Source organism: Oncorhynchus clarkii, chromosome 22 (genome assembly GCF_045791955.1).
Source record: "Oncorhynchus clarkii lewisi isolate Uvic-CL-2024 chromosome 22, UVic_Ocla_1.0, whole genome shotgun sequence".
Taxonomy (NCBI): domain Eukaryota; kingdom Metazoa; phylum Chordata; class Actinopteri; order Salmoniformes; family Salmonidae; genus Oncorhynchus; species Oncorhynchus clarkii.
The window spans coordinates 11,270,723-11,342,811 of NC_092168.1; the positions used below are offsets into that span (position 1 = coordinate 11,270,723).

The following is a 72,089-nucleotide window of genomic DNA, read 5'->3' on the forward strand; positions in this document are numbered from 1 at the left end:
ATATTTACCAAAATATATATGGGAGATTGGAAATGATGCAGACAATTACATTGATGGAACCAATATTCTTTCCACAATATTTAAGCTGATCCACCTCTTTAAAAAAATATTAAAAAAAAAATAATAATATATATATATATATACAAATAAAATTGTTAACATTGTTGGGAGAAGTGGTTCTAAGAGAGCACAACTCAAAACACAAACACTTGGAAACAAGGTGTCACATGAGGTTCGATGTTGTTTTTGAGTTTTATTTTTTAAGAACTATTCTCATGCTGGGTTTCAGCTAAAGCTGTCACTATAGATTCTTATTAAGTTGAATTTATAACGCAGTAAGTGAGGTTCTAAGCCTCCCTCTCGGGTCACTCTAGGGTTGGACATATGACACAGTGACCATAAATCTCTGCCCCAGCGACCCCTTGTCACTCTCTAATGCCTGTGATTGGTTAACAAAGACAGATCAGGGTCAGACCTGGTTGTTTTGACTTCAGTGATAAAATTACTCTGCCTGTTAGAGGTTCCCCACCCCCTACTCCAAGTCACAGAAACACACAAGTAGCATGTGCATTACCAGTTAGACAACTGTCTATTGCATAATTATGTGTGCACTGTTGTGTTTTTGTTTGTGTATACTTTTCACTTTCTAAAGAGAAGCACCAAAAACACAGAGACAACTAATTCAAGCCCTGGCAGGGAAAACTATGTAGAGAATCACCCTTGGGTGGTATTTTATGACGCCTAGACCTCTGTTGTAAAAGAGAATCCTGTCTGTGCAGTGAGTGCTCTTCTATTCACATGTGTCTGTTGTATATTATGTGGAAGGACTGAAAGCCATTGGAGGAATTGCCTGTATGATCCATTGTATCTGATATGAATTATTTCAGGCCATGAAGAGAAAAGCCAATAGATGGTGCTCATCTTTTCCTTTATTTATTCATTTATATAATCATTTAGTATTTACATAACTCATGCATACTTCTACTGATCTAGGATCTTATTAACAACTCATTCGTAACATATAGTACGAATTGGATTCGTAACACATATCATAAGAATTGCAAAACCAGAAAATAACACATCATATGAAATTGATGATGTAAGTACACAATTTGATGACATAGTACACAAAAAAGCGGGGAACACAAGTGTTAGAGTTAGGAGAACATTCCCCTTTCCTGCAGTCAAATGGCCTAGTGGCCTCATGGGTGGAATATTATAAATATTTTAAATAATTTCATAATTCAAAAGCATTATAAAAAAAAAGAGCAAAAATCCAGTGTTTCTTTGTCAAACGGTTTTGTTGTACAGTATTTCAGTCTTCCGTTATGTATATAAAGTGTAGTATTAGGATGCAAATTCAACATTGAATACATTTCAACCCTATATCTGACATGGTGCAGGTGTATTCTTTTTTTTAAGCCGATAACCATGTGTGTGAGGTGTATATACTTTTGTTTCAAAGTATATTTGTTTAAGACTACCAAGAAAGACTCTGTGTGACACTGATTTAGCCCACTGCCGTAAAAGGTTAATGTCAAACAGAACTTACCCGGAACGTGGTGGCCATGTTCTCAGACTATCTAATATTCATTTTTTTTACTTTTACTGTTGAAAAGTGATATCCCAGGGATAAATACAGTAAAGTACACACTAAAGGGTAACAAAAATTAGTTTTGAGCAAAATAGTGCAAACTTCAAAGAGTAGGGCATTCAAGGAGTTGGTCTGATGGTAATCCGTGATGTCATCGGCCTCCCCCCTTGGTTATGGAACAATAGAGAAGCAATAGAGAACAAAAGAGGAAAAGCCCACCACCCACTTGTGCTATACCATGACTTACCGTGACCACCTACTGAGATTTGCCTTTTGTTAAGTAAATCTAATGTTGAAAAACGCGCCAATCGGGAGCAGCAGCTGTGATTGTGAGTTGGAAGAGTCCCACAGGGCAGTACACAATTGGCCCAGCATTTGTCCAGTGTAGGCAGCCAAGGTAAATAAGAAATTGTTTTGAACTGACATTTCTCGTTAAATAAAATAAAAATTATGTTCTAGACATGTTTCATTGGAATGTTGCATTAACATTCCTCTGTCCAACCACTTTAAAACACAGGACATTCTGCCATAGTCCCCTGGAGGCGTTTGGCTTGCTCAAATCAAATCAAACTTTATTTGTCACATGCACTGAATACAACAAGTATCAAGTACTTTACCGTGAAATGCTTACTTACAAGTCCTTAACCAAAAGAGCAGTTCAAAGAAGAGTTAATAAAATATTACCAAATAAACTAAAGTAAAAAACTATAAAAAGTAACACAATAACATAACAATAACGAGGCTATAAACAGGAGGTAGCAGCAGTGTACAAAATAAATGGGGGGCGGTCAATGAAATAGTCCGGTGGCCATTTGATTAATTGTTCAGCAGTCTTATGGCTTGGAGGTAGAAGCTGTTAAGGAGCCTTTTAGTCCTAGACTTGGCGTTCCGGTATCGCTTGCCGTGCGGTAGCAGAGAAAACTGTCTATGACTTTGGTGACTGGAGTATGACAATTTTATGGGCTTTCCTCTGACACCGCCTATAATATAGGTCCTGGATTACAGGAAGCTTTGCCCCGGTGATGTACTAGGCCATACGCATTACCCTCTGTAGCGCCTTACGGTAAGATGCCGAGCAGTTGCCATACCAGGTGGTGATGCAACCGGCCAGGATGCTCTCGATGGTGCAGTTGTAGAACTCTTTGAGGATCTGGGGACCCATGCCAAATATTTTCAGTCTCCTGAGGGGGAAAAGGTTTTTGTCGTGCCCTCTTCACGACTGTGTGTGTGTTTGGACCATGATAGTTCGGTGGGGCTGTGGACACCAAGGAACTTGAAACTCTCGACCCGCTCCACTACAGCCCCGTTGATGTTAATGGGGGCCTGTTCGGCCTGTCTTTTCCTGTAGTCCACGATCAGCTCCTTTGTCTTGCTCACATAGAGGGAGAGGTTGCTGTCCTGGAACCACACTGCCAGTTCACTGACCTCCTCCCTATAGGCTGTCTCATCGCTGTCGGTGATCAGGCCACTACCACTGTTGTGTCATCAGCAAACTTAATGATGGTGTTGGAGTCGCGTTTGGCCACGCAGCCATTATTGAACAGGGAGTACAGGAGACGACTAAGTACAAACCCCTGAGTGGCCCCAGTGTTGAGGATCAGTGATGCAGATGTGTTGTTACCTACTCTTACCACCTGGGGGTGGCCTGTCAGGAAGTTCAGGATCCAGTTGCAGTGGGAGGTGTTTAGTCCCAGGGTCCTTAGCTTAGCGATGAGCTTCGTGGGCACTATGGTGTTGAACGCTGAGCTGTAGTCAATGAACAGCATTCTCACATAGGTGTTCCTTTTATCCAGGTAGGAGAGGGCAGTGTGGAGTGTGATTGAGATTGCGTCATCTGTGGATCTGTTGGGACAGTATACAAATTGGAGTGGGTCTAGGGCACATATGTCAGAGTCAAGGCCCGCGGGCCACATCCGGCCCGCAAGAAGGTTTTTTACGGCCCCTGGGATGATCTTGATTTATTATTAGAACCGGCCCGCAGCAAGCCGGCAGCCCGCAGATCTTTTACACGCACCAATACTACATTTCCCACAATGCAAAGGTGACGCACCGAGCAGTAGGCTGCTTCATTTCAATATTTATTGGCACAGCAGTCGTCAGCATCACAGTAAAATTAACTTTCAGATACCCATCAAAAATGGCAAAACGGAAGGTGGATACTGAGAACCGGGGGTTTCAAACAAGGTGGGAGTCGGAGTATATGTTCACGAAGGTAGCTGGAAAACCTGTGTGTCTTCTGTGTGGAGAAAGTGTGGCGGTACTGAAAGAGTATAATCTGAGACGACATTATGAAACGAAACACGCGGACACACACGCGGACGCAACTGTCAAGGCCAGTTTTATTTTGGCAGAAGAGATCGCTAAATCAGCCCGGCCATTTACGGAGGGGGATTTCATCAAAAACTGCATGATTAAAGTTTGTGACGAAGTTTGCCCAGAAAAAAGGCAACTCTTTTTAAATGTGAGTCTGAGCAGAAACACCATTGCCGAGAGAGTAGACCAGTTGTCCATCAATCTAAAAGAGCAGCTTGTGAAAAAGGGAAAAGATTTTATTGCATATTCCTTGGCTGTGGATGAGAGCACCGACATTTCTGACATTGCCCAGTTGTCAATTTTCATCCGCGGAGTGGACTCCAACCTAAGCGTGACAGAGGAGTTTTTGGCTTTACGTCCTATGCATGGCACAACTACGGGGCATGATTTGTATGAAGAGGTGTCAAGATGTGTAAATGAGATGGAGCTGCCTTGGGAAAAACTCGTGGGTTTGACAACCGACGGAGCACCTGCGATGTGTGGACACAGGAGCGGACTGGTGGCGAAGATACGGGAAAAGATGCAAGAGGAAAACGCGACAGGTGAGCTGACAGCTTATCATTGTATCATACACCAGGAAGCGTTGTGCGGTAAAGCCTTGAAAATGGAGCATGTAATGAGCATCATCACGCGCACAGTTAACTTTATCAGAGCCAAAGGTTTGAATCACCGCCAGTTCAAGGCATTTCTGACGGAGTTAGAAACGGAGCATGGTGATTTGCCTTATCACACAGAGGTGCGATGGCTAAGCCAGGGAAAGGTGCTTCAAAGATGTTTCGAGCTTCGTGAGGAGATTTGTCTGTTCTTGGACAGCAAAGGGAAAGACACAACACAACTCCGAGACGAAATGTTTCTGTGTGAAATGGCTTTTCTGTGTGACATTACGAGTCATCTGAATGCAATAAACTTGCAGCTGCAGGGTCGGGATCGTGTCATCTCTGATATGTACAGTACAGTGAAGGCATTTAAAACCAAACTGACTCTGTGGGAGACGCAGATGCGGAAAGAAAATTTGAGCCACTTTCCCAGCTGCCAGACCATGAAAGAGAAGCTCTCTACCAGTGCGTTCCCGAGCACACAGTTGGCTGATAAAATAGGTATGCTTGCCGCTGACTTTCGACGCCGATTTGCTGACTTTGAAGCACAAAAAAGCAGGTTGGAACTGCTCGGTAACCCATTTGCTGTTGACGTGGAAAGCTCACCACCAAACCTCCAAATGGAGTTGATTGACCTCCAATGCAATGATGCACTGAGGGCAAAATATGCAACTCCGTTTCCTCCCCGGCACAATGCCCCAGCTGCGCATCCAGGCTGCTCAAACGTTGTCTATGTTTGGCAGCACATACCTGTGTGAACAACTGTTTTCTTTGATGAACCTGAACAAAACATCACACAGAAGTCGACTTACTGCTGAACACCTCCACTCAATTCTGAGGATTTCTTCAGCTCAGAGCCTTACCCCGAACATTGATGAACTTGTGGAAAAGATGGGACACCACCAAGTATCACCCTCAACCTCAAACAAGTGAACATTACTGTGCAATCACATATTTAGAGTTTTTACTCAGTTCAAGTTTAAAAGTTAAAATTTAATATTTGTTTTCACTGCATGTTACTTCTCCTTAAACAAAGTGTTGTTTTTGATTAATAGATTTTTGCACTTTATTTTTTTGTATTTCAATCCAATTATATTTTAAAAATATTTCAGTTGAGTGGATGATAGAAAATTGCTATTATTGTTTTTTCTTTGAAGTAAATTTAGCCCACTTTTGCTAAAATAGAAAATATAGTCTACTGATGGTGCCTTGAATACCGGTTTCTTTCATTTAATGTTCATGTTATGGGGATATTTATATAAAGGAAATTTGTCTTTTGTGTCTGTTGAAAATTAAAGATTACTGACAGAGCCATAAGAAAATATTGCTTTATTTATCTGATCATATTGTAATATATTTGTTAGGTTTTCAGTAGGTTCAATTAGGTTCACTAGACTATATGCGTCATTTAAAAAATTTTCAATGAACATTCGAACAGTCCGGCCCTCGTCTTGTAGCTGATTTTTTTATTTGGCCCTCCGTCCATTTGACTTTGACACCCCTGGTCTAGGGTATCCGGGAGGATGCTGTTGATGTGAGCCATGGCCAACCTTTCAAAGCACTCCATGGCTACAGACATGAGTGCTACGGGGCGGTAATCATTTAGGCAGGTTACCTTCGCTTCCTTGGGCACAGGGACTATGGTGGTCTGCTTGTAACATGTAGGTATTACAGACTCAGGGAGAGGTTGAAAATGTCAGTGAAGACACTTGCCAGTTGGTCCGCGCATGCTTTGAGTACACGTCCTGGTAATCCATCTGGCCACTCGACTTTGTGAATGTTGACCTGTTTAAAAGTCTTGCTCACTACCGAGATCGTTATCACATAGTCATCCAGAACAGCTGGTGCTCTCATGCATGCTTCAGTGTTGCTTGCCTCGAAGCGAGCATAAAAGGTATTTAGCTCGTCTGGTAGGCTTGTGTAACTGGGCAGCTTGCGTCTGGGTTTCCTTTGTAGTCTGTAATAGTTTTCAAGCCCTGCCACATCTGACGAGTGTCTGAGCCGGTGTAGTAGAATTCAACCTTAATCCTGTATTGACGCTTTGCTTGTTTGATGGTTCGTCTGAGGGCATAGCGGGATTTCTTATAAGCGTCCGGATTAGTGACCCGCTCCTTGAAAGCGGCAGCTCTAGCCTTTAGCTCGATGCGGATGTTGCCTGTAATCCTGTGGGGATGACGTCGTTGATGCACTTATTGATGAAGCCGATGACTGAGGTGGTATACTCCTCAATGCCATTGGATGAATCCCAGAACACATTCCAGTCTGTGCTAGCAAAGCAGTCCTGTAGCGTAGCATCCATGTGGGGTTGCATCTGACCACTTCCGTATTGAGCAAGTCACGGGTACTTCCTGCTTTAGTTTTTGCTTGTAAGCAGGAATCAGGAGGATATAATTATGGTCAGTTTTAACAAATGGAGGACGGGGGAGAGCTTTGTATGCATCTCTGTGTGTGGAGTAAAGGTGGTCCAGAGTTTTCACCGGGGACATACCCTAAATACATTTTTAGGACATCACCTTATGGTCCCCCCAAATTTGTTTTGGTTACTGTTGTCAAGAACTTCAAGTCTCTGATTGGTGAACCACTGATTCATTCCAAGCTCTTTGTCTGTTGGCAAGGTTAGGGACACCCACACAGGGGTTTCAACATAGAGCATATTTGGCACGCAATTACCTTGGGCATTTTCATTTATACAGTAATTATTATTCAACATGTCCTCACTTGGGATTTGAACTTACAACATCTTAGTTCACCACATTCCGATCTTCCTACTACGCCACCATATCTGTGTGAATGACTGACTTTACCTGTATTGCTACAATTTGCACTTCAAAGTAAATCTTAGCTCTGTTAAAGATACTGACACAGACATGGTGGCTTAGCAGAAAGATCGGAATGCCGTGAACCAAGATGTTGTGAATTCAAATGAACGTAATCAATGTAATCCTGTTTGTCAAATACAGTGCCTTGCGAAAGTATTCGGCCCCCTTGAACTTTGCGACCATTGCCACATTTCAGGCTTCAAACATAAAGATATAAAACTGTATTTTTTTGTGAAGAATCAACAACAAGTGGGACACAATCATGAAGTGGAACGACATTTATTGGATATTTCAAACTTTTTTAACAAATCAAAAACTGAAAAATTGGGCGTGCAAAATTATTCAGCCCCCTTAAGTTAATACTTTGTAACGCCACCTTTTGCTGTGATTACAGCTGTAAGCCGCTTGGGGTATGTCTCTATCAGTTTTGCACATCGAGAGACTGACATTTTTTCCCATTCCTCCTTGCAAAACAGCTCGAGCTCAGTGAGGTTGGATGGAGAGCATTTGTGAACAGCAGTTTTCAGTTCTTCCCACAGATTCTCGATTGGATTCAGGTCTGGACTTTGACTTGGCCATTCTAACACCTGGATATGTTTATTATTGAACCATTCCATTGTAGATTTTGCTTTATGTTTTGGATCATTGTCTTGTTGGAAGACAAATCTCCGTCCCAGTCTCAGGTCTTTTGCAGACTCCATCAGGTTTTCTTCCAGAATGGTCCTGTATTTGGCTCCATCCATCTTCCCATCAATTTTAACCATCTTCCCTGTCCCTGCTGAAGAAAAGCAGGCCCAAACCATGATGCTGCCACCACCATGTTTGACAGTGGGGATGGTGTGTTCAGGGTGATGAGCTGTGTTGATTTTATGCCAAACATAACGTTTTGCATTGTTGCCAAAAAGTTCAATTTTGGTTTCATCTGACCAGAGCACCTTCTTCCACATGTTTGGTGTGTCTCCCGGGTGGCTTGTGGCAAACTTTAAACAACACTTTTTATGGATATCTTTAAGAAATGGCTTTCTTCTTGCCACTCTTCCATAAAGGCCAGATTTGTGCAATATACGACTGATTGTTGTCCTATGGACAGAGTCTCCCACCTCAGCTGTAGATCTCTGCAGTTCATCCAGTCTGATACTCCTTCCATTTCAATATTATCGCTTGCACAGTGCTCCTTGGGATGTTTAAAGCTTGGGAAATATTTTTGTATCCAAATCCGGCTTTAAACTTCTTCACAACAGTATCTCGGACCTGCCTGGTGTGTTCCTTGTTCTTCATGATGCCCTCTGCGCTTTTGACGGACCTCTGAGACTATCACAGTGCAGGTGCATTTATACGGAGACTTGATTACACACAGGTGGATTGTATTTATCATCATTAGTCATTTAGGTCAACATTGGATCATTCAGAGATCCTCACTGAACTTCTGGAGAGAGTTTGCTGCACTGAAAGTAAAGGGGCTGAATAATTTTGCACGCCCAATTTTTCAGTTTTTGATTTGTTAAAAAAGTTAGAAATATCCAATAAATGTCGTTCCACTTCATGATTGTGTCCTACTTATGGTTGATTCTTCACAAAAAAATACAGTTTTATATCTTTATGTTTGAAGCCTGAAATGTGGCAAAAGGTCGCAAAGTTCAAGGGGGCCGAATACTTTCGCAAGGCACTGTATGTACGTTGAAAGCACTGTTCATGTGTGTGGGTGTCCCTAACCTTGCCAGCAGACAAAGAGCTGTGAATGGATCAGTGGTTCACCAATCAGGGCCTTGATGGGTTTGGAAAATTTTTATTTCTTCAAGTGCAGTCGCAAAAACTAGCGCTTTGATGAAAATGGCTCTCAAGAGGACCGCTACAGGAAAGGAATACCCAGAGTTACCTCTGCTACAGAGGACAAGTTCATTCGAGTTACCAGCCCCAGAAATCAGCAATTTATTGCACCTCAGATTGCAGCCCAAATAATTGCTTCACATAGTTCAAGTAACAGACACATCTCAACATCAACTGTTCAGAGGAGACTGCGTGAATCAAGCCTTCATGGTTGAATTGATGCAAAGAAACAACTACTAAAGGACATCAATAAGAAGAAGAGACTTGCTTGGAACAAGAAACACGAGCAATGGACATTAGACCGGTGGAAGTCTGTCTGATGAATCCAAATTTGAGATTTTTGGTTCCAACTGCAGAGTAGTTGAACGGATGATCTTTACATGTGTGGTTCCCACCGTGAAGCATGGAGTAGGAGGTGTGATGGTGTGGGGGTGCTTTGCTGGTGACACTGTCGGTGATGTATTTAGAATTCAAGGCACACTTAACCAGCATTGCTAACACAGCATTCTGCAGCGATACGCCATCCTATCTGGCCTGCGCTTAGTGGGACTGTAATTTGTTTTTCAACAGGACAATGACCCAAGACACACCTCCAGGCTGCGTAAGAGCTATTTGACCAAGAAGGAGAGTGATGGAGTGCTGCATCAAAGGACCTGCCCTCCACAATCACCTGACCTCAACCCAATTCAGATGGTTTGGGATGAGTAGGACCACAGAGTGAAGGAAAAGTAGCCAACAAGTGCTGAGCATATGTGGGAACTCCTTCGAGACTGTTGTAAAAGCATTCCAGGTAAAGCTGGTTGAGAGAATGCTAAGAGTGTGCAAAGCTGTCATCAAGGCAAAGGGTGGCTATTTTGAAGAATCTCAAATGTAAAATATATTTTGATTTGTTTAAAAAAAAATAACTTACTACATGATTCTATATGTGTTATTTCATCGTTTTGATGTCTTCACTATTATTCTACAATGTAGATAGTAAAAATAAAAGAAAAACCCTTGAGGCAGGAGACAGTCTCAGGTTTATAACTACTGAATTTATTAAAGCACCATACATAAAAGCGGGACGAAACCCAAAATGCAAAATAATAAAGTACTCAGGAAATGAGTTTCCTCTCAGGAAAACAATCAGCATTTTACTACATGATTCCATATGTGTTATTTCATACTTTTGTTTCAAAGTAGATTTGTTTGACTACCAACAAACCCTATGTGTGACCCTGATTTAAAGGTTGTTAAAAGGTTGTGTGGATGTCCCTGACCTTGCCAACATACAAAGAGCTATGAATGGATCAGTGGTTCACCAATCAGGGCCTTAATGGGCTCAGCAACAGTAACAAGACGTGGTGTGTAAAGAAACGTTTTCTTTTTTTGGAGAACCATCGAGCAACGTCCTAAAAAAGTCTTTAGGGATGTCCCAGAACAAGCTGGGAACTAGACAAAAACCTGCAAGGTTTGTTCTTGCAACTTTAACATGAAACGTGTCTGGAACATTAATATCTTATATTCTGAGATCATGACAACCATGTTTGTTGTATGTTTGAAATGTGATATTGATGGAATATTCTCCTAACCCTCAGAAAACTGGACACATGGTTACCAAGTTCTGGGTATGTTCTGTTTGACAATAAGGGAATGGTCTCTTGGAAACAGTCCTTGCACATCACTGGAACAATCCTATGAAAACGTTAAGTAATTACCTAATGCGACTCTTAAGGGAAAACCTTTTTGTTAGCTGGGTTACTACCAAGAGTTCAGGCACTCATAGTTTAATGTTTCACATCGAATATTATTTATTGATTTCACCTTTATTTAACCAGTTGAGAGCAAGTTCTCATTTACAACTGCGACATGGTCAAGATAATGCAAAGCAGTGTGACACAAACAACAACACAGAGTTACAAATGGAATAAACAAATGTACAGTCAATAACACAATAGAAAAAGTATATATACAGTGTGTGTAAATGGCGTGAGGAGGTAAGGCAATAAATAGGCCATAGTAGCGAAGTAATTACAATTTAGCAAATTAACACTGTAGTGATAGATAGGTGTGCAAAAGAGCAAAAAAGTAAATAAAAACAAGGTAGGTAGATTGGATGGGCTATTTACAGATGGGCTGTGTACGGCTGCAGCGATCGGTAAGCTGCTCAGATAGCTGATGCGTAAAGTTAGTGAGGGAGATATGAATCTCCAACTTCAGCAATTTTTGCAATTCGTTCCAGTCATGGGCAGCAGAGAACTGGAAGGAAAGGCGGCCAAAGCAGGAGTTGGCGTTGGGGATGACCAGTGTGATATACCTGCTGGAGTGCGTGCTACGGGAGGGTGTTGCTATGGTGACCAGTGAGCTGAGATAAGGCGGAGCTTTACCTAGCAAAGACTTATAGATGACTTGGAGCCAGTGCGTCTGGCGACGAGTATGTAGCGAGGGCTAGCCGACGAGAGCATACAGGTCGCAGTGGTGGGTGGTATATGGGGCTTTGGTGACAAAACGGATGGCACTGTGTTAGACTGCATCCAGTTTGCTGAGTAGAGTGTTGGAGGCTATTTTATAAATGACATCGCCGAAGTCGAGGATCGATAGGATAGTCAGAGGGTATGTTTGGCAGCGTGAGTGAAAGAGGCTTTGTTGTGAAATAGGAAGCTGATTTTGGATTGGAGATGTTTCATATGATTCTGGAAGAAGAGTACAGTCTAGCCAGAAACCTAGGTATTTGTAGTTGTCCACATATCGGAACCGTCCAGAGTAGTGATGCTAGTCGGGCGGGCGGGTGCAGGCAGCAAACGATTGAAAAGCATGCCTTTAGTTTTACTAGCGTTTAAGAGCAGTTGTAGGCCACGGAAGGAGTGTTGTGTGGCATTGATGCTCATTTGGAGGTTTGTTAACACAGTGTCCAAAGAAGGGCTAGATGTATACAAAATGGTGTCGTCTGCATAGAGGTGGATCAGGGAATCACCCGCAGCAAGAGCGAAATCGTTGATATATACAGAGAAAAGAGTTTGCCAGAGGTTGCCAGAGGTCCGGACAACAGGCCCTCCGATTTGACACACTGAACTCTATCTGAGAAGTAGTTAGTGAAGCAGGTGAGGCAGTCATTTGAGAAACCAAGGCTGTTGAGTCTGCCGATAAGAATACTGTGATTGACAGTCGAAAGCCTTGGCCAGGTTGATGAAGATGGCTGCACAGAACTGTCTTTTATCGATGGCACACCCGTGACCAGCTCGGAAACCGGATTACACAGCGGACAAGGTACGGTGGGATTCGAAATGGTCAGTGGTCTGTTTGTTAACTTGGCTTTCAAAGACTTTAGAAAGACAGGGCAGGATGGATATAGGTCTATAAAAGTTTGGGTCTAGAGTGACACCCCCTTTGAAGAGGGGGATGAACGCAGCAACTTTCCAATCTTTAGGGATCTCGGACAATACGAAAGAGAGGTTGAACAGACTGGTAATAGGGGTTGCAACAATGGCGGCGGATAATTTTAGAAAGAAAGGGTCCAGATTGTCTAGATTTGTACAGGTCCAGGTTTTGCAGCTCTTTCAGAACATCTGCTATCTGGATTTGGGGGAAGGAGAAGCTGGGGAGGCTTGGGCAAGTCGCTGCGGGGGGTGTGGAGCTGTTGTCCGGGGTTGGGGTAGCCAGGAGGAAAGCATGAACAGCCGTAGAGAAATGCTGATTGAAATTTTCGATTATCGTGGATTTATCGGTGGTGACAGTGTTTCCTAGCCTCAGTGCAGTGGGCGGCTGGGAGGAGTTGCTTTTATTCTCCATGGACTTTACAGTGTCTCAAAACTTTTTTGGAGTTAGAGCTACAGGATGCAAATTTCTGTTTGAAAAAGCTAGCCTTAGCTTTCCTAACTGACTGGGTGTATTGGTTCCTGACTTCCCTGAAAAGTTGCATATTGCGGGGACTATTCGATGCTAGTGCAGTCTGCCACAGGAGGTTTTTGTGCTGGTCAAGGGCAGTCAGGTCTGGAGTGAACCAAGGGCTGTATCTGTTCTTAGTTCTACATTTTTTAAATGGGGCATGCTTATTTAAGATGGTGAGGAAATTACTTTTAAAGAACGACCAGGCATCCTCTACTGACGGGATGAGGTCATTATCCTTCCAGGATATCCAGGCCAGGTCGATTAGAAAGGCCTGCTTGCAGAAGTGTTTTAGGGAGCATTTGACAGTGATGAGGGGTGGTTGTTTGACCACGGTCCCATAGTGGATGCAGGCAATGCGGCAGTGATCGCTGAGATCCTGATTGAAAACAGCAGAGGTGTATTTGGAGGGCAAGTTGGTCAGGAAAATATCTATGAGGATGCCCATGGTTACGGATTTAGGGTTGTACCTGGTGGGTTCCTTGATAATTTGTGTGAGATTGAGGGCATCTATCTTAGATTGTAGAACTGCCTGGGGTGTTAAGCATATCCCAGTTTAGGTCACCTAACAGAATGAACTCTGAAGATAGATGGGGGGCAATCAATTCACATATGGTGTCCAGGGCACAGGTGGGAGCTGAGGGGGATCTGTAACAGCCGGCAACAGTGACAGACTTATTTCTGGAGAGATTCATTTTTAAAATTAGAAGCTCGAACTGCTTGGGAATGGACCTGGAAAGTATGACAGAACTTTGCAGGCTATCTCTGCAGTAGACTCCTCCCCCTTTGGCAGTTCTATCTTGATGGAAAATGTTGTAGTTGGGGATGGAAATCTCCGAATTTTTGGTGGCCTTCCTAAGCCAGGATTCAGACATGGCAAGGACATCAGGGTTGGCGGAGTGTGCTAAAGCAGTGAGTAGAACAAACTTAGGGAGGAGGCATCTGATGTTAACATGCATGAAACCAAGGCTTTTACAGTTACAGAAGTCAACAAATGAGAACGCCTGGGGACACGCAGTGCCTGGTTATGGTTTTGTAATGTTTTTAACTTATTTTTCCATTTCTTTGAATGTCTTGAACTAAAAGGATATATCAGAGATTTGCATACTTTTGGGTAAAAGCCAATGAGAGGAGCTCAAGATTTAAAAGAGAAAATAGGGGGGAGATGTTCAAATGAGCATTACAATAAAGAGTTAACTGACCCAGGGATGAATGATGGCTGCCACACCACACAGCACCTGCATGCTCTCTCCCACACCCACCCCTCCAGCCACTCTGTTTGGCCATTGACCATGTTTTCTCCTGTTTCCTTGCGATTAATAAGTTGACCTCTCTCTTGGTTTATCATCCTCTTTGCCCAATAAATCAAGAGAGGAATGGTACCAACTCCAGCATAGAGCTCCACTTTGCCCTGCAGCCATGACAGGGGCTCTGCACTCCAGTGACATAGAGTATTCCCATGTGTATCTGTGTATGGATTCCAGGGTCGGTGCTGCCAAAAGAAACAAAAGATGGCTTGTAATGTTGTGACCAAGGCCCCAAAGGCTAATTTGTAAGGAAAAAGAGAAACTTTCATCCAAAGATGCCTTGGGAGGCAAATCAATCAAAGTGATGAGCAATATGTCTTGACACTAAATAATACATTACATGTTCTCTCTTACAAACAGTTTTTTTTGTACATTTTATTGTATTTAATAATGAACGTCACATTCAAGCATTCATTGAGGTCCACTGTGCAAGGGAGAGCAGAGTTCCACTGAAGTCCACAGCGAGAATATTAGAGAAGAGGCTGTGGAATGATTTCACTATGAAACCGTCACTGATGATAGCATGTGACAGTCTGCTGAGCAAACCACTTCCTGAATTGGGTGGAACATATTGTGCTTTGCCATGTTGTGATATATTTTCCAAAAGATAGCTATTTTTAGTCTCACTTTACGTAATACTTTATCTATGCAATGTAAACAACAACTTTCTACTTCAGGAAGTTGACATCTAATACACAGGTGGATCTGCTCGTTTATAAAATTCTAGATTATTTTCTCATAAACTATGTACAATACAAAGGCATCTGTTTCTATTTCCTGTTGGAATATGCTAGCAAGGTTAGAATCTGAATAAGCTAGTCTGCACACATTCAAAAACAAATATTTAATCTTTTAAATTAAATATTTAACTATGAAGTTGAACATGTTTATGAATGTATTTTAGGGAGGATAGGGAGGATTGCATCAAGTGTTAGAGTTCAATTAACAATAAATGTTTTTACTTGGTGTAAGGGCCATCTAGTGGAAAGACTGCTGTCATTACACAATGGGTGCACCCTACAAGGTTGACTTATTTTCTCAGAATGGTCTGAAATGTGTCCAGTCCAGTCTTATGTTTCTTTGCACAATTGAGAACAAACCAGATCAAATCCCCAGGGAAAACAAAGCGCTGTTGTGACTCTTGTTGTGACTCACCTAATGATGTGTAAGCTCCTATCAGGAATAAGAGAGCTTAAGTTCAATACAGGATGTCATCAAGTGATACTATTAGGTTACCGACAGACATTGGCTAGTAGTGAAATCGTTTGTGAGAAGAAAATTAGACCCTCATGGTTGGATTAAATAGCAGATCAGAAGCTCAGTAGATAGATTACAAATCAAATTGTAATTGATTTACTACTATTTGTGAGCAAATTATGCACTTTATCTGAAAATGCCGAATGATAATATAAGTGAAGTGTAGTGATGTATTTCAGTGATCACGTGATGTGAGTGCAAACTGTAACCAGATCCAAAATTAAAGTAGTTATCATTAATAGCAGGATAAATGTAGGCCCAATGTTGTTTGTTGAATACTGTTTGTTGTGTGCAAATGTGGTGAAATGTACAATCTAGTAGTGTTTGGGAGAATCTCAATTGCATTTCCTTGATTCCTCAATCCTTCTCTCCTTGTCGCCTACTCAAAACCCACTGGATGAAAAGGTCAGGGGGCGGGATTGGATGAGAAGGTCACAGGGGAGGAACCTCTGAGCTTTTGAGGTGGCGGCGAAGAGAGGAACCAAGAAAATGCCATTTATATTCTCCCTTTTTCCTGTAGTTTGAGACAAGGCCTCTAGATGGCATGCTAACACAGACATAAATGTACACAGAACAAAAATACAAACGCAACATCCAACAATTTCAAAGATTTTACTGAGCTACAGTTCATATAAGGAAATCAGTGAATTAAAATCAATTCATTAGGCTAATCTATGGATTTCACATGACTGGAAATACAGATATGCATCTGTTGGTCACAGATACCTGTCACAGATACCAGTCAGTATCTGTGTGACCACCATTTTCCTCATGCAGCGCAACATCTCCTTTGCATAGAGTTGATCAGGGTGTTTATTGTGCCCTGTGGAATGTTGTCCCACACCTCTGCAATGGCTGTGCGAAGTTGCTGGATATTGGCGGGAACTGGAACATGCTGTCCTACACGTCGATCCAGAGCATCCCAAACATGCTCAATGGGTGACATGTCTGGTGAGTATGCAGCCAATGAAAGAACTGGGACATTTCATCTTCCAGGAATTGTGTACGGATCCTTGCAACATGGGGCCATTATCATTCTGAAACATGACGTCATGGTGGCACGAATGGCACGATGAATGGCACGACAATGGGCCTCAGGATCTCGTCGTGGTATCTCTGTGCATTCAAATTGCCATCGATAAAATGCAATTGTGTTCGCTGTCTGTAGATTATGCCTGCCCATTCCATAACCCCACCGCACCATGGGGCTCTCTGTTCACAATGTTGACATCAGAAAACCGCTCGCCCACACGATGCCATACACGCTGTCTGCCATCTGCCCAGTACAGTTGAAACCAGGATTAATCCGTGAAGAGCACACTTCTCCAGCGTGTCTATGGCCATCGAAGGTGAGCATTTGCCTTCTGAAGTCAGTTACAAAGCTGAACTGCAGTCAGGTTAAGACCCTGGTGAGGACGACGAGCACGCAGAAGAGCTTCCTTGAGACCGTTTCTGACCGTTTGTTCCTGCAATTCTTCGGTTGTGCAAACCCATAGTTTCATCAGCTGACCAGGGTGGTTGGTCTCAGACTATCCTGCAAGTGAAGAAGCTGGTTGTGGATGTCCGGGGCTGGCATGGTTAAATGTGGTCTACGGTTGTGAGGCCGGTTGGACGTACTGACAAATTCTCTAAAATTAAGTTGGAGGCGGCTTATGGTAGAGAAATGAGCATTAAATTATCTGGCAACAGCTCTGGTGGACATTCCTGCAGTCAGCATGCCAATTGCACAATCCCTCAAAACTTGAAACATCTGTGGCATTTTGTTGTATGACAAAATTGATCATGCTGTTTAATCAGCATTTAAAAATATATATATTTTTTTTTTTGCAGCTTTTCTGCTACATATACATACACTTTATATATACACATTTTACATACATAGTACTTTTATATAAATCAGTCCCATAACAATACATTACCAAACATAAACTCTTTAATCCCACCCCTCAACCACTCTCAGCCCATCCCACCTATCAGCATAGACCACCCTCATTTGGTTTCCATGTGCTATTAATCATTCCCATCTGTTAATTTCCAGCTGCCAAAGAGAAGTTGGAAAGTGGTCCGAAATGTCAGTGTAAAGTATAGCTGTATAAGACACATTATTCAAAGAATTTGTAAAAAATATTATCAATAAAGGTGGCATATGATTCTCACTTTATAAAAATGTTTGTTGAAATCATCCATTAGAAAACAAATTGTATCTTCATTATTAATCAAATCCAAGGTTGATGCAAGGATATCAATGAAACTACCAATGTCAGAATCGAGTGATGAACAGAAATGGACACTCCTCTCACTCTTGATGTTCTACAGTGGTGAACAGCATTATAAGGAGACATGTCATAAAGCATGGTTGTCAACCATGTTTCTGGAAGGGCAACAATGGAAAGTTCATGACTGAGAGAAGACAGATAATGAACAAGGTGGTCATGATTTTTAAGAAGACTGAACGTTCAAACGAAAAGTAGAAAATAAGCTCGTCTTGGAATTAGATAAACTGCTATACAGGTTGATAAATTGCTTAACAATAAATTACTTCTGGTAAATGTCAAGAAATTTGAATCTGGATCAAACACAATCATTATATTTATAATTTGCTTCATTAATATCTAATGGGTTAAAAACCATGTTATCGGGTTTGATATCCTGCCCAACTAAGTGATTGTCGACTACAGGAAAAGGAGGACCGAGCACGCCCCATTCTCATCGACGGGGCTGTAGTGGAGCAGGTTGAGAGCTTCAAGCTCCTTGGTGTCCACATCACCAACAACCTATCATGGTCCAAACACACCAAGACAGTCATGAAGAGGGCACGACAAAGCCTATTCCCCCTCAGGATTTGGCATGGGACCTCAGATCCTCAAGTCTCTCACTGTTACCACTTGTTATAAACCCTCCTCAGCCCCCAGCTGTGCACTGGACACCATATGTGAATTGATTGCCCCCCCATCTATCTTCACAGTTTGTTCTGTTAGGTGACCTAAACTGGGATATGCTTAACACCCCAGCTGTCCTACAATCTAAGCTAGGTGCCCTCAATCTCACACAAATTATCAAGGAATCTACCAGGTAATCCCTAAATCCATAACCATGGGCATCCTCTTAGATATCATCCTGACCAACCTGCCCTCTAAATACACCTCTGCTGTCTTCAACCAGGATCTCAGCAATCATTGCATCATTGCCTGCGTCCGTAATGGGTCTGCGGTCAAACAACCACCCATCATCACTGTCAAACCCTCTCTAAAACACTTCTGCGAGCAGGCCTTTCTAATCAACCTGGCCCGGGTATCCTGGAAGGATATTGACCTCATCCTGTCGGTAGAGGATGCCTGATTGCTCTTTAAAAGTAATTTCCTCACCATCTTAAATAAGCATGCCCCATTCAAAAAAATGTAGAACTAAGAACAGATATAGCCCTTGGTTCACTCCAGACTTAACTGCTCTTGACCAGCACAAAAACATCCTGCCTGTAGAGTTCTGCATTAGCATCGAATAGCCCCCGCAATATGCAACTTTTCAGGGAAGTCAGGAGCCAATATACAGTCAGTTAGGAAAGCTAAGGCTAGCTTTTTCAAACAGAAATTTGCATCCTGTAGCACTAATTCCAAAAAGTTGAGACACTGTAAAGTCCATGGAGAATAAGAGCTCCTCCTCCCAACTGCCCACTGCACTGAGGCTAGGAAACTGTCACCACCAATAAATCCACAATAGATTATTTCGTATCGTCTGAGATCCCCAAAGATTGGAAAGCGGCCGCAGTCATCCTCCTCTTCAGGGGGGTGACACTCTAGACCCAAACTGTCATAGACCTATATCCATCCTGCCCTGCCTTTCTAAAATCTTCAAAAGCCAAGTTAACAAACAGATCACTGACCATTTCGAATCCCACTGTACCTTCTCCACTATGCAATCTGGTTTCCGAGCTGATCATGGGTGCACCTCAGCCACGTTTAAGGTCCTAAATGATATCATAACTGCCATCGACAAAAGACACTACTGTGCAGCCATCTTCATCGACCTGGCCAAGGCTTTCGACTCTGTCAATCACCGCATTCTTATCGGCAGACTCAATAGCCTTGGTCTCTCAAATGACTGCCTCGCCAGGTTCACCAACTACTCAAATAGACTTCAGTGGTACAAATCAGAGGGCCTGTTGTCCGGACCTCTGGCAGTCTCTATGGGGTGCCACTGGGTTCAATTCTCGGGCCGACTCTTTTCTCTGTATATATCAATGATGACTCTTGCTGCTGGCGCTTCTCTGATCTACCTCTATGCATACGACACCATTCTGTGTACATCTTCAATGCCATACAACACTCCTTCCGTGGCCTCCAACTGCTCTTAAATCTAGTCAAACTAAATACATGCTTGATTAACATCACTACTCTGGACGGTTATGACTTAGAATATGTGGACAACTACAAATACCTAGGTGTCTGGCAAGTCTGTAAGTCCTTCCAGACTCAAATTAAGTATCTCCAATCCAAAATGAAATCTTGAATCAGCTTCCTATTTCACAACAAAGCCTCCGTCACTCATGCTGCCAAACATACTCTCGTAAAACTCACTATCCTACCGATCCTCGACTTCGGCGATGTCATTTATAAAATAGCATCCAACACTCTACTCAACAAACTGGATGTAGTCTATCACAGTGCCATCCGTTTTGTCACGAAAATCCCATATACTACCCACCACTGCAACCTATATGCTCTCGTTGGCTGGCCCTCGCTACGTATTCGTCGCCAAACCCATTGGCTCCAGGTCATTCTATAAGTCTTTGCTACGTAAAACCCCACCTTATATCAGCTCACTGGTCTCCATAGCAGCACCCACTGTTACGCACGCCTCTATGAAGAGGGAACGCAACACCCTGCTACAACTAAACTCTCCGTGAAGTGAAAAAGGTGTAGGTGCGAGTAAGGATGACAACAGACAGAATGTGGTACCGTTTACAAGGACTTTATTCCTTTACACGGTAATATGGGGAAAAGGGGCTGGACGGAACCAAAGCAAAGAAAGTAAATCTCAAAGCCCCCCCCTCTCCTATCTTACCTGCCTACCCACTACTTACCTAATTTAGTACCACCTGGTGCCCTAACCAAAATACAGGGAGTGGTCCGCCCAGGTCTTACCTAGTGTGCCTAGACAATGAATATACTACGGGTATATGTATGCCCGCGGGCCTCTTGCCTAAGCACTCCCAAGGTGCCTTCCCCTTCTCCCCTGGGAACAAATGAAATAGAATATTAAACAATTTCACAAACAAACTAAGAAACAAAGGACATCAAATAAGCTCTACCTGAGCAACAAACTCACAGAACATACCCACTCTCAGCAATGAACTCCCAGCGAAATCAACCTCTAGCAAAAACTCTATCACAAACAATCGCTCTGCAATGACCTCAGCAAAATCTCTCTAGCAAAATCTCTCAGCAATCCCTACCTCCAAAATCTCTCTCTCCTGAACAGAACACTGGCTTTTATATAGCTTCAGAAGGAACAGGTAATTGGAGACAGCTGTGTCTTGACGAGGGGGCGGGGTCAGCTCTCCAATTAGCCCTGGAGTCGACCAATCAGCTGCTTGAGGGATTTCAGGAAGCCATTTCCTGAAATAAAACACATGCAAATACACAAACTACAACACATAAACTGGGGAACGTAACACCACCCATAGCACACGCTCCAGCAGGTGTATTTCACTGGTCATCCCCAAAGCCAACACTTCCTTTGGCTGCCTTTCCTTCCAGTTCTTTGCTGCCAATGACTGGAACGAATTGCAAAAATCACTAAAGCTGGAGACTTATATCTCCCTCTCTAACTTTAAGCATCAGCTGTCAGAGCAGCTTACCGATCCCTGTACCTGTACACAGCCAATCTGTAAATAGCACACCAAACTACCTCATCCCCATGTTGTTTTTCTTTCTTCTTGCACCCCAGTATCTTTACTTGCACATCATCATCTGCACATCTATCACTCCAGTGTTAATGCTAAATTGTCATTATTTCACCTCTATGGCCTTTTTATTGCCTTGCCTCCCTATTCTTCTACATTTGCACACACTGGCCATAGACTTTTCTATTGTGTTGACTGTACATTTGTTTATGTGTAACTCTGTATGACGAACTAGCTGAGGTATCCTCGGTAGACTCAGCAACAGATGCTTGACCGGCCAACCAATTCTTGTGAAACTGAAGTGCTGGCTGAGGCATCCTTGGTTGCTCCTGCAGTGGCATCCGGACCCGACCTTACCTACCAACACAGAAAACCCTCCCTGATGCTCCCCTTAGGTGAGGCGTTATATGTAACGTGTACGCTGAGAGTTAGGAAGCAAGTAAAGGGAGTGAATAATTTCATAAATAAACAAACACGGTCAAAACAAGAAACACGAGCAAAGTACAGACATGAAACAACGGAACAGAAACGCATGGGGAAGGAACTAAAGAGAGTGACAGATAGAGGGAAGGTAATCAAGAAGGTGATGAACTCCAGGTTAGTCTGATGAGGCGATGGTGACAGGTGTGCGTATTAATGAGCAGCCTGGTGACCTAGAACGCCAGAGAAGGAGTATACATGACAATTGTGACTAGTTAAGCACATTTTTACTCCTGAAAATATTTAGACTTACCATAACAAAGGGGTTGAAAACTTGGCTCAAGACATTTCAGCTTTTTATTTCAAATGAATTTGTAAGAATTTCGACAAAAATTATTCCACTTTGACATTATGGGGTATTGTGACCAGTGACCAACAAATCTCAATTTAATCGATTTTAAATTCAGTCTAACACAAAATGTGGAACAGGCATTCAAAACCTTTTACGGTTGTTTTAACGCACTGGTATAATTTTGACAGTTATGTGGTACATTCTCACAACTCTCAGTACAAAACAGACTAAAAAGGCAGTTGTTTCAACTCTAAGCACATTTTAAATTGACTAAGTACAACATACTCATGCAATACATGTTCATATCAAGTAATTGCTTTCACAATACAATGCTCACAATACTTTTAATATGATTCTCTTCTCATTTGTTAAAATACAATTTACTATTACTTAATCCGACTGCTCTTAATTGATAATCACTTAAACGTTTGGTAAACCGATAGATTTTACATGTAAACTGGTTTGTCTACTAGTTTTGTGAACTACATAATGAAAATCTATGTCTGTAAAGTAGAAACAAAAAGTATAATATTAAGTGCGTTTTGAAAGTATTCAAACCCATTGAATTTTGTTACATTTTGTTACAATTTTGTTACATTAAAATTGCTTATTTTCCTCAATCTACACACAATACCCGATAATGACAAAGCAAAAACAGTTTTTTGCTAATTCATATAAAAATATTCTTAAATATCACACTTAGATAAGTATTCAGACCCTTTACTCAGTACTTTGTTGAAGCACCTTTGGCAGCGATTACAACCTTGAGTCTTCTTGAGTATGATGCTACAAGCTAGGCACACCTATATTTTGTGAGATTCTCCCATTGTTCTTTACAGATCCTCTCAACCACCCTCACCCCAGTCGGAGGGCCTTAGCAATCTGGAGCAGGTTTTCATCAAGGATCTCTGTACTCCGTTCATCTTTCCCTCGATCCTGACTAGTCACCCAGTCCCTGCCTCTGAAAAACATCCCCACAGCATGCTGCTGCCACCACCATGCTTCACTGTAGGGATGGTGCCAGGTTTCCTCCAGACGTGACACTTGGCATTCAGGCCATAGAGTTCAATCTTGGGTTCATCAGACCAGATAATCTTGTTTCTCATGGTCTGAGAGTCCTTTAGGTGCCTTGTGCCAAACGCCAAGTGGGCGGTCATGTGCCTTTTACTGAGGAGTGGATTCCGTCTGGCCACTATACCATAAAAGCCTGATTGGTGGAGTGTTGCAGAGATGGTTGGCCTTCTGGAAGGTTCTCCATTCTCCACAGAGAAAGTCTGGAGCTCTGACAGAGTGATTATTAGGTTCTTGGTCACCTCCCTGAATAGTGCCCTTCTCCTCAGATTGCTCAATTTGGCCGGGAGGCCAGTTCTAGAAAGAGACTCGATGGGTCTAAACTTCTTCCATTGAAGAATGATGGAGGTCACTGTGTTCTTGGGGACCTTAGATGTTGCAGACATTTTTTGGTACCCTTCCCCAGATCTGTGCCTCAACACAATCCTGTCTCGGCACCTCTACGGACAATTCCTTCAACATCATGGCTTAGTTTTTGCTCTGACATGCACTGTCAACTGTGGGACCTCTTGTCTGTAGCCATTAAGTGCTTTGAAAGGCTGCTAAATGCTCACATCAACACCATTATCCCAGAAACCCTAGACCCACTCCAATTTGCATACCGCCCAAACAGATCCACGGATGATGTAATCTCTATTGCACTCCACACTGCTCTTTCCTACATGGACAAAATTAACACTTATGTGAGAATGCTATTCATTGACTACAGCTCAGCGTTCAACACCATAGTACCCTCAAAGCTCATCACTAAGCTAAGGATCCTGGGACTAAACGCCTCCCTCTGCAACTGGATCCTGTACTTCCTGATAGGCCGCCCCCAGGTGGTGAGGGTAGGTAGCAACACATCTGCCACGCTGATCCGCCACACTGGAGCCCCCCAGGGGTGCGTGCTCAGTCCCCTCCTGTGCTCCCTGTTCACCCACGACTGCATGGCCAGGCACGACTCCAACACCATCATTATGTTTGCAGTGGTAGGCCTGATCACCGACAACGGCGAGACAGCCTATAGGGAGGAGATCAGAGGCCTGGCTGGATGGTGCCAGAATAACAACTGATCCCTCAACGTAACCAAGACTAAGGAGATGATTGTGGACTACAGAAAACGGAGGACTGAGTAAGCCCCCATTCTCATTGACGGGGCTGTAGTGGAGCAGGTTGAGAGCTTCAAGTTCCTTGGTGTCCACATCACCAACAGACTAGAATGGTCCAAACACACCAAGACAGTTGTGAAGATGGCACAACAAACCTATTCCCCCTCAGGTAACTAAAAAGATTTGGCATGGGTCCTGAAATCCTCAAAAGGTTCTACAGCTGCAACATCAAGAACATTGTGACCGGTTGCATCACGGCCTGGTACGGCAATTGCTCAGCCTCCGACAACAAGGCACTACAGAGGGTAGTGCGTACGGCCCAGTACATCACTGGGGCTAAGCTGCCTGCCATCCAGGACCTCTATACCAGGCGGTGTCAGAGGAAGGCCATAAAAATTGTCAAAGACCCCAGCCATAGACTGTTCTCTCTACTACTGCATGGCAAGCAGTACCGAAGTGCCAAGTCTAGGACAAAAAGGCTTATCAACAGTTTTTTACCCCCAAGTTATAAGACTCATGAACAGGTAATCAACCACCCCCAACCCCTCTTCTACGCTTCTGCTACTCTTTGTTTATCATACATGCACAGTCACTTTAACTATACATTCATGTACATACTACCTCAGTTGGCCCCACCAACCAGTGCTCCCACACATTGGCTAACCAGGCTATTTGCATTGTGTCGCGCCACCCACCAACCCCTCTTTACGATACTGCTACTCTCTGTTCATCTTATAGGCATTGTCACTTTAACCATATCTACATGTACACACTACCTCAATCAGTCTGACTCACCGGTGTCTCTATGTAGCCTCGCTACTGTATATAGCCTCACTACTGTATATAGCCTCGCTACTGTAAATAGCCTCTCTACTGTCTATAGCCTCGCTACTGTTTTTCACTGTCTTTTTCCTGTTGTATTTATTTATTTACTTACCTATTGTTCACCTAATACCTTTTTTTGCACTATTGGTTAGAGCCTGTCAGTAAGCATTTCACTGTTGTATTCCGCGCACGTGACAAATAAACTTTAATTTGATTTATATAGACAGATGTGTGCCTTTCCAAATCATGTCCAATCAATTGAATTTACCACAGGTGGACTCCAATCAAGTTGTAGGAACATCTCAAGGATACTCCATGGAAACAGAATACACCTGAGCTCAATTTTGAGTCTTACAGCAAAGGGTCTGTTTTACATTTTTAATAGATTTGCAAAAAATTCTCAAAACCTGTTTTCACGTTGTCCTTATGGGGTATTGTGTGTAGACTGATGAGGGGAACAAAAATATTTTATCCATTTTAGAATAAGGCTGTAACGTAACAAAATGTGTAAAAAGGAAGGGGTCTGAATGCTTTCCAAATGCACTGTAAACTCAAATGTACTAAGATGATGATAATGACTATTATGATTTGACTTCACAGTAAGTTTTACACTGCTTTACTAAAGTGTATTTTATTGCTTTGGTACTGGTATTCAAAACCTTTCATTGTGTATTTATTTTGTTTTTAGACATCTTTCATCACAACCATTGATCCAAAATATAAGTTTACTCTGAAATATGACACATTGGTTTAATCACCAAAACATGTTCAAACATATTTAAATATTTTCAATGTAGTTATTTTAACAACCAGTTAATCCAATAGCAAAACATTTAAGATACATGTTTGAAATTTGCCCTTTGAATGTAGTATGCTACAGTACTGTAAATTACAGTACATTACATTATTTTCACATTAGGCAATACAATTGCATTACCCTCTAAAAATCCCATGTGTAATCAAAGGTCATCTTTCACAGTGTAGTCAAATGAAAGACATTGAAGAGACAATGTTTAGCAGGCACTAGTTTGCATCAAGCAAGTCTTGAGCATTTGGCCATAGATTGCAGTAAATATCCATTTTTCATGTACCTGGTGAAAAACCTTTTGGCATGGCGAATCCAAGCCTGACATACAGTAAGACTGGATTGAAATCAGAAAGCAGGGTGGTACGCTCATGGGGATAGCAATCTTACATGTCCCAACTGTATTGTAATTATTTATTGTATTTGAAAGTATTGTAATACACTTTATGTATTGTAGTGGTCCTGTACATGGATCAGATCATAAGAGCATGGCACTAGCAATACCAGAGTTGTAGGTTCGACTCCCACTGGGGTCATGTACATAAAATGTGTTCGCTGTATTGACCAATACAATTTTAGTAAAGCAGACCACCCCCCCCCCCCCCATCAACGAGACCCCAACAACTTAATTTTTTGCATACATGCTTACTGTATAGGGAAGGGGTATGTATTCAACTGCGAGGTATTGGGCCTGCTGGTTTTCTATTCTACCTGGTAATGTATTGCACATACCTGGTGTCCCAGGTCTAACTCAGTCCCTGATTAGAGGGGGACAATGGAAAAAAAGATGTGGTTGAGTTTGAAGGGTGTTGGGGATTCATTTATTTATTGTTTTGGACTTCCTGAATCATTTGCATATTGGTATTGTATGATATTGTATTACTGCACTGTAGGAGCTAGAAACAGAAACATTTAGCTGCACCTGCTGTAATATCTGCTAATCTGTGTACACAACTGATTTGATTTGTTACATACAGTACGTCTCTGATCATGTCAATATCAGATAAATGTTTTATTTACTGTAAACTAAAATCATAATAGTCATCATCATCGCTGTACATTCGGGTATGTACAGTGCCAGTCAACAGTTTGGACACACTGTCACATCAGCCTTTGCTTTGGCTCCCCCTCCTGTCCAGCTCAGGCGTTCAGCGTCGCCTGCCTTCTAGCTGCTGCCGAACCTGTAGCCGGCAAACGCCCTTCACTCATCAACCCCAGACTTGTCTGGTCATCATTACACACACCTGGTTCCAGTCCCTACTCTATCACTGTATATATATTCCCTCTGTCATTTGTCTTTGTCGGTCATTGTAGATGCTGCTTGTTTTCCTGAGAGGAAACTCTCCTACTATTTCCTGAGTACTTTATTATTTTGCATTTTGGGTTTCGTCCCGCTTTTATGTATGGCGCTTTAATAAATTCAGTAGTTCTAAACCTGCGACTGTCTCCTGCCTACTCTTCTCTACACTTGTGACACATGTAACGGATGTGAAACGGCTAGCTTAGTTAGCGGTGCGCGCTAAATAGCGTTTCAATCAGTGACGTCACTTGCTCTGAGACCTTGAAGTAGTTGTTCCCCTTGCTCTGCAAGGGCCGTGGCTTTTGTGGAGCGATGGGGAACGATGCTTCGTGGGTGACTGTTGTTGATGTGTGCAGAGGGTCCCTGGTTCGCGCCCGGGTATGGGCGAGGGGACGGTATAAAGTTATACTGTTACACACACACCTACTCATTCAAGGGTTTTTCATTTATTTTTACTATTTTCTACATTGTAGAATAATAGTGAAGACAACAAAACCATGAAATAACACATATGGAATCATGAAGTAACCAAAAAAGTGTTAAAAAAAGAGAAATATATTTGAGATTCTCTGAAGTAGCCACCCTTTTACTTGATGACAGCTTTGCACACTCTTGGCATTCTCTCAACCAGCTTCATGAGGTAGTCGCCTGGAATGCATTTCATTCCACTTGTCAAAAGTTAATTTGTGGAAATTCTTTCCTTCTTAATGCATTTGAACCAATCAGTTGTGTTGTGACAACGTAGGGTTGGTTTACAGAAGATAGCCCTATTTGGTAAAAGACAAAGTCCCTATTGTGGCAAGAACAGCTCAAATAAGCAAAGAGAAATGACAGTCCATCATTACTTTAAGACATGAAGGTCAGTCAATATGGACAATTTCAAGAACTTTGAAAGTTTCTTCAAGTGCAGTTGCAAAAACCATCAAGCGCTATGATGAAACTGGCTGTCATGAGGACTGCCATAGGCAAGGAAGACCCAGTGTTACTTCTGCTGCAGAGGATAAGTTCATTAGTGTTACCAGCCCCAGAAAATGCAGATCAAATAAATGCTTCACAGAGTTCAAGTAACAGACACATCTCAACATCAACTGTTCAGAGGAGGCTGCGTGAATCAGTAGTCGAATTGGTTGAATTGCTGCAAAGAAACCACTACTAAAGGACAACAATAAGAAGAGACTTGCTTGGGCCAAGAAACACGAGCAATGGAGCAATTACATGAACATGTAATTGGATAATGAAAACCAGGTGTGTAGAAAATAAAGACAAAACCATTGGAGAATGAAAGATGGATCAGCGATGGCTAGATGATCGGTGACGTCAACCGCCGAACGCCGCCCGTACAAGGAGAGGGACCGACCACGGCGGAAGTCGTGACACATACATACATTTCATTATGTAGTTCTCAAAATCTGCAGTAGACAAAAGTTTACATGTAAAATCTATAGGTTTACCAAACGGTTAAGTGATTAACAATTAAGAGCAGTCGGGTTAAGTAATAGTCAAATGTATTTTAACAAATGAGAAGACAATCATATCAAAAGGAATTTGAGCATTGCGTTGTGAAAGGCAATTCCTTCATATGAACATGTATCGCAATGTGAAACATGTATTTCTAGATGAAACACTAAGTTTGGTGAAAAGGTGACAGTATGATTTTGTGTGTTGTACTTAGTCAATTGAAAATGTGCTTAGAGTTTTGAAACAACTGCCTTTTTGAGTATCTGTTTTGTGTGAAAATGTAGCACATACTTGTGAAAATTGCACCAAGGCTAAAAAAAAATGTAATCAAACTGAAATACCTGAATTCATCAATCCATGTGTTGCATAGTTCAACAAAATTATGCGCTTATTAAATACCATTTGCATTTCCTGTTACATATATGCATTGCAAACAGTAAGTAGGGAGGCCTACTATTGGTTATGAATTATATATTTTTTAACCAGTCTGTTTATTTTGTACAGTTCAAATGTTGTTGAGAAATTAGATGTCCCTCACTCTAAACATCAAATGATACATTTATACAGTACATTATGAATGAGCCACAGGGGGCGTATCGAGGGAGGGAAGTGACAAAACCTATAGAACAGCCCTGTGACATGACGAACAACATAAAACGATAAGGTTTGAAACATATAATAGGCTGAAAGAGGAAATGAGAGAGAGAGAGAGAGAGGAGCAATTGACAAGCATTCACATGACTTGTGTCGCCGAACGTGGATATTTCTGTGATAGCGCACCAGTCCAAAGACACAGGTAGGCTTTCACAAAGGATGACGTTTTATAAACTTTTTGATAGTCATTAACCAGAACGATTTGATCTAGCTCCGCTACAGAAATTAAGGTACGCAAAGTTTATGCTGCTGTAAAATGGGATTTACAAGACATCTCGTGTGGTAGGCTTACTTGACAGACAGTTACCAGTCGACAAGCGTCAGTAATTGATCGATCTATATTATTAATTACTCCGAATATATTGTGTTATTGGATAACGACAGACATAAACAGTTTAATAATACAAAATAATAATATATATATGCAGTATGATACGCATTTGAAACGCAACATGCGTCACATTTTTAGAATAGGTAGGCCTAGGCCCTAGAGTATGCTCTTTTTGAATAGTCTACTTTATCCGAAACTATTATGTTACTGTACCTGGACAAAAACTCTACAAGCACCGATCCTTCAATCATTTTCACAGAAGTGTAATTGATTTGGCTGTTTTAATTTTCTCTGGGCTGTCGGAATTGTTCCTCAGCATGAGTCAATGGAAACAAATTCAACAGCTCCAGATCAAATACCAGGAGCAGGTGGGCTACCTTTATGATGACAACTTCCCTATGGACATACGGCAGGTGCTCTCCAACTATATTGAGAGCCAGGACTGGTGAGTGTGTGTGTATGTGTGAGCGTGTGTGAGCGTGCGTGCATGCATTTGTTTGTGTGTGTGTGTGTGTGTGAGAGAGAGAGAGAGAGAGAGAGAGAGAGAGAGTGTCTGTCTGTCTGTATGCATGTCTGTGTGTATGTCTGTATGTGTGTTGGTGCCTGTGTTACTGTACAGTAATATATATAATAGATATCAAGTTCGGTTTCCAGTAAGCATGTTCAGGAACTAAAACACAGCATGTGGATACCATAATTGATAACACTTTACTTGAAGGGGCAATAAGGCATCCATAACACCTTTATGAGACCAGCCATGACACTTTAATGAGTGTTGGAAGTGTTTTACTGCATTAACACATCATGGTAATCCAGCTGTGACTGACTTGTAGCCTTTTCATGTATTGGGTCGTTCCATGAAATGAGTCACTTTGATATTTTTAGAAGAAATTGTGAATCAATATTGGATTTTAAAAGCCTGTTATATTAAATGAAGTACCCTTTAATATAGACCACATGGACAATTCAATGAATCTGATTTTTAATATGAAAAAAAAGTATTACGCATGTACTCTCTGTGACTTCTCTGAAGATTTTAACCCAGTTAACCACTAAATGTTTTCACCATCATTGTAAAGTCCTATTTATTTTGTTGCTTTGACGGAAGATTATTATTTATTACATGTGATTAGGGATTAATTTGAAGGTAAAAAACAAAAAGAGTTTTAATATGGTAAAACTATTCCTTTTAAAATATTTTTTTCAAATCATAGTGTTAAGGGAGGTGAGCTGGTTCTACTCTCTTTGGGCATTTGCTGGTGTTTTGTGGTGGAAAACTGAGTGTGTAGAGCTTAACATTACATACTGTAGATAGCTTCTTCTTTTTTTAAAGCTTACAGTCAAATGACCAAAGCATTCTCTAGTGGCGTCATGGGTAGAATGTTATCAATATTTTTCATAATTTCATAATTAATAAACATTTATTATTTTTAGTGCCGAAAAAGTGTAATATTGGGATGCAAACTCAAATACGTTTTAACTCTATGACATAGTAGTCTTCTTTTTTTAAAGCCAATTGCCAAGTGTGTGAGGTGTATACTTTTGTTTCAAAGTAGATTTGCCTAATACTACCAAGAAACAGTATGTGTGACCCTATTTACTGCAGTAATTCATTTCCCATCCCTGTTACACACAACAAGCTTCCATTTCCTCTGTCACAAGAGGATGTATTTTTTTTAGTTTAACTAAGCAAGTCAGTTCAGAACAAATTCTTATTTTCAATGATGGCCTAGTGGGTTAACTGTGTTGTTCAGGGGAAGAACAACAGATTTGTACCTTGCCAGCTCAGGGATTTGATCTTGCAACCTTTCGGTCACTAGTCCAACGCACTAACCACTAGGCTACGCTGCCACCCCGTATGGTTGATTTAAGATGAAATCGTCAACCCTGTTACGGTCAACCCTATTACTTTATTTGGCACTTACAGGCACTTAGTAGTCTTTTTTTTTTTTTTTGATGGGATAAAATAACAAAAAACATGTAGATGTACTCATGTACTCATTACAGAATGTACAAATTAGGTGAAATAAAATGTTTTTTTCCCCCACCAAGTTACACTACCCAAACGGGACTCATTGCGTGGAACCACCCTATTGCGCTTGTACAAAACAGCTAAATAAATAATTTGATGATATGACATGCTGAAAAAGGAGAATGAGTGATTTCCCCCTTTTCCCTTGTCGATTATAACATGATGTGTACAGTATGTTCTACATGCTCTTATTAATAACTTTTTATTATTGAGCACTGAAAACTGTTAAATTAGATACAAAGCTAAGACAACATGTTTGTGTTTTCTTCACAGGGATACTGCCGCAAACCATGAGTCCATGGCGACAGTTCTCCTCAGCAATCTCCTGTCTCAGCTGGACAGGCAGTGTTCTCAGGAACAGAACTTCCTACAAAGACACAACTTGAAGTTCATCTACCAGCAGTTACAGGTGCCACAATAACCTCCCTTACAATATCATACACCTAACCTGGTTACAACCAGACTGAACTCTGCGCTAAATCCATTTGCCAGGCAACCATATACCCTGCAGATCCAACATTGATAACATTAAACAGTCTCTCCTTGTCATTGATGCATTTAAGCATTGAGGGGATTTAGTACAACCAACCAACAACTTCCCGTAAATAGGGAGTTGCACTGTGTAGTATGTTATGACAGTATGTATGTGTGTGTGTGTGTATGTGTTCAGTGTGGAAAAGGAAGTGAAAGACGAGAACTGTTCATTTGTGGGTTTTTGTCACCTTTAGGGATTGGCTTATGGTTTAGTGGCATTCCTCAAACTGAGCTTCCTTTCACTTGTGATGTTGTATGTGTGTTGTATGTCATTTTTGTTCCAGACAATTGCACCTCTTACCCTATTCAGGGGAATCCAAATTATATTATGCTCTCTGAGGTCTCAGGACATTGACTGGCAGTATATTTCTTAGAATCTCTGAGAATTGTACCTTAAAACACTGTGACGGGAACAGGAAATAGCTGTTTGAGGCTGATGGCTGAGGCCGGTGAGGACATATTTCTGTATAACACAACTGATGTAGGAAAGACACATACCTCATCAGAACCTTGTGGTTTCCAGAACTTCCATTTTGTCTGTGTGTGTATTTGACTGTTTGTTTGTGTGTACAGATGGTGTGATGTTTCTCAGAGGAAGTAGTAGCTCAAGCACAAGAGGACACAAGAGGTTTGGTTTGGTGTCGCGCTTGGAGAGGTGCATTTTGTTATTGTTTAGCTGTGCTGTCTATTACGCACAGATGACAGATGGAAAGTGTCTCTTTCCATGCAATCATTTGTGCTGAGTCTACCTTGAAGGTACACAAGCATTATTTAGGATCCATTCTTTTGAACTCCTAAAGTCCACTGGTTCATACCTGAATTGCATTTTGTTGTGAGGGATCTGACCCTAACCTTGTATAAAATAAATATGTCACTGAGTGAAGAAAACGGTCAACCCACTATGCATATACATTAGGACTTTTAGTACTGGAAATAAATATTGCAGTTCTTATGTCTCATCTGAAGCTAGGAAAGGCTGAGTGGTTGGCTCTAAGGGGATTTCTCAGTCTGAGGGAGGATCTGAATAAAGTGGGCCGAATGAAGGCTGCTGAACGGACACTGTTTGTTTGTGATGTCGTCGTCATTGTGATGATGGTAAAGGGTATTGCGTAGGTTTTCAAGATTGAATCCCCTTTCTGTCTTTCGTTGCACACTCAAATCAGTAGTCACAGACAATGACTGAAAGACAAATCAGGTTTCACATGTTCACATCAGAACTTTCCCTTGTGTCACAGAGGCCTAGACAGAATCTGTGGAATTTTGTCAAAAACAGACAAAGATGTCAAGATGCACATGGTGTTTGAGACATGTTTTTCACAGAACTGGGTTCATATCCCAGAGACAGACAAAACGCAAACTAAAAGGACAAATTATGGGCCATCCATGGTTGTATTCCTTAGGGATCATCGTAGCAAACAAGTACTTCTTATTGGGGTTCAGGTAGTACCACCCCGTTTCATTCTGTTTTCTTCATTTTTCTGGCCTAATTAGCATGTCCCATGTCTGTAGGCCTTTTTACACTAAATGTCTCCTTGTTTAGACGGTCATAGTACATTACTTTTGGTTTTGTTTTCATATTGAGTCTGTACCTGGTTCAGTCGCATTCTTTCCTATGGAATGATTTATCTTGTTTCTTCACACACATTATGGCATACTTTATGTGTGGTGTGTCGGTGGAGAGAAGGTACCGTGTCTGAAAAACACCTTTCAATACTTCCTTATTAGCCAATTTTACACTATACATTATAAGGAGAAAGTAGAGCAAACCTAAACCTCCCTGTTTTACTCACACTCTTTTGTATTTCCGAGGAAGAATCTCAGTTGAGAGAGCAAGCTTTCAAAGAGCACTTAGAAACTCACACAATTCAGGAGACAGACACTCATACAGACAAGTCAGTTGAAATGTTGTTGTTTTTTTAACTATATTTTGTAAGTATTTTCTGCTTTAATTGACAGAGATACCCATGAAATGAAGAGGGAGATAGATTGTGGGCATAATGTTAAGAAGTGCGCTGGTGCCAGGATTCGATCCCATGCAGGCAGGGGACTGCGTATGTCAAAAGGTGTAGACAGCAGTATAATATTGTGGCGATTTCGGGGGGGGGGGGGGGGGGGGACTACCAGGACTCGAACTCAGATCCTGCAACTGTCAACCTAACACATGAACAATTTCACAGAGAGATTCGAATGGCTTGACAAGGTCTCTAGGTGTTTGACATCTCCATGCCTTCCTGTACATGTATACATGTGTCTGTGGGTTCATATGTCCATGATCTTTTTCAGACTAAATGCAAAGCCAACCCTCTGCTGATGGCCGGGGTCATTTCCACTTGCCTCAGAGAGGAGCGTCGTATCATCTCCACAGCCAGCATTCAGGAACAGGTGAGTCTCTTTGACTCTTTGACGTCACCAGGAAAGTCCCTTGTGTTTCCCACATATCCTTTTTATATCTTCTTCCTCGAAACACCTGGAAAGACAGAGGCAGTAAAAGGAAGAGTAAAGACTAATTGCAATAGGACGGTATCTGTGTGTGTGTGGGGGGGGGGGTGTCTGCATATGTGTGTGTGGTTTACTTCACCTCATCATCATCTTGATAGGGCCCATTGGAGAAGTCAATGCAGAATTCGGTGGCCTTCGAGAGACAGAAGAACATGGACAACAGGGTGGCTGTGATCAGGAGTAGTGTGCAGATGATGGACCAGGCAGTGAAATACCTAGAAGACATGCAAGACGACTTTGACTTCCGCTATAAAACTCTCCAGTCTCGAGGTCAGCCATTCACCCAATCCATACCCTTATGGACTCCACTAAGATCTGATGTGATTTTACAGCTGTCGTATAATATTGGATAGCTGTAAGTAAAATGGCAATATCTGCACCTGCCTGATGTGGTGAAATTATTGACTAACTATGGGCAACACTTGACTTACACCGCATAGTTTTTAAACCCAGAGGCCCAATATCGCAATACTTCCAGGAACGCTTGCGAAGCAGACTAGGCCGGGGTATTTATTTACCTTTATTTAACTAGGCAAGACAGTTAACAGCAAATTCTTATTTTACAGTGACGGCCTACTCCGGGCAAACCCTCCCCTAATCTGAAAAAACCCTGTCCCAATTGTGCGCCGCCCTATGGGACTCCCGATCACGGCCGTTTGTGATACAGCCCGGGATCGAACCAGGGTCTGTAGTGACACCTCGAGCACTGAGATGCAGTGCCTTAGACCGCTGCCCCAATCGGGTATGGGGTTTAGCAAGTCAATAGAAGTGAAAAAAAGTGTAAAATATAAATGCAAAACCTAGATTTGCGCCAATGTCTTAATTAGCTGAAACCTGGTTAAGGTGACAAACTGACACGTTTTCATTTTCATCAAAAACAACTTCATATCAAAGGAATGCCTTTGATTAGACGGCCTGCACATCCGCAGTTCGGCTCGAGACAACCGTTAGACCCGATGACGTTTCTGTGCATCAGCTTAGCTAGCCAACATTACCATGACATCAACTACAAGCGTGATCGAGGGATTTTATTGGAGAGGCAGTTTCTGGATATCTTAGTTTTTAGTATCTTTGCTTAAACCCAGCAGGTATAATTGTTACTGTAATTTCATTATTTCCAATATGTTTTCATTAATTGAATTCACTTAGTCTATTTTATGAGAATTTGTAAGATGGATAATAATATTTATTCTCGGAGCGCGCTCCCATTTAACCACGAACAACAGTTTATATACAAAATATGACGTCATGGGTGAATGAATCTCCTCCTCTCGACCAAGACAGAGCAAGTTTAAAAGTTCATTCCGACCCACTAGCACACACACAGGACACACAACATAACTGAATTAACTCTTGATCCCTCACCATTATCGATCACCACTTAGCTGACAGTTCTAGTTAACAGAAAACCTAGGAATGCACTCACTGCCTTATCTAAAACACCCCAGAGCTAAGTTTCGTCGGTTCAACCATAGGTTAAAGACCTGCTTACTTAATAAAAAAACACTCCTAATCTCCTCCAACCTGGCTGGAATGGTATTTATTTAAATGTTTTTTTTGTTTTTCTGTTTTTTTTTGTGTGAATTTTACCCCTTTTTTTTTTGGTATCCAATTGTTGTAGTAGCTACTATCTCAACTCCCGTACGGGCTCGGGAGAGAGGCTGAATGTCATGCGTCCTCCGATACACAACCCAACGTACTGCTTCTTAACACAGCGCGCATCCAACCCGGAAGCCAGCCGCACCAATGTGTCGGAGGCTACACCGTGCACCTGGCAACCTTGGCTAGCGCGCACTGCACCCGGCCCGCCACAGGAGTCACTGGTGCGCAATGAGACAAGGAGATCCCTACCGACCAATCCCTCCTTAACCCGGACGACGCTAGGCCAATTGTGCGTCGCCCCACGGACCTCCCGATCGCAGCCGGTTAGAGCCTGGGCGCGAACCCAGGGACTCTGATGGCACAGCTGGCGCTGCAGTACAGCGCCCTTAACCACTGCGCCACCCGGGAGGCCCTATTTAAATGTAAATACCCACAATCCCTCACTTATGAACTCATATTGTTAATCAGATATAATAAAACAGAGTATAAGTTTACTTAGTTAGAGTTCTATTTAAAATGGGGATATTGTTTAGTCATTTATTCATAAAATTCATAACAATAATGCAATATGATGTCGTTATAATGCATTGTAAGACTTGTCATAAGCATGTTTGACCCCCTTTTAATGTATATTCTTATCATCTCATTATGATCCTGCCTGACTGAATGACAACCATAGGTTTTAAAGGGGCAATAAAAAAAACATGTTTTATTTCACCAAATTGTAACATTCTGTCATGATGAGCAAATGTTCAAGTTAAAGGTCCAATTCAGCCATTTTTATCTTAATATCAAATCATTTCTGGGTAATAGTGATTGTGTTCAATTAAAATGGTCAAAAAAGCAAAAAAATCCTTCTTGAGCAATTTCTCAAGAAGGAATTTTGCTAGGACCTTTTGGGAGTGGTCTGAGTGGGGAGGGGAAAACTGAAAACTAGCTTTTATTGGCAGAGAGGTTTGGAATGCTCTTTCTTGTTGGTATATTAACCAATTTACCGACTGGTGATGTCACCAGGCAGGCCAAAACTCCATCCCACCAAAACGGGCTGAAATTTCAGGCGGTCTTTTCAAACAGCTCAAACAATCATCATTTTCACAACACAGTATTATTCCAACCTCATAGTGTGGAAATACATTTAAAACACAGGAAAATCTAGTTTTTGATTGCACTGGACTTTTAATTAAAAACATGTTTTCCCATTTTAAGAGGTTAAATACAAAAATTACAATAGTAATTGACCATAACAGGGTTGACGATTTAATCTTAAATCAGCCAAAATGTTTTATTGTTTCTTTATTTGACTAGGCAAGTCATTTAAGAACAAGTTCTTATTTTCATTGACAGCACTGCCTTGTTCAGGGTAGAATGACAGATTTGTACCTAGGCAGCTAGGGGATTCGAACCTGCAACCTTTCGGTTACTAGCACAATGCTGTAACCACTAGGCTACCCTGCCGCCCGGTGTGATAATGGGGACGGAAGCTTGATGTGTGCCACAGGGAGAGGCAGCTCATAGAAGCTTCACAATAATTGTTTTTATTGTTAAAATATTTCTAGCCTGTCTATCTATGAGGGTTGATGTGTTATGCTTTTTCCACCACAAAACACAAGAAAATGGCCAAAAAGAGTTGAACCAGCTCACCTGCTTTTACGCTATGATTTGAATATCAGATATCCAGTCTTTCTTTTGAGAAAAACATTTTACAAGGAATAGTTTCACCATATTAAAACTAGAGTTTAGTTCACAAAACAGGGTTGACCTTAAAATCAGGGACAGGTGTGTTTTTAAATGAATCACTAATCACATTAAATAAATACAAATCGCCAGAAATGACTTTGTCGAAGCAACAAAATAACTAAGACTTTACAATAATGGTGAAAACTTTTGGGATTAAAGGGGTTCAAATCTTCTGAGAAGTCACAGAAAGTGGACTTATTTAGCAAGTCTATATTCAAATAAAATGTTATTTATTTTTATTGAATTTATTGAATTGTCCATGTGGTCTATTAAAGGGCACCACATTTAATATAACATGCTTTTAAAATCCAATAAGGGTGTACAATTTCTACTTACAGTTTCAAAGTGATGCAAAAGGGACTCATTTCGTGGAACGACCCATGTACCAATCCCAGGTTGCGCCAATAAAGTGGTGCAAAGAAGTGCCACACTTTTATTCAATGTAACTTACATCAATAGTACATGGGTTCCCACTGTGTTTTATCCTCTGTCACGCTGGATGTATTTTTGTCCCTTAGATCCAGTGGACAGGAACACAGCGGCGATGAAACAGGAAGTGACCCGACTGCAGGAGATGCTCAACAACCTGGACTTTAAGAGGAAGGTGTGGGAACACTACATAGATTAGATAAACCAGCAATCAGCTATGGTTGTTACTATAGGCCTAAGCTTTGTGTTTAGCATGTAAACAGTTGAACATCAGCGATGCCTTACCTTTGAGTAATATGCATTTATTTGAATTGGGGCCACCGTTTCTGTCATGCAGTTGCTGTCTTACACACTTTTAGTCTATACAATTCTATATGAATATTTACTATATAGATACAATGGTTAAAAAGAAAACATTTTGTTGGGCTGCAAAGTGTGGAGAGCACTGTTGCATCCAGCACGATATTGCTAGTTAGATTTTCGTCTGGCACTGCAAGACAGCTGATTGAGTTTTAGATATTGAAATCTTGAGGATATTTATTGAATTCGCTTCGGGGACTATTCAACAAAACACACGTTTATGTATAATATTATAATATATGGCATTTAACAGACACTTTTATTCAATGTAACTTACATAAATAGTACATGGGTTCCCAACCTAGGCGCCAACGTTTTGTGGGGAAGCGTGGGAACTTCCTTGATTTAAAAAAAAAACTATAAAAATGTTTTATTTTAATTTTTACAATTCGTGATTGTTTATACCAATCAAAAACGATGCATACATCTGTGAAGCTTCAGGCTATAAACAAGCAGTACGTGCCAGAGGAAGATGCAACTCTGATGCAAAGGGGAATTTCTTTGGTTTTTCTCTATGACATTCAGAAAATGAGCTACGACCTAAAGTCGAGGAGTCAAAGAAATTGGACTTTGCTTGGAAAGAAATCTCATATGATGTGTGACTCTGTCGCTATCAATTGCTCCAATCACTTTCTGTAAAAGAGAATATATACAGTATAACTACATTGAGGGTTCATATAAATGATCCTAATAAAACATATTTTGTAGCGGAATAGCATTTGGGGAAATCGGGTCTAGACTTTTCCCTATCCATTATTGATGGGATTATCATTAAATATCCTTCCTAAAAGATGTCATGAGTCTTGTTAAACCACATATAATTGCAGTAAATTAACTTTAAAAAACAACATTTTCCAAAGTCAATCATATTGGGGGAATTCAACCCACAACCTTGGTGTTGCTAGGATCATGCGCTTACCAACTGAGCAACACAGGTCCAGCAGTGAGATGTTGTTATTGTTCCCCCATAGGAGAACCTATCTAAGATGAGTGACGTGATAAAAGAGATTGATGCTCTGATAGTCTCCCAGCTGAACCCAGAGCTGATGGAGTGGAAACGCAGGCAGCAGATCAACTGTATAGGTGGCCCACTGCTCACTGGACTGGACCAGCTCCAGAACTGGTAATGCAACCAAGCTTGCTTACACACATACACACACACACATTACTCAATCTTATAACTATATTCCAGAATAACGTGGGATTTTAGGTCAACCTCAATTCATGCACACCCCATCACCCTCTCTCTCTCCTAGGTTTACACTGACTGCCCAAAGTCTGTTCCAGATGAAGCGTCAGCTGGACAAACTGGGGGAACTTATATTAAAGGTGACGTATGAGAGTGACCCCATCCCACTGCAGAGACCGCAGATGGAGGAGCAGGTCAAATACCTCATCTACCACCTCATCAAAAGGTACTGACCTCAACAAAGCCGGACACCTACTCTAACCAAGTGCATGAAATATCCATATCACAAAGTGATTTTCCAAAGAACTGGAAGCATAGGGAAGCATGAGTGGGAAATAATGGGAAGTCTAGATAACAGGGAAATGAACTTGTGACTGTTATGTTGCCGCCATCAAAATCTAGGTGCCATACACAACTGCTATTATGCTATTGTAGTTCTCTTGTAAGCCATCGTTGTGTCATCCTTTGTACAATGTCCACAGCTCCTTTGTGGTGGAGAAGCAGCCATGTATGCCAACCCACCCCCAGAAACCTCTCATCATCAAGACCGGGGTGCAGTTCACCACCAAAGTCAGGTACTGTATGTGTATTAAGATGTAACACAACTCATTACTTGGTGCTTATCAATCCATTGTTTGTGTGTACATATTAAATATACACTCACCAGAGAGTTTATTAGGTACACCCATCTAGTACCGGGGTCTAGTACTTTTGCCTCCAGAACAGCCTGCATTCTTCGGGGAATTTTACAATGTTCGGAAACGTTGGTCCATGCTGACGTGATGGCATCATGCAGTTGCTGCAGATTGGATGGCCGTACATTCATGTTGCGAACAGCCAGTTCCAACTCATTCCAAATATGTTCTATTGGGTTGAGGTCTGGGGACTGCGCAAGCCACTCAAGTAAACTGAACTCTCTGTCATGTTCCAGGCAATGTTTTTCCACTCCTGAATTGTCAAGTGTTGGTGATCGCGTGCCCACTGGAGCCGCTTCTTTTTGTTTTTAGCTGATAGTAGTGAACCTGGTGTTGTCATCTGCTGCAACAGCCTATCCGTGACAAGGACCAACGAGTTGTGCCTTCCACGATGCCATTCTGCACACCACTGTTGTGCTGCACCGTTGTCTGTCTCTTTGTGGCCAACCTGTTAGCTTGCACGAACATTATCGGTAAACCCTAGACACTGTTGTGTGTGAAAAGCCCAGGATGGTGGCCGTTTCAAATCAAATCAAATTGTATTGGTCACATACACGTGATTAGCAGATGTTATTGCTTGTGCTTCTAGCTCCAACAGTGCATTAATATCGAACAAGTAATATCTAACAAATTACACAACATATACTTAAGACTATATACATATGGACGAGCGATGTCAGAGCGGAACGGACTAAGATACAGTAGAATAGTATAGAACACAGTATATACATATGAGATGAGTAATGCAAGATATGTAAACATTATTAAGTGAATGAGATACCGTAGAATAGTATAGAAAACAGTATATACATATGAGATGAGTAATGCAAGATATGTAAACATTATTAATTGACTCAGATACTGTAGAATAGTATAGAATACAGTATATACATATGAGATGAGTAATGCCAGATATGTAAACATTATTAAAGTGACTAGTGTTCCATTCCTTAAAGTGGCCAGGGATTCCTAGTCTATGCCTATAGCCAGCAGCCTCTAATGTGCTAGTGATGGGTGTTTAACAGTCTGATGGCCTTGAGATAGAAGCTATTTTTCAGTCTCTCGGTCCCAGCTTTGATGCACCTGTACTGACCTCGCCTTCTGGATGATAGTGAGGTGAACAGGCAGTGGCTTGGGTGGTTGATGTCCTTGATTATCTTTTTGGACTTCCTGTGACATCGGGTGCTGTAGGTTTCCTGGAGGGCAGGTAGTTTGCCACCGGTAATGCGTTGAGCAGACTACACCACCCTCTGGAGAGCCTTGCGGTTTTGGGTGGCGCAGTTGCCGTACCAGGCGGTGATACAGCCCGACAGGATGTTTTCAATTGTGCATCTGTAAAAATTTGTGATGGTTTTAGGTGACAAGCCAGATTTCTTCAGCCTCCTGAGGTTGAAGAGACTCTGTTGCACCTTCTTCACCTCACTGTCTGTGTGGGTGGTCCATTTCAGTTTGTCAGTGATGTGTACGCCGAGGAACTTGAAGCTTTCCACCTCCACTGATGTCCCGTCGATGTTGATAGGGGGGTGCACCATATGCTGCTTCCTGAAGTCTACGAACATCCCCCTTTGTTTTGTTTACATTGTGGGAGAGTTTGTTTTGAAGGCACCACACTCCCAGAGCCCTCACCTCCTCCCTGTAGGCTGTCTTGTCATCGTTGGTAATCAAGCCTACTACTGTTGTGTCGTCTGCAAACTTGATGATTGAGTTTGAGGCATGCTTGACCACGCAGTCATGGGTGAACAGGGAGTACAGGAGTACAGGAGTACAGGAGTGTTTACTAACCCTTGTGGGGCCCCAGTGTTGAGGATAAGCAGAGTGGAGGTGATGCTTCCCACCACCTGGGGGCGGCCCGTCAGGAAGTCCAGGACCCAGTTGCACAGGGCGGGGTTCAGACCCAGGGCCTCGAGCTTAATGATAATCTTGGAGGGTACTATGGTGTTGAATGCTGAGTAATAGTCCATAAACAGCATTCTTACATAGGTATTGTAAAGAACACGATGGGAGACAGAGAGCTGGTTTCAAGCGCAGGGCGCAGCAGGTGTTTATTGTAAAGGACCACAGGAGGAGGCAGGTTGCTGGGTTTCAGAGGCAGGCAGAAGGTCATACACAGGGGGTCCAAAAAGGCAACAGTACAGGCAGGGAAAAGGTCATGTCGTCCAGGAGATCCGGAAATAGGTAGGTAACAGGAAATCTGATAGGCTAAAGTACAGGCAGGGAATAGGCAAAAGGCGTCGTTAGTGAGGCAGTCAAAAACTATCATACACAGGAGGAGTAAATTACGGAAAACCAGAGCTCCGAATAGAAGTGTGTCACAAAACAAACAATACCTCACAATGATGGGGTGCACATAACTCAACTAAATAGTGTGTGATAATGACATACAGGTGTGTGATCAGAATTCAGGTGATTGGGAACTGGAGAGCGAGCTGCGTTCAGGGGATCTATATGTTTGAGAGTGTAAGCTGGAAAGTGAGCTGCGTTCAGGGGATCTACGTGTTTGAGAGTGTAAGCTGGAAAGTGAGCTGCGTTCAGGGGATCTACGTGTTTGAGAGTGTGAGTTGGAAGCAGACGTTACAGGTATTCCTCTTGTCCAGATGGGATAGGGCAGTGTGCAGGGTGATGGTGATTGCATCGTCTGTGGATTTATTGGGGCGGTAAGCAAATTGAAGTGGGTCTAGGATGGCAGGTAAGGTAGAGGTGATATGATCCTTGACTAGTCTCTCAAAGCACTTCATGATGACAGAGGTGAGCGCTACAGGGCGATAGTCATTAAGTTCAGTTACCTTTGCCTTCTTGGGTACAGAAACAATGGTGACCATCTTGAAGCATGTGGGGACAGTGCACTGGGATAGGGAGAGATTGAATATGCCCGTAAACACACCAGCCAGCTGGTCTGCGCATGCTCTGAGGACGCGGCTAGGGATGCCGTCTGGGCCGGCAGCCTTGTGAGGGTTAACACGTTTAAATGTTTTACTCACGTCTGCCAGGGAGAAGGAGAGCCCAAAGTCCTTGGTAGCGGGCCGCGTCGGTGGCACTGTGTTATCCTCAAAGCGTGCAAAGAATGTGTTTAGCCTGTCCGAAGCAAGACGTCGATCTCGGTGACGTGGCTGGTAAATGGTTAAATGCAGTGGTGCGCGCTTTCAGTTTCGCGCGAATGCTTCCATCTATCCACGGTTTCTGGTTAGAGTAGGTTTTAATAGTCACAGTGGGTACTTCATCTCCTATACACTTCCTTATGAACTCAGTCACCATATCCGTGTATGCGTCTAGATTATTTTCGCAAGCTACCCGGAACATATCCCAGTCCTCATGATCAAAACAATCCTGAAGCGTGGATTTTGATTGGCCAGACCAGTGTTGAATAGTATGAAGCACGGGCACTTCCTGTTTGAGTTTCTGCCTATAACGGGAGGAGCAAGATGGAGTCGTGGTCAGATTTGCCGAAAGGAGGGCGGGGGAGGGCCTTGTAAGCATTCCGGAAAGTTTGAATAGCAATGGTCGAGAGTCTTAGTAGCGCGAGTAGGACAGTCAATATTTTGATAGAACTTCTGCAGCCTAGTCCTCAGATTTGCTTTGTTAAAATCCCCTGATACAATAAATGCAGCCTCAGGATATGTGGTTTCCAGTTTGCATATAGTCAGCTTGCAGTAAAGTTCTTAGCGTGCCGTCGAGGTTTCGGATTGAGGTGAGATGTAAACGGCGTGATGATGACGGAGGAGGATTCTCTTGGTAGATAATATGGTTGGCATTTAATTATGAGGTATTCTAGGTCAGGTGAACAAAATTACTTGAGTTCTTGTATGCTCCTAGAATTACACCATGAGTCGTTAATCATGAAACACACCCCTCCGCCCTTCTGTTTCCCGGAGAGATATTTATTCTTGTCTGTGCGATGTACTGAAAATCCTGCTGGCTTTACCGACTCCGACAGAGTATCCCGAAAGAGCCATGTTTCTATGAAACAAAGTATGTTACAGGCCCGATGTCTCTCTGGAAAGAAATCCTTGCTCTAAGCTCATCAGCTTTGTTATCCAAAGACTCAACGTTAGCGAGTAATATACTCAGAAGCGGTGGGTGGTGTGCGCCTCCTAAGTCGAACCAGCAGGCCACCTCGAGTGCCTCTCCTCCACCGGTGATGTTTTGGGTCGGCCTCCTGAATAAGTTCAATTGCTCTGGGGAGAGCGAACAAAGGATCTGCTCCAGGTAAGTTGTATTCCTGGTTGTAATGCTGGTAGTTCTGGTGAGTTACCGCTGCTCTAATATCCAATAGTTCTTCCGGCTGTATGTAATGACACAAAACATTTCCTGAGCTAATAATGTAAAAAATAATACATAATAAAACAAAATACTGCAAAGTTTTCTAAGAGCTAGTGGCGATGCGGCCATCTCCTTCGGCGCCATCATCTATTTGTTGGTAATCCAACAATCTGTTAGTTTCTGGCACCGATGATCATACCACGCTCAAAGTCCCTTAGGTCACTCGATTTCCCCATTCGAACGTTAAATGGAACAGTAACTGAATGCCTCAAAGCCTGTCTGCCTGCTTTATATAGCAAGCCACGGCCAAGTAACTCACTGTCTGTACCTAATAAACTGTCAGGTGAGTGTATGTTTTTGCTAAATATTTATGTTTTGTCACTTTTCTGTCTAGATTGCTGGTCAAACTTCCAGAGGTGGATTACCAACTAAAAGTGAAGACAATATTTGACAAGTGAGTATTAGTATAATGTAACACAGCAATATGTGGCGCATTTGCTTCAAAGTGATCGCGCTTTGCAAGCTCTGTTAATATTTCAGAAACGTAATGTTTCATAGACATCAAGATATTCTTCATTGACGTTTATAAGAAAGCTAGCACTACATTACTGAGTAATTTATGTACTGTATTATCTTCCCTGTGTGTAGGGACCTCCCCCCTGGTAGAGTGTGAGTATATCCATGCAACCTCAATGTGGGATGTTCTGTGGGGATTTCCTGTTCTTGTTATTTATGCCAATATTGAACCTTCTCATGTGGCATGTGTGAACATTGTTCTTTGGGAAGGGTGATTGTTCTATGTGGAACCATACTGACCCCAAGAACCTTTTGAGCCCTTCAGTAGTTATTTGTAGTTCAAATAAGGTTTTTTTCCGCTTTTAGTGATAATTAAAATGTAGGGTCATGGCTCAATACAATATTTTGGGGCGTGGCTTTTGCACAGCTTTTTTTGTGCAACAATGAGTGAGAGTGTCATTCTAGTTTATCTAATATGTTATGTTATGCTGTTACATGTTATACAGTGGTGTAAAAAAGTTTTTCTGATATTTTTTATACTGAAAGTTATCAGATCTTCAACCAAAACCTAATATTAGATAAAGGGAATCTGAGGTTACAAATAACAAAAAAATGCATGCTTATTTTATTTATTTAATTAACAATTACACTCAATAACTGATTGTGCCACCTTTCGCTGCAATGATTGCAACCAAATGCTTCCTGTAATTGTTGATCAGTCTCACGTCACCGTGGGGGAATTTTCTGTGGGTTTTCAAACATGAACTGATCGTTTTAAGTCCTGACACAACATCTCAATTGGGATTAGGTCTGGACTTGGAGTAGGTCATTTCAAAACGTAAAATTTGTTGCTTTTTAACAATTTTGATGTATACAGTTGAAGTCAGAAGTTTACATACACTTAGGTTGGAGTCATTATAACTCGTTTTTCCACCACTCCACAAATTCCTTGTTAACAAACTTTAGTTTTGGCAAGTCGGTTAGGACATCTACTTTGTGAATGACACAAGTCATTTTTCCAACAATTGTTTACAGACAGATTATTTCACTTATCACAATATTTCACTGTATCACAATTCCAGTGGGTCAGACGTTTACATACACTAAGTTGACTGTACCTTTAAACATCTTGGAAAATTCCAGAAAATGATGTCATGGCTTTAGAAGCTTCTGATAGGCTAATTGACATCATTTGAGTCAATTGGAGGTGTACCTGTGGATGTATTTCAAGCCCTACCTTCAAACTCAGTGCCTCTTTGCTTGACATCATGGGAAAATCTAAATAAATCAGCCAATACCTCAGAAAACAAATTGTACACCTCCACAAGTCTGGTTCCTCCTTGGGAGCAATTTCCAAATGCCTGAAGGTACCACGTTGATCTGTACAAACAATAGTACGCAAGTATAAACACCATGTGACCACGCAGCCGTCATACCACTCAGGAAGGAGATGCGTTCTGTCTCCTAGAGATGAACATACTTTGGTGCGAAAAGTGCAAATCAATCCCAGAACAACAGCAAAGGACATTGTGAAGATGCTGGAGGAAACAGGTACAAAAGTATATCCACAGTTAAACGAGTCCTATGCCGACATAACCTGAAAGGCCGCTCAGCAAGGAAGAAGCCACTGCTCCAAAACCGTCATAAAAAAGACAGACTACGGTTTGCAACTGCACATGGGGACAAAGATCATACTTTTTGGGGAAATGTCCTATGGTCTGATGAAACAAAAATAGAGCTGTTTGGCCGTAATGACCATCGTTATGTTTGGAGGAAAAAGGGGGTGGCTTGCCAGCCGAAGAACACCATCCCAACCGTGAAGCACGGGGGTGGCAGCATCATGTTGTGGGGGTGCTTTGCTGTAGGTGGGACTGGTGCACTTCACAAACTAGATGGCATCATGAGGAAAGAAAATGTTGTGGATATATTGAAGCAACATCTCAAGACATCAGTCAGGAAGTTAAAGCTTGGTCACAAATGGGTCTTCCAAATGGACAATGACCCCAAGCATACTTCCAAAGTTGTGGCAAAATGGCTTAAGGACAGCAAAGTCAAGGGATTGGAGTGGCCATCATAGCCCTGACCTCAATCCCATAGAACATTTGTGGGCAGAAATGAAACAGCATGTGCGAGCAAGGAGGGCTACAAATCTGACTCAGTTACACCAGCTCTGTCAGGAGGAATGGGCCAAAATTCAACCAACTTATTGTGGGAAGCTTGTGGAAAGCTACGTGAAACGTTTGACTAAAGTTAAACAATTTAAAGGCAATTGTACCAACTTCTGACCCACTGGGAATGTGATGAAAGAAATAAAAGCTGAAATAAGTCATTCTCTCTACTGTTATTCTGACATTTCACATTCTTAAAATAAAGTGGTGATCCTAACTGACCTAACTAAGACAGGGAAGATGTATTTGGCTAAGGTGTATGTAAACTTCCGACTTCAACTGTACTTGTTTGTGTGTTTTGGATCATTTTCTTGCTGCACAACCCAGCTGTGCTTCAGCTCACAGACAGATGGCCTGACATTCTCCAGTAAAATTCTCTGATACAGAGCAGAATTCATGGTTCCTTCTATTAAGGCAAGTCGTCCAGGTCCGGAGGCAGCAAAGCATCCCCAAGCAATCTTATTATCAGCGCCACGCTTGACTGTTGGCATAAGGTGCTTACTGTGGAATGCAGTGTTTGGTTTTCACCATCTCATCCAAAAACGTTTACTCAAGTTTGCCAAAAAGCAACTGGAAGCACCTGGATGATCATCAAGGATTTTGGAAGAATGAGTTTAAAGCAATTCTGCATAGAATAGTGGGCCAAGATTCCTCCACGGCGCCTTGAGAGACTGATAAAAAACTACAGGAAGCGTTTGGTTGTAGTCATTGTAGCTAAAGGTGGGACAACCAGTTATTGAGTGTAAGGGGGCAATTACTTTTTCACAGCACTGTATATGACTATGGCCAGTGACGGTGTCTTGTGAAAGACTCACATATGGCCGTGTGTCAATTGAGAATTGTCGACTAAGACAGTAGTTCTCAATTCTCTTCTCAGGGACCCCCAGCTGTTCCAGAGCTAGCACACCTGATTAAACTTGCTAATAAACACAATAATAAAACTATGAAATTTTAACAATATAATGTGGCTAATTAAACCAGAATTAAAAAACTGTATGGTTCTACAAAGAACCTTTGAGATTGAGAAAGGTTTTTTATAGAACCATTCTCCATAAAGGTTCTATAAAGAACCATAAAAAAGGGTTCTATAATAGCCCCAAAAAGGGTTGTAACCATAGCGGAACCCTTTTTTGGTGCTATATCAAATCATTATTAATGGTTCTTTATAGAATCTTAGGAAATCGTTCTTTATAGCACATGTTCCATTTAGAACCTTATGAGTATGGTTATTTTCATAGAACCTTCAAAAAAAGGTTCCATATAGCACCAAAAAGGGTTCCTCTATGCTTACAAGCCAAATGAACCTTTATTTGGCGCTATATACAACTATTTGTTTTTAGTGCGTAGTGAGAACAGTGACAAAGAGAGAAATATGAGATGTGTTTGATTACTTATCAGTTGACACAGTTTAAGTAAGCAGAGTAATGCCCTATTCAGCTGCCTGAAATCCAACTTGAATTTGAGTTGTTTCTACCCGCTGCATGTGTTTGCCATGTACAGTATCTTAGCTAATTCTGTTGTTGTTGCTGTTCTGTGTTTGTATGTGTCTGCGCCTGTGTATGCTTAGTTCAGACTACTAACTACGGCTTTGCCCCATCCCTCTCCATTCAGAAATCGTCAGTTCTTCATCCTGACTACCACCACCAAAGTAATGGACGTGGAGGAATCATCCAATGGCTGCCTGTCTGTAGAGTTTCGACACTTGGTAACCTCTGACTTTCACTGTCCCCACTAACACACTGACATTTTAATAATAATTCAACCTCAATCTGTTCATCCACAGGTTTAGTGAAACATTTTAGTGGACTCAAACTAATTTGGTTCAATGGGGCTGGCTGTCAACGGTCATATTGGAAATAACAGACAACTGTTTGCAAAGACCCTGTTATATAGTAAACATTTTTTATTAAGATCGCCCTGGCCTAGCTGTACATGACATTGTGTGAACAGTTCATTTGATATTAATGTAAGTATATTTATTATGCATTGATATCCTATTTGTATCTTCTTCAGCAGCTGAAAGAGAAGAAATACGTTAATGGAACCAAGGTGAACGAGGTGAGAGGAGTGATATGAAAGTTGAACAAGACTTTTAGTTTTTCCATGAATGATGGTTAAGGGTCAGTGACGCAGACCTATCTAAGATTACACTCTAGTAAAGTGACCTTTGGAACATGGCGTTCAGATTTGTTTGCTATGGTAGAACTGCTTTGTCGAGCCAAAGATGGTAGATACATGAAGATGTCACACTCAGGCTGTTTACCATTGAAAAAAATGGTTATTTCCGGTCTGCTTAACGGGGTGGCTCTCCCATAGGCACCAATGCTTTAGCAGCTGGGTCTAATCTGCTTAGTTTATTGACTGTAATGTAACCAGAAAAGATTAGGGAGTAGGATGTCTCGCTTCTTCTTCTGTATCTTTGTAACAACTTCAAGAGATATATTCTGGTCAACCAGAGATCAAGTCATTGGACACAGAAGTGAATTAAGAGTTTAAAACTTATGATTTATTTAGAGGTAAATATTTTGTTTTACTTTGCCTGAGGTTGGGGTAGCCTACTGGTTAGAGGTAGCCTAGTGGTTAGAGTGGTGGGTCAGTAACTAAAACGGTTGCTGGCTCAAAACCCTAGGCTGACAAGGTAAAAATCTGTCGTTCTGCCCCTGAACAACCCACTGTTCCCCAGTAGGCCGTCATTGTAAATAAGAATTTGTTCTTAACTGACTTGCCTAGTTAAATATATAATATCTATAATAACTCAAAAACACTTCCGTTAAGAAAGAGGTAGTTGCTTTCTTAAAACAGTAGAAGGCAACATTGCCAAGGATTTGCAAAATGTTCCCCTTAATTTGAAGTTTTAACTCCTTTTCAGGACAATGGTGCTTTTGCTTGCGTACGTTTTCAGATGGCTCCATAACTTATCACAGATGGAAAACCTTGTTAACTCCCTAGTAAACTCTTAATTGAAAAAAACATGTGCTCTTTCTGATAAAGTTTTATCATAGATTGACTTTTGAATTGAAGAAAGGCGTTTATTTAGCCTTTTTATTCATGTGTCTCAACAAAAGTCATGACAAAGCTTCATTCACACAATTTAAACACTAGGATACAGGATCCTTATCTTATTACAGAAAATTACTGATGAATACTGCTATCAAACTTCTCCCTAATGCTCATATACTGTAGAGGGAATATAATTATCCTCAAAGATCATTTCCTTGGGTTTTTCGACGGCCTTGTTATGGAATGCTGTTCTTTAGTAAATAGGGCAAATTCCTTATCCCGTTGATAGAGCCTGCCGTGTTTTCATTGAGATGTGTTCAACTTTTTGGTGTGTCCCTCACTGCACAAAAAATTTTTTTTTTTTCCTCTGCTACTGTATTTAATGTGTTCTGAGAAAAAGGGTTTGTGAAATGTGGTGTAGTAGAGTGTTTGTAAGAGGAAGAGGAAGGCGTTTAGTAAAGTGTGTGTGTGTGTGTGTGTGTGTGTGTGTGTGTGTGTGTGTGTGTGTGTGTGTGTGTGTGTGTGTGTGTGTGTGTGTGTGTGTGTGTGTGTGTGTGTGTGTGTGTGTGTGTGTGTGTGTGTGTGTATCTTTGTGTGTGTGTGTATTTGTATTCTGCTGGTTCCAGGGTCCTGTCTCTGTGACGGAGGAGCTCCACTCCCTCAGCTTTGAGGCCCAGTTCAACATACAGGGCATTAACATCGACCTGGAGGTCAGTCAATTTCTACACACTACTTCATATCTCCTATATAAGACACACACTCTCCCACACACGCATTCTGACAATAATCCACTCCATCCCACACCTCAAATAACCCCCACACAGTCTTCCTAGCATACATTGTCAGTCATTATTACAGTGCCTTGTAGAAGTATTCATCCCCCTTGGTGTTTTTCCTATTTTGTTGCATTACAACCTGTAAATCAATTTTAATTCCAGGTTGTAAGGCAACAAAATAGGAAAAATACCAAGGGGGGTGAATACTTTTGCAAGCCACTGTAGTCTTTGTGTAAGCAAATACTGTATGTGTGTGTGTGTGTGTGTGTGTGTGTGTGTGTGTGTGTGTGTGTGTGCGTGCGTGCGTGCGTGCGTGCGCGCATATATGTCTCTCTCTGCAGACCTGCTCTTTTCCTCTGGTGGTCATCTCCAATGTTAGCCAACTGCCTGGAGGTTGGGCATCTGTCATGTGGTACAACCTGCTGACTGACGAACCCAGGGTGAGCTGAACACACACACACACACACACACACACACACACACACACACACACATACTCTACCATTCTTTTAGGTGTTTTATATTTTATCTCACTCTCTTTCCTCTGTGCCGCTCCCTTTTTTAGAACCTGGGCTTCTTTGCCAGTCCTCAGCGGGCCAGTTGGGGCCAGCTCTCTGAGGTACTGAGTTGGCAGTTCTCCACCTTCGCTGGGCGGGGCCTCAACAGGGAACAGCTGTGCATGCTAGGAGAGAAACTCTTGGGTACGGTGGCCTAGTGGAACACTTTTCATGGGGGCATAACAGTGTTGGAACAGCATACATACACCATTTATTTGTCATGAGGAAAAGCACTCCTGTCCCTTTACAAGTATTTTCAATTATGAGAGAACAGGAATGTGAATTGTCATGAGATTGTTCAACATCGGTCTTTGGCTTCCAACCACCACAATAGTATGGACTCCCCCTATATTATCTAAGGTGGTGTTATTTCTGTTCAAGAATAATTGAATATTCATTCTTAGTGTATGAAATTGTAATGTTTTTGTTGTTGTTGATAATCGTAAATCTATGAATCATCTTCACTGTAGGTCAGCAAGCCTCCCAAAACGAATGTCAGGTATCCTGGTCCAAATTCTGCAAGGTCGGTGCTATTGCTTCTTTATAGTCCTACGACTACAAGTCTTAAACACAAAATGAAGGATGTCATATCTTAGTAACAAATACTCTCCCTTCCCACTTCATGTAGAATCTTTCACAGACATACTGTACTGTCATTCTCCATCTTGACTTGACTTATTCTCTTCAGCTCCTAGTAGAGTCATTCTCCATCAACAATTCATAATTGCACCAGTCCGTTACCCTGAGGAATTTTTCCAGTGGTCATATTAAATGAATAACTTGAGGCTGTCTTTTTATTGAAAGATGCCATAAAAACTTTTAAGGGTAATTCTCATCTCTTTCCCATTCTGTCTGCTTTTTCCAGGAGAATATTCATGGGAAGAATTTCAGTTTCTGGATGTGGCTGGATTCCATCCTGGAGCTCATCAAGAAGCACCTACTTCCCATCTGGAACGACAAGTGAGATTTAGGGCCGGTCTATCCCCTTTTAGGGCCCCCTATCCCCTTTCCCCTAGGCACTTTGCCATGTGTGGACAATTATTAGGGGGACAGATGGAATTATTGCCATGTTGCTTCTACAATATTCTCAGATCTACATAAATGCTTAGGCGATAGATGCTAGGGGCTACAAGTTGTTTGTGGACACTCCTCTGCTTTGTGTACCCCACTGCTGATCCCTAAGCTACCTTTTTGCTAAACTACAGTGTTGGGTTCAGTACAATTTAATGTCATTTGCGACTCATTAGGTTCAGTTCCATTTTGAATGGATTTCATGGACTGGATTGATCTATTCACTGCTCAGGGCTTTAGACCACAGTGTACTGTTAAATCAGTGGGTGTAAAATAAGTAATGTAACTGATGGTGTGTTTTGGGTGTGCTTCCTTCAGCTGCATCATGGGTTTTGTCAGTAAGGAGACTGAGAGGGCCCGTCTGAAGGACAAGGAGCCTGGGACTTTCCTGCTGCGCTTCAGCGAGAGCCACCTGGGCGGGATCACCTTCACCTGGGTGGAGCAGTCCGATAGTGGTGAGGCCTGTTCGGCTGTCGAATTATCTTCACTATTTGGAATTTTTGCATCTGCTCTTGAGCCAAAGGGGGACCCCTACATCGAGAGAAAAATTATCCAGAAATGACCTGATTAGACATAAAGGATCACACCTCCCCACACCCATTAAAATCATATTGTTTGCCCAAAACTAGTGATTTGTTTGGTTTCATAAGATAATAAATTGATTCATATTTTATCTAAACCATGCAGTCAACATTGAAATCCACAAAACAATTAGCATCTAAACTTCCACAGTGTCTTTAACATTGATTCTGTAAACATTTAACTCTGATTGGCGCTTTGGTTGTGTCTGTGTCAACAGGAGAGGCCAAGTTCATCTCGGTGGAGCCGTACACCAAATCACGCCTCAGCGCTCTCCCGTTTGCCGACATTATCCGGGACTACAAGGTCATCGCAGACGGAGAGGTCCCTGAGAACCCACTAAAGTTCCTCTACCCAGACATCCCCAAAGACGAGGCCTTCGGACGACTTTACAACAGCCAGCAGAGCAAAGGCAAGATGTCTGCCAAGACATGTTTATGATGGAGAGGGTTTTGGTTTGTACTGTATATAAAATAATTCTGACCACCTAGGTTCCAGCAACTTCTCTGTGAGTGAGAGTAAGTATGTTATGGGATTGCATCATTTTCTACTCATTGTTTGTTGGTGATGTGTTTTTACCTGTGTGTTACTGGGAGTTGGCAGTTGGTGCGCAACATGCAATTATCGCTCATAACCAAACCATGAACATTCCCAGAACATTAGCTAAGATTCACATTAAGTTCTAATTCAGGTTTTATCTAACATTAGGATAATAACAACCCAAAAGTATTCTAAGATTGTTTTTGATGAGAAAATGTATTTTTTCTTATTTTTTAATTGAACTATCCTTGGAATGTTCTCCTAACGTTCAATAAAATGTTCTTTACAATATCTGTAGAAACTACCACAGAATATTCCCCTAAGGTTCTCATTAGGTTGCCAGGGATTATAACCCAATGTTCCGGTCATATTCATAGAATATACTACCGCAACAAAATGTGGGAGCAGTAAATTGGTTCTGAAGAAATATTACAGAAACGTTCTGCTAATGTTGATGGATATGTTATTCAAAACACCAACAAGCAGGGAATATTCCTACAATTGTCTCATAAGGTTATAGTGTGACATTATGACATGTTGGTTCTACTAACTTTCCCTGAACATACTTCGGCAAATAAAATGTTGCCGCAATAGAAGTTGTTCAAAGAAACATTCCTGGAATATTCAGTTAATCTTGATGGATTGTCATGTGATTCCGAATCATTTCCATATGTGTTTCCACATGAGTTGTACCACTAATTTCCTCAACAGTAAGATAACATGAACACATGAAAGAAACCTCCATGGTGTAACGTATATGCCGGGAGTCAGAAAGCAAGTGCAGGTGGTGAGTTTAATAATAATCGGAACATTGAACAATATAACAATTACGAGTAATGTATAGACATGAAACACATAAACAATACTGACTGGTGAAAGAATCTAAGGGAGTGCCAGATATAGGGGAGGTAATAAGTGAGGTAATGGAGTCCAGGTGTGCCTAATGATGACGGAACTTTGAAAGAATGTAAAAAATGTGGTTCTTGTAACATCAAGTGCATATTTTTTGCACCCTAAAAGAAACATTGTATAATCATCAGCACAACTGGAAAGCTTTTGTGATTTGGGAATATATATTTTGTGATGTCCCCACAATGTTCCCACCAGACTGTTCCCACAACCTAATGAAACATTCTGGGAACCTTTTAAAGAAAAGACTAAATGTGTTCTGGGAATGTTCTTCCAACGCCAGGGGAATGTTTTATACAAACATTGTATAATCATCAGCACAACTGGACAATCAAATGTTCTGGAACTGGGAAGCAGGATTGATATTGCCAACAATTTGAATGGTTGTTTACTAACATGCCCATAATCTCCTATTTTTAAAAAAATCTTCTTGCAGTCTTTCCATACATACCATCTATGCTGATCCCCATCTCAACTTTGCAGTGAGTACTTAAGTTTAAGTTTGTTAAGCTCTTATAATCTGTGCATGCCAGGAGTTGAATGCAGACCTGTGCCGAAGATGTGTATCCGAAATATTAGGCTATGTTAGATATCCTTTGTTTCTATAGTCTAAACCATTCCCTTGACTTATATCTCTCTCTCTTTCTCTCCACTGCTGCCACCCCCGCCCTTAGAACCACACCTCCCCCCTGCTCCTCCCCAGAACCCCCCATGTCCCCTGGGATGTTTGACATGCTCACCCAGCACCTCAGCCCCTTGGAGATTGAGACTGCCGTGAGTACACTAACCGCCCTATCTTTAACATACACACACTGCAGCTAGCCTAGTCCCAAACTGTAGGCCCATCTAATGTAGCCAACTCTTCCATCATTGCAGATACACAGTTGCCTCTCTAAGCCAGTAAGTGCTGGTATACAATAACCTTTGTCTCAATTTTGGTGATAATACAAGAAATGCATTTTCAACTCTGTTACACTTGTATGAGTGGAGGCTCCTCAGAGGAGGAAGGCCCGAACAACACGGGGCTAAACCTACCTGAGTTTGTCCAATACAAACTCTTGTCTGCAACTGTTTTGGACTAGTGTTTACACCCTAGATCAGCTAGAGTGTGCAAGGCGGTATTGATTGTGCCACTGTCTACCACCTTGAATACTCCAATATTGTCTTTCGACCTGTGCACCGACGTTTTAAACTTTAATTCATAGGCTAGGTTGCAGCAACCTCATGACGGGTATAGGGAAATTTGAGCATCATGTAGTAGCCTAAGCCTATTGATGTTACATTGAGCTGGGTGAATGGAATATGAATGACAGTCATCCAATATGCTGTACTAGAAATAAGGCCATGGGCGTACGAAAACTTAAACAGCACTGACCACAACTGACTTGGTGTATGGTGTATAGTAATGATAGAAGAGTTGGCTATAGAACACATCATGTAGAAGGTTGGGACTAGGCTACACCGCAGCAAGGTATTAAAACACTCTGGAGATTAACTAGGTTCAGAAGCCTAGGTTGACTTCATCTCTGCTCTGGCTTTGACGTTAGATACGACTTTTAAGATGATGTTCCTTTGTAAAATAAACGAGTCATCATGAAGACTCCTTGTAATCCTCTGTGGTGATTGGACTGAACCTGCTGAAACAATCTTTATATTCTAGTTGCATTGGCGTCTGCTATTATGGGTATTGTTTGACTTTTACAGATGAGTTCTCCGTACTCCGAGTAACACAAGATGACCTGCAGAGTATGCCAAGTGACACAGTCTCTACTGAATCCCTGCACAAGTGTAATTTTCTCTTACATCTGATCACAATACATTGCTCTTCTACCCAACTGTTAGTATTGTCTTTGAGCCCTTTGTCATGAAAACAAAGATATAATATTATGTTTTGAGCATAAAGTAGATATTACATGCAAGGCGGTATTGAATGTGTCCAGAATACATCCAGCTTGTTATGTCTCTTCTCATAAATTGACATCTTTATTACTTCTGTGCAAGCACACTATTGCTTTCTGTTTGTGTCTGTGTGCACAAGTAATGTTAGTATGTTATTATATATATATATATATATAGTGTCTTATGCCCCGCTATCAAGAACCAAGTTTTGTACAAATAATACATGTTTATTATCGCTTTAATCACTTTTTGTGTTTTCATTAGTTTACCAATTGGATATTTTTGCACTTAGAGCCCAAGGTGTAATGGTCCCATTTTCATTGACACCCCTTTCCACCAGCAAAAGGGTTAAACAAAATATGATTTCCCCCTTTCAACTGTCTTTACCACTGAGTAATAGTGTACCTGTAGGTAATAATAATAAATAATAATTCATGAAACTTTTAAAGTGCTATTCATTACATGATAGTAGGGTTGAATAGTGGAAACCCGGTTACCGAGATTTATCTCCCAAATCCACTCCCTTTCCCAATAGAACTCACGGGGAGTTTTAAAGAAGAGTGAACGCGCGATGGCAGTAGGCTATAGGAGTTATTTATTCAGACCCATAACCATTCAATCTTTGTGAAGACAAGTGAAGGCCTTCTGTATCTAATTCTAGTCCTATATTATTCAAGGATGACATTAGAATGATAAGATAAGGACAACTAAACATATTTCATTTAACTGTTGAAAGCGAGGAAGGAATGAAGCAACATTAGAGAGAGGAAGAGGAGGTAGGCTAATAGCATTAGGGAAAATATTATCAAAGGTATATACTGTATATGCATCAGCCTACTAATTATACAAATAGGCCCTATCATATTTCAAAATTAAAATCAAATTCACTAGCCTATACTTGTAACTTTGTGGTTCATCAGAATTGCATGTTCTCTTCTGCTTTATCATGGCTTGAATGATGTGCGTAATTCCAGTCCATATAATACAATACAGTACAGTAATACAGTTCACACTCAAAAATATTTTACCTACAGGAGCTAGTTTCATTTATTTACCCAAGAGAGCATATGGCTGGCTACATCTATGGGCTTTTTTTCTGTTGTGACACTATACTTGTACACTATTTTAACTGAACAGTGTCCCACTTACCCTAAAACCCCCATTTCATTACTTTACTTACTTATAAAGGTTTGGGACACCTGGGACCATCACACGATGTCCTGGCGACTGGTAAAACACATTTCCTAAGAACATCTTGAAAATGTCCTGACATTGTCTTCAACAATGCCCTGGAAACTTACAGGGAACTAGACAAAGTTACTTCGTCCTGATCTTGTCGATTTACACTTATAAGATCTGATCAAAATCAGTTCACAATGTGTCTTTTAATTGTCTACACCTGTCTGAAAATGTTGGCACAATCAGAAACATGATCGAGGCACAGGACACATGTTAACACCAGGTATAAGCAGGGCTAAAGGGCCCCCAGAGAATGTTCCCTTGGGACCATCACACAATGTCCTAATGACTAGAAAAATGAAATTCCTGAGAACTTCCTAAAAAAAGTCCCGACCTGGTCTTCAGTGTCATCCTGGTAACTCACAGCGAACTAGACCTAGGTCCTCCAGAGAACATTCCATTGTGACCATTATGCAATGTCCTAATGATAAATAAATACATGTCCTGTACTGGATGCCCCCTTTTGTTTGCTAAATGGCCTGAATATAACGTCCCATTGGAACAACCCACTGACCTTTTTGCAACGTTCCCTAATGGTCATTCTAAGATCTTATTGTAATAGTCTGTCTGTAACAATCCAGGACCTGTCGGAAACGCCCCCTTGTGGTCATTGGATGTCCCAAGGATAACGTCCTATCAGAGCGAAGTAGGAACCTATTTGTAATGTTCTCTAGTGGACATCACAATACTTTATAATAACATTATACTGGGAACATTACATAATGTCTGTGAATGTTGTGAATAGTTTATATGTACATATATATATATATTTTTTTTATTCAGTTGATATAATATCATTTCAAAGTATGCATTAAGGTGTCTGCAATAGAATGCACAAATGTAGACATTAATTAATGCATTTCCAAAAGCTTTTTTACAATAGTGGAGTAGTACAAAAATTGCATAAAGTATCTTATTAGACAGTGCTTGATATAGACTCAGCATTCTTGTTTTCAAAGTGATTGAATGTGTAATAGTTAGTTAATAATGTTAATCAGTCTATGACCCAAGCAAGCCTACCACAATGAATGGCAGGTGTCCTGGTCCATGTTCTGCAAGGTAGGTCAAGCAGTTATATACACACACAAGCTGGATCACGTCATGTCCTACTAACACATTCTCTGTGAATGGGAGTAAGTATGCAATGCGGATGTGACGTCAGGGAAATGAACATAATATTCCTGTAGACACAGCCGCACCACCTTTTTAAGAAGCGAGGCGAGGTACTAAGATAAACATAACACAGGTTCTTTCGATCAAGGAGTGGAGCATGGGAATCAGACAACATTATGCAACAGCAATTTATTTAATTTTCAGTGTCACAAGTAAGACACAACATCCATAGGCCTACATCATCTTCGGGCTCCGGGAGCTTCGTACAACTGTCCTATAAGATAGACTTGAACAGTTAGCAATATCAGATTTCTCACAAACAAGTATCACTAGGTTTATATGTTTAATTCATATACTCAAACTGACTATAATAATGTGTTGCAACACTCAAGGAGAGCGTGCCCAGGAAGAAGGAGAGTAGGTCTAGGTGGAATATGGGCGCCAATGCCTAAAAACAATACATTAACAATAAATCCTATTCCTCATACTTACTTTGTTACAAGAAATACCATCGCCGCTCCCATTCTCCCAAGGCACGTTGACCAGCACATAGTAAGGCGATCCCCTGAAGGACACAGGAAGGCTTTTATACAAAAGGCTTTGGCCTTAGCCTTAAATAATGCTATTAACAATTATAACTTGGTACTTAGGTACTTTTTTTTTTTTTTACAAATTGGTTGCCATGAAGACTTCTTGTAATTCTTTGTGGTGATTGGACTGAACCTGCAAACACACAAAACAATCTTTATCTTCTAGTTGCATTGTCATCAGTTATGCATTTGTCTGACTTATACTTTGCTTTTGAAACAGATGAGTTTTCCGTAAACAATGTAACACCAATGTCACGTGTGCTCCCTCTCCGGCCTCTAGGTCACCAGGCTGCTCGTTAGGGCGCACACCTGTCACCAGCGTTATGCGCATAATGACACTCACCTGGACTCCATCACCTCCTTGATTACTTGCCCTTTATATGTCACTCCCTTTGGTTTCTTCCCCAGTTGTCATTGTTGCCTACAATCTCTACTGAAGAGAGCCCTAGACAAGTGTAATTTTATCTTACATCTGATCACAGAGCAGGATGGATGAAGCTAAGAGGGTTACTTTGCTGAGAACAAAAATTGAGAACAAAAATGACCCTAAAAAGTTTTGGAAATCATTTAAGGAACTTGGCTGTAGTAGTACTACCAAAAACAAACTAAACAGTATTGGACCGAACATCAAGGAGGAGATGGAAAAAAGCAGAGGTTGCCAATAAATTCAACTCTTTTTTTTAACTTCTGTTGCCAGCAAGCTGCTTATCAAGCTGCCCACCAGTTCTGGTTTGTATGGAAGCAACCAAGTCAATAAGTATAATGTAGAGTAAGGGGGTTCAGCCAAACTCTTTTTCTTTAGCAAAGGTAGCAACAGCAAAAATAATCAGTATGCTGGCAGAGCTTACATGCTCCAGAGCCACAGGCCTGGATAATATTCCTGCAAGGTGTCTTATAGATTCTGCTGAGCAAATTGGCACCTGTATTACGCATATCGTTAATCTCTGTCTTGAACAAGGTACCTTTCCCAGGGACATGAAACAAGCTAAAGTTATACCTCTGTATAAGAAAGGGATAGTCTGACCCTGGGAATTATAGGCCTATATCTATCATCTGTGTAACATCAAAGATCCTGGAGAGAGTTGTACATGAGAAAATGTATGAATATGTTAACAAACAGGGTCTAATGTATGATTTTCAGTCGGGTTTTAGAAAAACATACTCCACTGATTCATGTCTACTTTACTTGACTGACTTCATTGTGTAGATTGTCTGAAATCAGAGTGGAGTTAGTCCAAGCTGCTTGATAAGGACTCCATGAAAGTGCTAGCTACTGCCCTCATTCAATGCCATTTTGACTATGCTAGTACCTCCTGGTTTGGTGGCTTATCTAAACTTATGAAGGGGAAGCTCCAGATAGCGCAGAATAAGCTGTAGTATTGAAGGTGAGTCCACTTACTCACATAGGCAGGAGCTGCTTTCAGGAACTAAACTGGCTGCCTGTTGAGGCTAGGGTGTCCCAGATTAGACTAGGTTTGGTTTACAGGAGTATTTATGGTCCTGCGCCCAGATATCTAAGTGATTACTTTCCGCTTGTTAGGGATGCACACAATCACAGCACCAGATCAGGTGTTGCTGATGTGTGCTTATACAGGTTCAGGAGTAATGCTGGGAATATACTTTCTTGTATACTGGAGCCTCAGAATGGAATGAGTTGCCTCTGCCCATAAAAACAACGTCCTCTCTGGGCAGCTTTAAAATATAAAGTAAAAATATGTTTGATGTCTTCTGTCCCCATATGAATAACCCCTGTGATATAACTGGAATGAGGAGATAGATGTTCTTCTTCTCTGTTTTTGTTTTATTGTTTCACTGCCATACTGTGTTCGATCTTGTCTAGCCATCTTGTCTCAAGAGGACCACAATGGAAATAAGTCCCAGACTTTATTGTGTGTTATCCTCAATGATTTTATTCATGTGCATGTATGGCTTTTTCAAGTTTTATGTGTGCTTGTCGGTTATTGTTGGAAGATAGCTACTCTATGAAGAACCAAGTTTTGTACAAAGAGTAACCTAAGCGTCGAAGGTCTCTCCAATAGTAAAAGGGCTTAACAAAATATGATTTCCCCCATGTTCTTTACTACTGAGTAATAGTACACCTGTAGATAGTCATAATAGTAATGGTCCATAATCAACAATCACACTGGATGGATAAAATATTGTACTGGACAAAGCAATATTTTTAATCAGACTTTCTCTCCTTGAGTAGCTTTCCTGCATTCAAATATGAACCAAATGTTAGGTTTTTGTCTTCAGTTTTTTTCCCCCTTGCAGGTTCTTCAGAACTGCAACATTTCCTCTTTTTATGATGAAATATTTTCCTGAATGGTTCAATCCCAAATGCAGAAGTGATTTTCATTTTCGACTTGGCATTTGACCTGCTACAGTTGTTTGCATCAAGAAGTGGCTACTGTACTGTATTGTACTGTATTGTAGTAAAGTCGGAAAGTACCCTGGGCTGTCCCTTATTAAGTTACTGCATGGGGGAAAACATCTCTAATGTTTTTCTAATGTTTTGCCTTAGAAGGTGCCAATAGCTTTTTTCCTACTGTAGTTTATGTTTGACTTTAAAGTATGTACGCTGACTTACTGGGTTTACTTTGCAATGAGACACTGTAGCATGATATAAGAGCGTTGTAGGCCTACTTTGGGCCTACTGCCTCTACCAACGGTTTGTGACACAGGTGGTTATGCACTCACCCATGCACTGCAAAAATATCATGCTCCCCTTCAACTATCATTTAAGGAATAAGGCATGCCTGGGGATTATTGTGAATGGCACACTGAGGCTGTTCTTATGCACATCGTGTACCGGAGTAGGCTAATAGTCTGGCTACACTGTAAAGGGGTTACAGTGAATTTGACAGTAGCTTACAGGCAGCTTGGTTGCAAGTAAAATTATGTATTTCAAATGACAGTACACCTACTTTAATATAAATACATTATTGTTGTGCCACAGAAGCAGTATGTCCCTCTTACTTTGATCTCTACTTAACAGCTGTATGTTCCAACTGTCATGACATTATAAGTTATGTTCAGTGTTTCTCCGTTGGTTCAGCAGTTTAGTTTCTGTTTAGCTCCAGTACAGATCACACGTAGGTGTCCAGAAACTAACGTGTTATAGCTAACTTGTCTACAATAAACATCCTGCAGATAGAAGGTTGTCGTGGACCTTCTTCCCACACCATCCACATATTAGGTCTGTGGAGCTACAACAAAACAGTACAGTGTATAGCCAGTTAATGTTACAGTCCAGTTGTCATGTAATTCCTCTTTTGTTCTCTATTGCTCCTCCATTGTTCCTCAAGCAAGGGGGAGGCCGATGACATCACTGATTCCCATCAGACCAACTCCTTGAAGTTTGCAGTTGTGTCTAAAAAAACAAAACTTTGCTTAAACTTTGCAAACATTTACCATTTAGTGTGTGTACTTTAATGTATTGTCACGGTCGTCGTACGGAGGAGACCAAGGCGCAGCGTGATAAGCGTACATTCTTAATTTATTAAAGAAAAAACAACAAAACGAACAGTGATGCAAATCTGAATAGTGCAGACAGGCAACTAAACATAGAATAAGAACCCACAAAATGCCCAAGGAATATGGCTACCTAAATATGGTCCCCAATCAGAGACAACGATAAACAGCTGCCTCTGATTGAGAACCAATTCAGGCAACCATAGACATATAAACACCTAGACTTACAAAAACCCTAGACATACAAAAAACCCTAGACAAATTAAACGTATATATCCACCCTTGACACACCCTGCCCTGACCAAAATAATAAAGAAAACAAAGATAACTAAGGTCAGGGCGTGACATGTATTTATATTTGGGATATTGCATTCCAACAGTAAAAGTAAAAAATTGCTGGAGGACATCAGATTCCAAACTGTCAACGACTGTAGGGCAAAACAGATCAAAAGGATATGGCAAAATGCTCAACCATTTAAGGTTTAAGACTTGCGGTCACTTCAATAATTTTAAATACATTTTTAAATGGATGGGGCACCATAACCAGATAGGAGTTAAATTGGTACAGCATTCTCACTCACGGGTGCAACAAATATAGCCTCCTATTTAGCCTCTTACAGGGTATGTTGATGAACCAGAGACAACAATATCATGCACCACTAGTGGTCAAAAGGTTTTTGGCGCTTCAAGGATACAGTATGACAGTACCATTCGAAATATAGCAATTATTTCCCCGCCCACAACATTTTTCATCATTTAAAGTATGCTGCAGTAAAAACGTTTCAGAGTATTTTACTGTCGATAACCCACTATGTCAAATATGACAAATCTGTGCTTTATAAAGGATGGAATAAGCACCTCTTAATAAAGGCCTTGTAAATCATAACCCTGTCCTGCATCTTGGTAGAGCATTGCAATGCCAGGATATTGGCTTCGACCACCCATATGTAAAAAAATATATTCACACATGACTAAGTCGCTTTGGATAAAAGTGTCTGCTAAATGTTATATATTATATTATATTTCACTAAAACATTTATAGGATGGCCCAACCTCTTTCCCTCTTGGGAGCTAATAGTTAATATTGGATTTGATCTTAACTTCCCCCAAAATGCTGTGCTGCAAGATGACACACTCTAAAGTGCAGTCATGCACAGCTAAAAACCTTGGCAGGGCTTTTCATTTTTTTTTTTCTTCTCTAAATTACGTTTCCTTGTTTGTTTTTTCCAGGTGTCGTATGTCCCCCCCCATTTGTTTCTGGTTCACCCCAGTGTTTTCACAATTGTTTAATAGAAGAAAAATAAATGGATGGCTTAAACTACATCAGGGAATTACCTTTGAGTTCTGTGAAAAATCTAAGAAACTTGGATTTTTGAGTGAGGTTTCCCTTTAATTCAGTGAGCATTCATTGCAATGCGATGTAGAGCCTAAATAGATGTGTTATGAATGACAGAAGATGTCTCACTTCAAACTAAGTATTACAGCACACTCCATAAAGTGTCAATAAATAGGCTATTAAGGTTCTTCTGATTTATGAAGATTCTCTCATTATTCACAGGTTACTGTAGGGTGTGAGAGGTATTTACGTGGGTTGATGGACTTACAAAGCTTAAGTTTGTGTGTGTGTGTGTTTGTCATAACCAAGAGGATTTGGAGTTGTCCAACCGGAGACTACTGCACCAGGTATTCCTCTTCTGTTCCCATGCTGGAGACCAGGGCTTGGTTACAACCTGTCACAATGATGCCAACATTTTGTGGCTTATCTTTCAGCGGGGGAGTGGGTGAATGTGTCAAAAACTTGCTTGACTGGGCTCAGTACCATGCGTTATGGCTCGTTTTTGTTGTGTGCTTGTTTGTGTTCTGAGGAACATGTCACTTGGTCCCAGAAGAAAGAGACTTTCAATTTATGTAGGTTGGGGGCTTTCATCAAGGTAAGTGTTTCTTGGTGTAATGTCGTCCCCAGGCTATTGCACACACAACACATATAAGCCTGGGATATCAACCATTCAAAGTTGGCTTTAATGGGATTGACCATAGAATTCTATAGGAGTAACCTTACTGAGTAAAGTATTAGTCATCGTCACTACTTAACACAGTCAAAAAGTCATAATTATTGCTAAACCCTACCCATTTCCACAATTAATCTTTTAACGTGATTTTAAACCTAAACTAATGAAGGCCAAATTTGATGTGTTGGTTCACCAAACCTTTCACGCATTTGGCAGAAGTGTCTGGGAAAGAGACTAGGTGTAGTGTAACTAACATGATATCACTTTAGAGCGTATGCCATCCTTCAGCCCAACATGTGACCCTTTATAAAGCACATTCTTATTTCATATTCGACATAATGGGTTATGTCACATTTGACATGGCTGATTATGTCACACAGTTATTATGCCACGGAGTATTATTTATTTTTTGTGTGTTATTTGTCAGAATGTTTCTTGTATTATTAACTACAACCTAAAATCATTTTTGGACATTAGTTTGCCGGTCACGCACTAGAAATTTGAGCAGAAATTCCCTGACCTGGAACCTTTGTTTGAACATCCTAAGGGAGTTCTATTAATCCCGGAGACTGCACCAAAATGCAGGCGCCGGCAAAGAGGAAGAAGTGGGGCCCTAGTCAGAATCAGGCGGCATGCATACCATCCACCGTTTCTGATTGTACTTGTATACTCGTTAATATTCAGTCCCTGGACAATAAAGTAGACGAGCTCAGGGCGAGGATCTCCTTCCGGAGAGACATCAGGGACTGTAACATACTCTGTTTTACAGAATCCCTTTTCTCTCCGGATATATTACCCTGTCCATTCACCCATCAGGGTTCTCCATCCATCGTGCTGACAGGAAGAAGGAACTCTCTTGAAAAAAGAATGGCAGAGGGGTTTGTTTAATGATTAACAACTAATGGTGTGATAGTGGTAACGTACAGGAACTCAAGTCCTTTTCTTCTCCTGATATGGAATACCTCACCATCAAATGCCGACCATATTACCTCCCAAGATAATTTTATTAGGTCATCGTCGACTTGAGTAAGTCATTTAAGCGTGTTCACCCTGGCAAGGCTGCTGGCCCAGATGACATCCCAAGTCGCATCCTCAGAGTATGTGCAGACCAGCTGGCTGGTGTGTTTACGGGCATATTCAATTTCTCCATATTCCAGTCTGTTGTCCCCACTTGTTTCAAAATGTCCACCATTGTTCCTCTACACCCCAAAAAAGGTAACTGAACTAAATGACTATCGCCCCTTCTGTCATCATGAAGTGCTTTGAGAGACTATTTAAAGACCACAACACCTCCACCTTACTCGACAACCTAGACCCACTACAATTAGCATACCGCCCCAACAGATCCACGGATGACGCAATCGCCATTGCACTGTACACTGCCCTATCCCACATGGACAAAATAAACACCTATGAAAAAATGCTGTTCATCGATTACAGCTCAGCCCCTCCTGTACTCCCTGTTCACTCATGACTGTGTGGCAATGCAGGTCTCCAACTCAATCATCAAGTTTGCTGACGACACAGTGGTAGGCCAGATTACCAACAATGACGAGACAGCCTAAAAGTGAGAGCCAGGAAAACAAGCTCTCCCTCAACTTCAACAAAAGGAAGGAGCTGATTGTGGACTACAGGAGACAGCAGAGAGAGCATGCCCCCATGCACATCGACGAGGCATCAGTGGAGAGGGTCAAAAGCTTGAAGTTCCTCGACGTGCACATCACTGATGACCTGAAATGGTCCCTTCACACAGGCAATGTGGTCTTCAACCGCAGAAGACCCTGACGAACTGCTACGGATGCACCATTGAGAACATCCTGTCGGGCTGTATCACAGCTTGGTACGGCAATTTCACCGTCCGCAACTGTATGGCTCTCCAGAGAAATCTAACTGCCTGTAGCTCAGGCATTGAAGCAAGGATATGCATATTCTTAATACCATTTGAAAGGAAACACTTTGAAGTTTGTGGAAATGTGAAATGAATGTAGGACAATATAACACATTAGATCTGGTAAAAGAAGATACAAAGGGAAAAAAAACGTTTTATTGTATTTTTTTGTACCCTCATCGTTGAAATGCAAGAGAAAGGCCATAATGTATTATTCCAGCCCAGACGCAATTTAGATCTTGGCTACTAGATGGCAGCAGTGTATGTGCAAAGTTTTAGACTGATCCAATGAACCATTGCACTTCTGATCCAAATTTTGTATCAAGACTGTGCCAAATTGGTTTATTAATAACTTTTTTTTTTTTACTCTGTTTATTAAGTTTTACACACACACACACAGAGACAAGACAACGCATTATAAATAATATACTCAACTAGAAAAAAATATACAAATAAAAATACAAATAAAAAATAGCTTTAAAGATACCATACTTTAGACAAGTTAAACACACCAGGCAGAAGGCTACAGAGGTTAAAGGGCAATCTATAGTACAGGGACAGAGCAAACACCTCACCATTGTTCCTGTAAACAGTCAAGGGATAAGGGTGGAGAAATGCAACCACTCACAGAGAGTCATGGCCACAGACCGACCATCCATTGGACCAAAAATAAAGTTTACAATGCTTTAAAATAAAAAAATAAAAAAAATAGAATAATTATTCATGTAGGCGTGAACAAAATGTAAAAATAACTGGGAAAAACAAGCTCACACTTCAGTCTCTGCCCGGGCAAGATGAACAAGGCATCTGCGGATCACAATCAATAAGCACATGGACCTTAATGCCCCCCCCCAGCAAAAACACAGAGAGAAGCTGATCCAACCCTTAAGTCACAGACTTATTTTAGTTTTAATCGGAATGCCATCAGAGTATGGACTGTTTAAAGTAAGACCGGAATGGAGCCCAAGCCTCATTAAACAGTTTGGGGTTCCCACGTGAATTGAATTGAATTTTTTCTAGCTTCAGAGAGCACAACACATCTCTCACCCAATATTTATAAGATGGGGGAGCTGCCATCTTCCAGTTCTGTAGTATTAGCCGTCTAGCTAAAAGAGTTGTATAAGCAACAGTGTCCGACTGGATTCTTGATAGGGGGGTACCCATGGGCAGTACTCCAAAAAGGGCTGTAAGGGGAGACGGATCTATAACAGTGTCATATATATCAGAGAAACATTTAAATATTAATTCCCAGAAACCTGACAGTTTATGACAGCCCCAAAACATATACAACAGTGTGGCTGGTTCCACTTTACATCTGACACAGGTAGGATCAAAATCAGAGAATATTCTTCCAAGTTTGGCCCCCGACCAGTGGATACGGTGAACCACCTTGAATTGAATGAGGCTGTGTCTAGTGCTAAAAGAGGACGAGTGCACCCTGCGCAGCACAGATTCCCAGGCGTCTTCCCCAAGTTCCTCCCCCAAATCCTTTTCCCATCGAGTCTTTAAAGGCACCAAAGAAGGGTTTTGTAAGTCATGAATGATTGCATATACATCTGAAATTGCGCCCCTAGGAAGCTTGTTCAACTCCAAGATGCTCTCTATAGCTGTATTCGCAGGCCTATTGGGAAATCCAGGTGTGTTAGCTCTGACAAAGTTTCTAGTCTGGAGATAGCGGAAAGATGGGATTGGGGGAGATTGAACTTTTCCTGCAGCTGAGAAAAAGAGGCAAATGTATCATCAAAGAATAATTGGGCTAGCGAGGAGAGGCCTAGTGAGTGCCAAATGCCAAAAGCCCCATCATTCAAAGATGGAGGAAATAAAATGTTCTGATTGATTGGGCCTGATAGAGAAAAGCCTCGGAGGCTAAAGGCTAAACGGAACTGATTCCAAATTTTAAGAGACTGCTTTACAATTGGGTTGACACACCTTTTGCCTAGGGACACTGGGAGAGACGAGCACAACACAGAGGAAAGTGCTGCAGGTTTACACGATTCAGACTCCATCTGGACCCAGAGTGGTCTAGGGCCAGTAGGATCAGTCTGCAGCCAGTACAGAACGGCTCTGAAATTTGCAGCCCAGTAGTATACAGTGCCTTGCGAAAGTATTCGGCCCCCTTGAACTTTGCGACCTTTTGCCACATTTCAGGCTTCAAACATAAAGATATAAAACTGTATTTTTTGTGAAGAATCAACAACAAGTGGGACACAATCATGAAGTGGAACGACATTTATTGGATATTTCAAACTTTTTTAACAAATGAAAAACTGAAAAATTGGGCGTGCAAAATTATTCAGCCCCCTTAAGTTAATACTTTGTAGCGCCACCTTTTGCTGCGATTACAGCTGTAAGTCGCTTGGAGTATGTCTCTATCAGTTTTGCACATCGAGAGACTGAAATGTTTTCCCATTCCTCCTTGCAAAACAGCTCGAGCTCAGTGAGGTTGGATGGAGAGCATTTGTGAACAGCAGTTTTCAGTTCTTTCCACAGATTCTCGATTGAATTCAGGTCTGGACTTTGACTTGGCCATTCTAACACCTGGATATGTTTATTTTTGAACCATTCCATTGTAGATTTTGCTTTATGTTTTGGATCATTGTCTTGTTGGAAGACAAATCTCCGTCCCAGTCTCAGGTCTTTTGCAGACTCCATCAGGTTTTCTTCCAGAATGGTCCTGTATTTGGCTCCATCCATCTTCCCATCAATTTTAACCATCTTCCCTGTCCCTGCTGAAGAAAAGCAGGCCCAAACCATGATGCTGCCACCACCATGTTTGACAGTGGGGATGGTGTGTTCAGGGTGATGAGCTGTGTTGCTTTTACGCCAAACATAACGTTTTGCATTGTTGCCAAAAAGTTCAATTTTGGTTTCATCTGACCAGAGCACCTTCTTCCACATGTTTGGTGTGTCTCCCAGGTGGCTTGTGGCAAACTTTAAACAACACTTTTTATGGATATACACCACTTGTAGATGTATATAATTGAATTCCCAGTCTTATAACAGGCATTGAGAGAGAAAATAAATTAAATGTATAAAGGCTCTCAGCCAAAAATATAATTTGAAGTAAGGAAATCGTAGTAAGACAATCAAAAATAATAGTAATTATAATAGTAGTCTAGTTGACGCTGAGACAGCTTACAACCAATACCAAAAAACTAAGTGTTGAACGTTTGCTGGGCATAAATGACGCTCAAAACTTTTAAAATTAAAGTGAGACCCCAAAAACCGTGTAGCCTCGGGAGACATTTACTGTTTACTGGGTCAATGCAAACGGATGCAGTAAACAAATAACCAAAAATATTTTGAGTCACTGAGACAATGTGTAAACAAACTAAATAGGTGAGCAGACAGCCTAGAAACACAGGAGTTAAGTAAAACCTTAATACAATTAAATTAAAATGACTGAATGCTTGTAAGGCACGCACGCTAGATGATCAAAACATTAGATCACAACAAATAAGCCTAAATAGTTTCGCCAACTATACAAGACTAGCCTGTTATATCTAAACATAATTGTACCACAGGTGGGTTACTTACTATCCACAGTTCGCAAGCAACAGTTGCTGAACTGTGAGCATATTCAAGACTTCCTGATGTGACGTTGAATGTGAGCCATAGCCTCATCCGGAGATTCAAATGTGTAGTCTTTACCCTCATGAGATATCCATAAACGGGCCGGGAATCGCAGTCCATACTTCACACTTGGATGGTCCCGAAGTACTCGTTTCGCCTGTCCGAAAGCTGCGCGCTGCCTGGAAACAGTGGGGGAGTAGTCCTGGTAGATGGAGAAGCTCTGTCCTTGAAAGCTCAGAGTGGTATTGCGGGCTCGTCGGAGGATCTCCATCTTCTCATGAAAAAAGTGCACTCGAAGAATTATGTCACGGGGCCTCTCCCCATCCCGGGGCTTTGGGCGCAGCGACCGGTGGGCTCGATCAATCAGGGGCTTTTCATCTAAGGCAAGAACATCCTTCAGCAGCCCTGAGACTAAATCCGTGGAGTGATGCATTTCCGCTGACTCTGGGACCGATACAAGTCTCAGATTATTGCTGCGAGAGAATCCCTCTAAATTTACACAGCTCTCCTCCACCTTTTTCAAATCCGCAGCTAGGCGTTTAACTTCAGCCTCCAGGGATGTAGTTAAATCGGAGACATTAGTAGCGGAGGTCTCCAGTGCTGCAATCGTTGTAGTGTGTGACGCAGTTGTTGTTTTGAGTAATGTGATTGCTGGCACAGTCTCGTTCCGCAGGATGGTTAAATCTGCTTTTAAAGTATCAGAAACCTCCTGTATTCTGGCCTCAATCGTAGCAACCACCTGTGTTTTCATTTCAACTATCTCAGAGCGTAGTAGTTTGATGGCCTCGAGAATGTTCATTTCAGCGCCGCCAGGCCAAGCCGCACCCCCGGGTAAAGTGTGCGTCCCCGGGCCCTCAGACTCAGGAGAGGGTGGTGATGAGAGCGGGTCTTGTAGGCCGGGTTTTCTCAAAGTCATGCTTTTGGCCTTATGTTTGGTCGACATGCTGACATTCGGAAGCAAAGTAGTCTTGGTTTTTATGGAAAGGGATCACCAAATTAATATTTGAAAATAAATACGGTTCTGCTGCAAAATTCACATAAACTTTAAGAATACCACGGGAGCAAACG

General features: G+C 41.5%; 1 protein-coding gene across 2 annotated transcripts; it reads left to right on the plus strand.

The window, feature by feature from the left end:
* The first annotated feature begins 29,509 nt into the window (after positions 1 to 29,509).
* Positions 29,510 to 57,575, plus strand: LOC139380382 (signal transducer and activator of transcription 4). Of its 2 annotated transcripts, none has more exons than XM_071123014.1 (23): positions 29,510 to 29,597; positions 30,103 to 30,231; positions 32,092 to 32,227; positions 34,636 to 34,734; positions 34,950 to 35,121; positions 38,709 to 38,794; positions 39,951 to 40,102; positions 40,236 to 40,394; positions 40,651 to 40,743; positions 45,515 to 45,574; positions 45,769 to 45,789; positions 49,416 to 49,509; positions 49,818 to 49,862; positions 51,431 to 51,514; positions 51,922 to 52,020; positions 52,146 to 52,281; positions 52,608 to 52,660; positions 53,003 to 53,097; positions 53,527 to 53,663; positions 54,008 to 54,199; positions 55,673 to 55,718; positions 55,911 to 56,010; positions 56,941 to 57,575. In XM_071123014.1, the coding sequence occupies exons 1-23, from the start codon at positions 29,539 to 29,541 to the stop codon at positions 56,962 to 56,964; spliced, it is 2,271 nt and encodes a 756-aa protein (XP_070979115.1). In that variant the 5' UTR covers positions 29,510 to 29,538; the 3' UTR covers positions 56,965 to 57,575. The 2 variants fall into 2 exon arrangements, with proteins under 2 accessions (XP_070979115.1, XP_070979116.1); XM_071123015.1 differs by having other exon boundaries at positions 29,511 to 29,597; positions 49,821 to 49,862.
* The last annotated feature ends 14,514 nt before the right edge of the window (positions 57,576 to 72,089 follow it).

Coding starts and splice junctions, on each gene's coding strand:
- LOC139380382 (XM_071123014.1), top strand. CDS start 29,539: ATGACTTGTGTCGCCGAACGTGGATATTTCTGTGATAGCGCACCAGTC. Junction 40,395..40,650: donor ATCTACCACCTCATCAAAAG/GTACTGACCTCA, acceptor CAATGTCCACAG/CTCCTTTGTGGTGGAGAAGC. Junction 56,011..56,940: donor CCTTGGAGATTGAGACTGCC/GTGAGTACACTA, acceptor TGACTTTTACAG/ATGAGTTCTCCGTACTCCGA.